Source organism: Theropithecus gelada, chromosome 7a (assembly GCF_003255815.1).
Source record: "Theropithecus gelada isolate Dixy chromosome 7a, Tgel_1.0, whole genome shotgun sequence".
Taxonomy (NCBI): domain Eukaryota; kingdom Metazoa; phylum Chordata; class Mammalia; order Primates; family Cercopithecidae; genus Theropithecus; species Theropithecus gelada.
In genome coordinates this window covers 27416175-27487367 of record NC_037674.1, presented here as the reverse complement: position 1 = coordinate 27487367, position 71193 = coordinate 27416175, and the positions used below count along the sequence as shown (strand labels likewise).

Genomic DNA, 71193 nt, shown 5'->3' with positions numbered 1-71193 from the left:
GCTCTGTCACCCAGGCTGGAGTGCAGTGGCCGGCTCTCAGCTCACTGCAAGCTCCGCCTCCCGGGTTCACGCCATTCTCCTGCCTCAGCCTCCCGAGTAACTGGGACTACAGGCGCCTGCCACCTCGCCCACCTAAGTTTTTTTGTATTTTTAGTAGAGACGGGGTTTCACTGTGTTAGCCAGGATGGTCTCGATCTCCTGACCTCGTGATCCGCCCGTCTCGGCCTCCCAAAGTGCTGGGATTACAGGCTTGAGCCACCGCGCCCGGCCAGTCTCGATCTCTTGACCTTGTGATCCGCCCCCCTCAGCCTCCCAAAGTGCTGGGATTACAGGCATGAGCCACCTCACCCAGCTGACCCTTTTAATTTTTAAGAGAGTGTTCAATCTGAGATGAATCATGTGAAGTATTTTTATGTGTATATCTATTTTAAACTAATACATTATTAAAGCGTAATTGCCGTGCCATTTATCTTTTCTGAAAGAACTTCACATCTTACCTACCAACATATTCACCATAATTTTTTTTATTTTTTAATACCTTTCATACAATAACTTTAAAAAAAATCAGTTTAAAAAGGCAACCTAAATTATTTTCTCTCTCTAATCAGCATTTCAATGTATTTATTTTTAAATTTTCTCTAAAAGTAACTAAAAATTATGTCGGACCCTCCTTTTGAGAAATCTATGTTTCCCAAGTTTTATGGGAACTGGCTATTTCTTGTCCCGGCACACCTTCTCATTCCTTCCTTTCAGAGCCTAAAACCTCATTTGATAAGCACTCCTAGTCTCTGGCCTGTGGATCCAGTGCTGTTGTGTTACCAACCCAAGAATCCCAACTGCACCTTCTGCGTCTAACAGTCACAGGTGATAGCTGTGATTCTATAATACAGACTAGTGTCTTAGAGGTAGCAATAATACAGGATTATGAAGCGATATCACACTGCTAATATGTAATAATATCTTTTCATATTATAAGTGATTGAGTTTAGTTCATTTCAATATATTGTACGTGAAAAAATGAAAAGTAGAACTTTGTAATACTTTAATCAATAAAATTAGTTACCAAATGAATTGGGTCAGATTCTTTCATTGCAAGGAGATGACATGTCTCTTAAGTGCACAAGTTTTATGCCTTTCTTTAGGGTCACACTGAAAGACGCTAGAATCTTTACAGATCCATAATATCTCATTTAAAGTATATTAAAATGTGTAGAAAGGAAGTAAACATGTCACAGTGCTGGCTCAGGCTGTGTCTCCAGGGTGCTTCCACGCTGTGTCAGAATGAGGGGCTACTTGGCAGAGAATTGGCTGGATTTCTGATCCTGAGCTGTGACCTCTATGCCCTTTCTAGACCTTCCCCACACCATGAGGAGCCATCACGGTTGATTTTCAGCTTCCATAACTCAGGATTTATGCCTGTTTTACAGCACTTACCCTGGGCTGGAAGCCAGAAATGCTGCCCACTTCCTCTGTAGGCCTGTGAGCCCCAGAGGGCAGGTACCACATCCTCTGCATCCCTGCCTTCATCCTACTGCTGATGAGGTGGGAGAGAACTGACAGAGCCAAGTCCTGTTGGAGGACTGTGTGTGTGTGGCGGGGAGTCAACCATGGGACAAAGTAGGTCATGTTTGGGGACAGGGAGACCTGTGGAGGCTGAGGAGTTTATGTGTGGAAACATGGGGAGAGGGAGGCACTCACCCCACAGTCTTGATCAGTTCTACAAAGCTGACAGTGGCAAGGAGACCAAAATAGAGAAATGTTAAGAACATGCGGCCCAGGTGAATGTGAGGCCTGCTCAGTGAGTGGGCGCAGAGGTCAAACCTGCCAAGGTCTCCCTCCACAGTGAGGCTGGGCAGAAGGTTCCAGGGGTGAGTGAGGGATGCAGATGGCAGCGCGTGCCCAGCAGGGAGCATGGAAGTGCAGTGGAGGAAGAAAGCAAGCTGAGAAGCACTCTGAGAAGATAAGGAGATTAACCGGTGGGAGAGGTGCTTCACACCTCAAGCTGCGCTAGTCCTCACCTCTCACCGTCTGCTCTGTGGCTCCCAGTGCTGACTCTGGAAGGTACGTGCATGCTGACATTTAGTTAAAATACTCCAGCTTTTGAAGTGCTCGGAAAAGCATCCAGATGAGTACAGGCCACAGTGTTAGCAGGTCTTTGTGGTGGGAGCATGGGTGAGGGGTTTTGTTGCTGTTAATCTGTAAAATCTAATTTTTCTACAATACACATGAATTTATTTTGAAACAGTAAAGTGTTTTTTACATTAATAGTGGCATCAGGAAAAAGATTAAGCATACTTAAAATCACTAAGTTAGTTTTAAAATTTGATCCAGGTGACACATGACAACATAAGCCTCTGAGTACAGTTTATGGGGTTAGAAAAAGGTTTTTGACACAGAACATTTTGTAGTTGTAAGTCTGAGATACATCCACATTGTTGTGTGTATCAATTTGTTCTTTTTTACTCTATGCTCATTTCACAATTTAGTCTACAACTGGTGAACATTTGGGTCTTTCAAGTTTAGGCCTTCTATGAATAAAGCTGCTATGACATTTATATGTGTGTGTGTGTGTGTGTGTGTGTTTTTAAAGGAAATAAGCATTATTTTCCGTGGCATATGTATGCAGGAGTAGAATTGCTTGGTCATAGAATATATCCGTTTCACTTTATTAGCTCCTACCAACCAGTTTTCTACAGTGGTTATACCAACTTACATTCCCATCAGCAGAGAAAGGCAGTTCCAGTCTCTGCATCCTTGCCCACACTTTTGTGTTGTCAGGCTTTTTAAGTTTCCTGATGGGTAAGTAGTTGTATCACACCGTAGTTTTACTTTGTATTTCTTTGATGACTAATGATAATGAGCACTTTTTTATATATTTATTGACCATATAAGTATCCTCATTTGTGAAGTGACTACACAAGCCTTTTGTCCATTTTAAAAATAATCTTTATTGAGATATGATGTCCACATGTTTTGTTTCATGTTTTAAAACCCATCATTTTAAAACATATATTTCAGTGTTTTCTTAGTTTATTTACAAGGATTTGCAACCATTGTCACTAACTCCAGAGTATTTTCATCACCCCAAGAAAGAAATCCCATACCCCTTAAGCAGCCACTCCCAACTCCCTCCTTCCCCCTTACTCTCTCTTCCCTCCACCTCCCAACTACTCATCTGCTTCCTGTCTCTACGAATTTGCTGATCCTGTACACTTCACATAAATGAAATCATACAACATGTGGCTTTTTGTGTCTGGCTTCTTTCATAGGATAGCGTTTTTAAGGTTGGACCATGTTGTAGCATGTGTCAGAATGTCATTCTTTTTTGTTGCTGAATAGCAGTCTACTGGAGGGACAGACATTTTGTTTATTCGTTTGTCAGTTAGTGGACACTTGAGTTGCTTTCACTTTGGGCTAATAATGCTGCCATGAACATTTGTAGCTGCATTTTTTTTCTTTTTTCCTTTTTTCTTTTTTTTTTTTTTTTTGAGACAGAGTCTCCTCACGTTGCCCAGGCTGGAGTGCAGTGGTGTGATCTCGGCTCACTGCAACCTCCATCCCGTGAGTTCAAGCGATTCTCATGTCTCAGCCTCCCAAGTAGCTGGGATTACAGGTGCCTGCCACCACGCCTGGCTAATTTTTGTATAGTAGAGATGGGGTTTCACCATGTTGCCCTGGCTGGTCTTGAACTCCTGACCTCAGGTGATCTACCCGCCTGGGCCTTCCAAAGTACTGGGATTACAGGCGTGAGCCACCACACCTGGCCAGTGAACATACATTTTCAATTATCCTGGGTATATATCTAGAAGTAGGATTGTGGGGTCATGTGATAACAGCTGTATATTTAATGTTTTGAATAACTACCAAACTGTTTTCCACAGCTGCACCGTTGGAAAATGGATACCCCACTTTACCTTTCCACCAGCAATGTATGAAAGTCCTTTTGTCCATTTTTAATTGAGTTAATGAAGCAGTATTTTAAAAGTAAAAAGTGGATATACCTTATGTATCCAAACACAGGAAGTTGGTTTAATAAATTATGACACTCCATAGGACAGAATAATGCTGAACCTATTACCAAAAAAGGTAGATCTATAAGTGTTAACAGAATATGTTAGACAAAGAAAGCAAGTAGCCCTATTTGCATGACTACCAAAGCTGTATCTATGTGTTTGTGCCAGAAAAGTCTGGAAGAATAAACAACAAACCAAATAAGGGCAGTGAAAATGCAGGGCATGTGATGGGGGATTCAAGTTTTACTTTCTCATCTTTGGTATTGGTTCTTTTTAAAATAAACATGTATTTCTGTGGTAATTTTTAAGCCATATATTTAGATAAAACAGATATCAAAGACAGTTTGTGCTTGGCATAAGGTTATTAGGGGAAGGTTTGAGAAGTTCTATGAACTCCTACTGCAAAGCAACTTCATGTCAAAATTTGTTAAATGGGGCATTTTTGTCTTGTCAAAATGTTCATCGAAACATTGGCTCTAGCTGTGAAAAATTCTCTCATCATAAAAAGGATTATTGACAATAAGTACAACAGAAAGTACTAAAATTAAATTTAGCTCATGATATAAATACTAAGTGAAAAACATCAAGATATAGAAATGTCATCAGTATACATGAACAGTATGACCTCTGTGGTCTCAAATCTATTCTTGCATACACCAAAATGTAAAAAGAAGTTTCTCTGAGTCATGGGATTATAGGTGATTATCTTCTTCCTTATACCTTTTTTCCCCCAAACTTTCTACAATCATATGTATAACATTTACAGTTTTAAAATGCTTTAAATTTAGTTTGTAGCTTGACCATGTTTAACCAGTGAGGTCTAAAATGCTAGCTATGTGATATGACTTAAGGCCCATATGACTCAAAAATTGGAGTGTCCATTAAAAAATAGTGTTTTCCAGGAATATGCAGTGACGCGAAGATGAAAATGCTATTATATAAGTTAAAGTAGTATATGGCATACAATTCCAATTTTTTAAAAAGCACACACATATATGCTTATAAAGATACTAGAAGAAAACAAAATGCCAACAAGTCAGTTATTTTTATTGGCATAGGGCATGTAGGCGATTACCTTCCCCTTTTTGTGTCCTTCTGTTTCCAGTTATTTATTTACTTATTTGACATGGAGTCTCACTCTGTTGCCCAGGGTGGAGTGCAGTGGCGTGATCTCAGTTCACTGCAACATCTGCCCCCTGGCTTCAAGTGGTTCTCCTGCCTCAGCCTCCCGAGTAGCGGGATTACAGGTGCACGCCACAGTGCCAGGCTAATTTTTGTATTTTTTGTAGAGATGGGGTTTCCTTATGTTGGCCAGGCTGGTTTCAAATTCCTGGCCTCAAGTGATCCACCCGCCTCAGCCTCCCAGAGTGTTGGGATTACAGGTGTGAGCCACCGCGCCCAGCCCTCTGTTTCAAGTTACTTATAATGAACATTATAAGTATCTTTTATAATTTGAAAAAATTCGCAATTTAGTTTGAGAAGAAAAATATTGCCGCTATCTAGATATGGAATATCGGCCATCTTTTCTACTTGTCTTTCTCTTCCGTGCCTCCCAGCCATCCTTCTATTCCTCCTCTACTTGGTGCCATGGGTTCCTCTCGCCTTCCATTTCCATAGCTGCTCCTCTGTCTGGAGCTCATTTCTTCTTCTGCAGAACATAGCAATCTCTTAACCTAGTTTGTTTTCCTGCCGTCCCTTCTCTCTCTCTCTCTCTCTCTCTCTCTCTCTAACCTATTTCTGGAAGCACAAATTCTGGAGTAATCCACATGGATGACGCTGCTCCCTTGCTTAACAGCCCGTGGCTCACCGTCCTAATGCTATTACTGGGAGTGCTCAGCCTGACCTTGTCACTGGCTGCCTTTTACAGGGCTGGGGAGTGAGGTGCAACAGTTACCAAGCCCCACCATGGGCCAGGCTCTGGAGGGCAGGCCCTTTTTTGTTAACTGACCTTTTGTGACAAAACCATGCGGCTTGACCATGCTAGCTTGGAAGGGTTCCAAAGTGTGTATTCACGTTACTTACAGACTCAGCTCTGCCGCTGACCTTGGACTTAATCCCCCTGCTTCTTCTCAGCTGTAACACAGATGTCCTGCCCCCCTCCCAGGATAGTTTTGAGAGGCAAGGGCTGGGCACTCTGTGGCAGTTGGTAGCTGGTTTCCTTTCGAGCTGTTGTCCCTAAGGGATGCCCTGTATGCCTTTGTTGCCTAGAGGTCTCTGGAACTGTGCTGGCTGGCCCTTTGCTGTAGGAGCTCAGCCCAACTCATGAGCTCCCCATTCTCTCTCCAGCCCCAGGGTGGGCTCCACATGGCAGAGGTTTCTCATCAGAAATGTCCCCACTGTCACCTCCCCCATAAATGCATCCCTCTCAGATTTGACTCTGTTGAAATGTTCAGACCACCACTCCTAATTATCTTTATGTTCAGGGAGTCATTTCTTTGAATCTTGAAGGGACTCACTCTGGAACACCTACCAAATTGACAGGGCCACACTGGCCTCCCTTCCCCCTTAACCGCTTTGTCCTCATCTCCAGCAATGGCAACATAACCCCTCGGTCTCCCAAAGAAATCTAGGCCACAGCACCCACATCTCCCTCTCCTCAACCCCACATGCCAAATCCAGCTCCTTCTCTTTCTCTTTCCTAAGCATGGTCCAAGTCCATCCCACTACATTGCTCTGTGGGCCTAAAAGGAAGAGGCTGTAGCACAAAACAAGATTTAAGGAGTTTACCTGAGCCAAAGTGAGGACAGATGCCTGGAAGGCCCAGACCCAAGTAACCTTGAACATTATCTCTGTTTGGCCTTTGTTACAAGCAGTTTTTCTTTTAAAGGTAAAAAAGAGGGACAGGGGGTTGGCTGATACAAAGTTGTCAGGAATTCTCATTGGTTTACAGAAATAACATTGATTAGTGATTGGCTATACATTGTTACACTACAGGGTGTGGGTTATAGTGTCCAGTGTGGCATTATTAGGTTGTTTTTTAGCTACTTGTGTGAATAGCAAGCAGTTTCAAGAGATAAGGCCAGGGATGGTGGCTCACATCTGTAATCCCAGCACCTTGGGAGGCCAAGGTGGGCAGATAACTTGAGGTCATGAGTTCGAGACCAGCCTGGCCAACATGGTGAAACCCTGTCTCTACTAAAAATACAAAAATTAGCCTGGCATGGTGGTTTATGCCTATAATCCCAACTACTTGGGAGGCTGAGGCAGGAAAATCCCTCAAACCCGGGAGAATGAGGTTGCAGTGAGCCAAGATTGTGCCACTGCACTCCAGCCTGGGAGACAGATAGATACTCTGTCTCAAAATAACAATAACAATAATAATAATAAAAAGATGAATACACAGCTGAAAGTGGGGACTAGGACGTTATTGCTGTCTCATTTTCATGACTCTCTGGGCCTGATAATTTAAAAGGGCTTGCATTCCTCAGATAAAAGTTACTTTCTCACCTTTAGTCCATGACTTCCTCGCGTCTTGTCTGAACCGTTGCCATAGGCTCCTCTCATTTTTTCCTTCGCATCTCCAGCCTCACCCTGCCCCTTCCCCTATCCCTCCTTCCCAAGGCAGCCACTGTTCCCGCTACTGCTGCCACTCAGGGCACTGGCGCACTCTCTGTATTACCAACCTCGAGCTAAGTGCTTTATGCACTGACTCTTATCATTCTCCTGATAACCCCAGAGGGTAGATTTTAAGATCTCCACTTGACAGATTAGCAAAACCAAGCTTCAGAGAGGTCAGGTGACTAGCCTCAGTGGTGGTCCGGGACCAGGCAGCCACAGCCTGTCCCTGAAACCACTAGATGCTTGTGCTGCCTCAAGGCTGCCTCCCTGCAGTGGCCTGGGCCTGTCTGTTGACTTCCTTGTGAACAGACAGGGACCCTGGGTCTTTGGCTGTCAAATGTTTAATAAGTGGGTGCTTGCCTTGCAGGGAACCCACACCACCCTTACTCAGCCCCCTGGCTTTGGTTAGGGTCAGGCTCCATCATTTGCTGACCCTTATCTTTACTGTAAAAGTTCACCCTGACGGGAGGAATGTTTTTAAAAGTTTTAAATTATAGCATCCATTACAACAACATTTTCCGTTGTGAAACCCCACAGAATTGATACTGTGCTGCCAGGATCAATCCTGACTGTGTCTGCCAGCTGCCAAAAAACCGGTTAGACGCGTTAAGTTCAGAAAACCTATTGTCTGATGCTTTCTCACTGATTAAATAAATGAGTTGTATTGACCCAGCATGTTGTAATAGTTGAAAGGTTATAAATTAATTGCATATACTCTATCCCACATGTAGACGTCTGAATAGCTACCATGGTACAAGCAAGAAGAGATTTTAGAAAGCTAAAACCATTGGCTTTTCTCACACCCTCTCCCTTCTTTTCACTTTTTCTCAGTTCATCTTGGGTAGAAGATGTGTGATCAGACCTTTCTTGCTAATGTATTTGGCTCATGTGACAAATGTTTCAAACAAAGAGCTCTGAGACCAGTTTTCAAGAAATCTCAACAACTCAGCTACTGTTCAACATGTGCAGAAATCGTAAGTGCCACTTTAAAAAAAAATTTAGTTATCTGTCTTAAAACAGTCAAGCGAGAGTCCTGTGACAGATGAGTTGCCATAGAATCAGTTTCTGTAACACACACTTTTCAGTATGCCTAGGCTTGGCCAGGCAGTATAGCATAGAGGTTCAGGATGTGGACGCTAGTGTCTGACTGCCTGGGTCCAAATCCTATTTATGTTCCTAGTTAGTGGTTTGCAAGGAGGTTCTCACCTTTCTCCTGAAGCCTGTTTTCCCGTCTGCAAATAGAAATACTAATAACACCTATATCATAAGAGTTTTATGAGGATCACATGATTTCATCTGATAACTTATTTTAAATAGTACCCAGCAAGCAAAGTGCTCAATGAATGTTTTAGCTTCTATTCTTTCTTAGGGCTAATACTTTTTTCTTCTGACTTCTACAAGTCTGCTTGGCAGGCAATCAAGCTAAAAGAGAAGCTGGCAAATAAACAGTCTGGGAGCATCTTTCCAAGGACAGGTCCCAGTGGTGTGTGGGTCCAGCTCTAATGGAGATGGAATCTTACAGGGCCTCAGTAGTGAGCAAAATTCAGCTCAGAAGTACTCTTTCGGCCTAAGCCTTCAACAAAGACTAGGAATGGAATACAAATCCTGGAATTTTCAAAGTACACAAAATCAAGTCCGCACCAGAGGTGGCTGTGCACAGGCTTCAGATCTTGCAGCAAAAATGCCCACAGCATCACTGAAGCCCTAAGAATTAGTCCTATCTCAGAGAATTTGCAAAGCTGCGCTCAATAGTGCAGCTGAGCAGAGCCCCCACTTGGTGAAAAGTGGTAAAGCACTCCTCCTGAAAAGCCCAGTAGGATATCCTCACATATTTAAAACAACAAAATCTGTAATACAATCAAAGAGAGGAATACATTTTATCCAACTGAAAAAGAAAGGGCGCTTTTTATCCTTCTGATTCCATTGTAACCCCTGACAGTGATTACATTCAAAATTACTCCCTTAAAGCAAATAGCAAGTAAACAGCCTAGGGTGGCATAAAAACACTTTGATACAGCATAGCAATTTGGATGTGTCTTCAGTCTAGGTGTAACGGGCTTCTACCTGTAGTATATTTCTACAGTCTATGTTCTAACTTGGCTCTGCAAATTGTAGAACTGAGGACACTTAGTTCTTAAAAACAAACCTGCTTTCTGGGGGCCTTGCCCCCCACCCCCATTATTTATTAATCTAACTCTTCTGCTTTTTAAATAACTTCCTCTGCAAAATCCCAGATTTTGAGTCCTCTGTGGCACATAGGTTCTCCCAGGCACAGGGGCCATGCCTGGAGATACTCTTCTAGGGAAAAGTTGACGGCTAGCGCTACTATTAGGTTGGTGCAAAAGTAATTGTAGTTTTTGCCATTGCTTTCAATTGAAGCAATGGTGCGAGCTCGGCTCATTGTAACCTCTGGCTCCAGGGTTCAAGCGATTCTCATGCCTCAGCCTCCTGAGTAGCTGAGGTTACAGGCACGCACCACCACGCCTAGCTAATTTTTGTAGTTCTAGTAGAGAGAGGGTTTCACCATATTGGCCAGGCTGGTTTTGAACTCCTGACCTCAGGTGATACACCCATCTTGGCCTCCCAAAGCATTGGGACTACAGGTGTGAACCACTGTGCCCAGCCCACACCATCTTACTTAATTCTCATAACAATTCTCATTGCTTTCAATAGAAAGCAATGGCAAAAACCACAATTACTTTAATACAATCTCTACTCTCTACTTGGGGGTTCCCAAATATTCAGACAGCATCATTCAGCTGAGGAGACATGCAGTGACTGACAGCTGGCCTTTCATCCAAGTGTTTGGGATGATGTAGACGCAGTCCCCATTGGGCCCTTTTCATGAATAGGAGTGACCCTTTATCTCAACCACTGTGGAATGTAGCTGACCTCACTTTTCTGCTATCTGGCTTCCTCAGCGGGAGTGAACACCAAAATACAAGAAAGCACTTGGCAAACTGCCCAACCATTAAAAGTTTGATGGCCTTATATCTAGATAGTTGATTCTCCAGGTTGGAGGCTGTTTGAGGTTTATTTTACAGAAAGAACCCCCAGAAGACGGCACACACCAGTGAGAAGTACCACGTGCCTCAGATCTTCACAGCCAGGAGGACCCTGAACCACACACACACATCCTGTAATGGTCCAGAGCCAGCCTAAGGAGGTGATGAGACGAGGCTGCCTTGCCTGAGCCCCCCGAGATGGCCCTTGTGAAAAGTATCCCCCATGACCCAGTGTCTCATTTAAATTACCTCATGTGAACTGCTCAAGTGTCACAGGCAGCCTCAGTAATAATAACAGATGCATATTGTGTGCCACGCACTGCTCTCTCCGAATGCCATCCAGAGTCTGGAGGAGGCGTTGTCTCCCGATTACAGATGAGCCCGAGACACAGACAGGTAAATCCCTCAAGCCACACAGCAGAGCCAGGATTTGCCCCCAGGCAGTCAGATCTAGACAGAGCCTGTGCTCTTAACCTTTTGCTCTACAAACTCTCAAACAGGTGTAATATTTTTGCTTTTAAATTTTTACATTCTTATCTTATACTTAAATAATTGTATTTATATGTTTATCCATTTATAAACATGTTTATGTTATACGTTTATATTTTTAACATAGTTTATACAGATTTATATATTTTATATATTGTTTTATACATCAATTTAATAAACTAGCATTAACTGAGCACCTACCATATGCAAGTACTATGCTAAATACTTAAATACTGAGGAACAACGACAACTAAATCTATTAATATATGGATGGGAACAGAAAAGAGAACTAACAGCGAATAAGCATCTGCTATGTATGGAGAAGTGTGCTAAAGTCTTCACCCACACTATCTTTTTGTTTTTTTGAGTCTCACTCTGTTGCCCAGGCTGGAGTGCAGTGGCATAATCTCGGCTCACTGCAACCTCTGACTCCAGGGTTCAAGTGATTCTCGTGCCTCAGCCTCCTGAGTAGCTGAGGTTACAGGCATGCACCACCACACCCGGCTACTTTTTGTATTTTTAGTAGAGAGAGGGTTTCACCATGTTGGCCAGGCTGGTTTCGAACTCCTGACCTCAGGTGATCCACCCACCTTGGCCTCCCAAAGTGTTGGGATTACAGGTGTGAACCACCGTGCCCGGCCCACACCATCTTACTTAATTCTCATAACAATCCTATGAAGCAGATCCTATGAAGAAGCTTTTCCAGATAAGGAAACTGAGGATCTCAGACTCTAACCTGCAAAACCACTATGTACAGATTAATATCAAGTACCTTCAACTTTTCTCAGATAGAGAGGGCCCGGGGCAGTAAGTGCAGGCTGGCTCCTCTGGGAGGGAGCAGGTACAGCGAGGTGGGGACAGCACCCAAGATTCTGCTTAGTGATGTTCCCACAGAATTTGTAACTTTGATCTGCCTTCTCATTCTCTGCACAAACGCATGCAAGATCACAGAAGAGGCAAAAAGGAGAAGGCTTGAGTTGGATCAGCCACAGCAAAGTCCAGAGGACTATGGAGCCAGCCTGTCTGGGTCCAAATCCTGTCTCTCCCTCTTTCTTGGAGCGTGCCCCCTGAGTAATCACTCAGTCTTTCTGTACCTCAGTTTCCTCTTCTGTAAAGTGGGGATAAGAGTGCCCATTCAAGGTGACTCCTGCAAGGATTAAACAAATGCGAATTAAAGCACTTAGAACACTGCCCTCACACTTCAGGCCCTTGGGGCGAGGGGATGCTTTGGTCTGACAGAAGTCACTAAATGTGCATCCTGGTAGAACTGTGCCAGCCTTTCATTCTAAAGGGCTGGAGGTGGCCTCAGAAGTGAGGGGTCCCAGATGCCTGGGCGTGGGCTCAGAAGCCCCAGGTCTGAGCCCGCGCGCCCACCGACCCACGGCCCATCTCCTTTTGCCGCCCCCAGGCCAGGGACTTGATTCCTGCGTGAAGAAAAGAAAAACTAAGGGTGGGCCTCCTAATGCCTCAGAGACTCCGTCTCAGAACCCAGCAACTAGTTTTATTTTTGTATATTTAGATTAACAAACGAAGAGGGTTTCCTGTTCCTTGTCGGGGGAGCACCATAGCTACCTGCGGCCAAGCCTCGTAGCCGTCTCCTCTCCTGTCCTCTCTCTGCCTGCAGGAGCCACGGGCCCGCAGCCCGCAATCAAGTCCCACAGAGCGGAGATCTGCACGAGAGGCGTGGGGATGGGAGGGCCGTGTCGCGGGAGCCTCACCGGTCTCCCCAGAAGCGGGGAGTCCCGAGGTGGAATCCGGCTTGGCCCTTCCTTCTGTGTGCATCCTCGGGCAAATCACCCAGCATTCCTGAGCCTCAGTTTGCCCGCCGGTAAAATGGGCCTGACACTCCCTGCTTCTCCGGGGCAGTGTGCGCGGCAGCGCTGACGCGGACATCGCACTGGGCACTGCGCCAGAGCGCGCGCCCAGGTGCCGGGGTCTGGGGGCTCAGGCGCAGCAGCCGGGCCCGCAGCTGCTGGCGTCATCACGGAGGGCGGGACCGTGGGGCGGCGCTCCGGGCCGGGGACGGCAGCTGGAGCGGCGCCCACCGCGGCTCAGCGCATCCCCGCTCTCCGCTTCCCTCCCCGCCGCGTCCCCGCGCGAAGATGGCAACCGAGGCGCTGCACGAGAACGAGACGCTGGCGTCGCTGAAGAGCGAGGCCGAAAGCCTCAAGGGCAAGCTGGAGGAGGAGCGGGCCAAGCTGCACGACGTGGAGCGTGAGTGCGGGATGGGAGGCGGGCGGGGCAAGCCGGACTCGCTGGCGACTTCCCTGGCGGGGGCGGCTGGGGCTGCGACGGGAGCCAGGCCCGCGCCACCTCCCGGGAGCAGGGCCCCAGGGCCCGAGCGCGCAGGTGAGCCGCGGGTAGCGGTCCCGAGCCCCGGGGCGTGCGGGCGTGGGGCCCTCGGAGGGTCCGGGCACCTGGCAGACCCCCGCCGCCGGCTAGCGGAGGACTGCGGGATTTGCTAACCTCATCACCTGCCTGGAAGCTGCGAACTGATTGCGTTCTTGCCCCTCCCATGCGGAGGGCAAGAGGTGGGGTGTCGGTGGTGACGAGCGAGCGCGGCGAGCCCGTGTGGGCGCGGCCTGGGAGAGACTCCTGTTTTGTTTTTTAATGATCGTCTGGCTTTCTCCATCACCGTTTTGTCTTTTCTCAGTTTTGCTTTTTTGAGACTGCAATTTCAAAGCTCATTTTTCCAACCTCTCCCCTATCCTTGGGGGCGGGAAGCTGGATGACTGAGAGAGAAGGGAAGCGGAGGAGCTCACCAAATTCAACCTTTCAGTTCGTTTAAGGCTGTTTAAGAAGCTTTTGGATCGATATGGTGGATTGGCATAAAAGAGCCATAGCAATCTTAAACTTGCATTCTACTGGCTCTGTGATTTTTATGAGTGAGTGATTAGATTAAATAGCCAGGTTCAGTGACTCTTGGCCAGAACAACATTGCTTTACTTTATCAGAGGGCTCCTTCTTAGCAGAGCTTGGGCTGGGGACCAGGCTTGGGGAAGTGGTAGTATGTGCTCACTTTTCAGCTCCGAGGGTGGCAGCTCCCCTTTGTTGAGCAAGGCCTCACACCGTGCCCTCGCGCACACCTTGACGTTGTTCTGCCGTTCCTAATCGGTGCCACCCTTTACATTCTATTTGGAATGGAAAAATGGGGTTCCTGCTAGGGCCTTTAGCCTTTGATCTCTGAAGATGACTTAAGAGAAGTGGATGACCTGGATCTAGCGTGTGCTGTGCTTTCCTAGGAGTCTCCTTTAAATAGGAGGCACTCTAAGCTTAGAAATCGTGTCCAGCAATCACTAACCACAAACCCCAAATAATGTGCTTATGCAAATTGAGAGTTACTTTTCTTACATAACAAGAGCAAAGGTGGAAGATCACCTGCTTTTGTTCAGCTGCACCCCCCACTCCCACCACCCCCCATCAGGGACCCAGGCTCCTTCTGCCTTTCTTCTCCACACCTTAGAGCTGTGACATTTGCCCCATGATTATAATATGATTGCCACAGCTCCAGACATCACTTCTGTATCCAAGGCAGGAAGAAGGGGGAATATGGACACCAATCTCTCTTTGTTCCCTATCAAGAAAGCAAAGCAAAAGTTTTCCCAGAAATCCTCTTCCCAGTTTGAGACCAGCCTGGCCAACATGGTGAAAAGTATTCATAGGTCGTCTAACTTCTCCATTTGACAGATGAGGAAACTGAGGCACAAAGAAGCTAAAGGACTTACCGAAGGTCCCCTGCTGATAAGTGATGGGACCCGGATACCCCCGCCAGGCAATCAGAGTGCCAGCTCAGGCTCACTTCAGATTTCTTTTGCCAAACCCCTTTGAGCTTCACGCAGAGGGCGTTCTCCAGAAACTCACTTATTCAATAGTGCAGGCTGCACGCCTGGATAGTTTCAGCTTTTCTGTGAATTTGTAAGTTGCCTTAAGACAGAGAGAGAGCAGAGATGCAGCTTTTCAATAGGGAACCTCAGGGGGCAAATGTAGTCAATCCAAAAGAGGAAATTTTTTTGTCTTGCCAAGAATGTGGTGCCCTCAAAAGCTAGGGCCAGATTTTAGACCCACAGTGGAAGGGTCTGTCCCTACCTGCATATGTCAGAATTTTGAGCTGGAAAGACCAGAAGTCATGTGGTTGTGTCCCTCTTGATGCCCCTGCAGCTTCCAGACCACATCTCTTCCACCCCCCATAAAACCTTTGCTCTCTGAAGGTTCTTATCACTCTATTGACCACTTCCCCTTTGACATGTCTCCTGATCTCCCAGCGAGGTTCTCTCATTTCTTTTCTTTTCTTTTTTTTTGGGGGGGTGGGGGAGGGGACAGAGTCTCGCTCTGTCGTGCCCAGGCTGGAGCGCAATGGTGTGGTCTTGACTCACTGCACCTCCACCTCCCGGGTTCAAGCGATTCTCCTGCCTCAGCCTCCCAAGTAGCTGGGACTATAGGCATGTGCCACCACACCCAGGTAATTTTTGTATTTTTAGTAAGCTTCACCATGTTGGCCAGGCTGGTCTCGAACTCCTGACCTCAAGTGATATGCCCGCCTGAGCCTCCAAAAGTACTGGGATTACAGGTGTGAGCCACCGTGCTCAGCCATTCTTTTCTTTATTCATCTTTTTTCTTTTTTTTTTAAGAGACAGGGTCTCAGCCAGGCAGGGTGGCTCACACCTGTAATCCCAGCACTTTGGGAGGCCAAGGCAGGTGGCTCATGAGGTCAGGAGATCGAGACCATCCTGGCCAACGTGGTGAAACCCCGTCTCTAACAAAAATTAATTGGGCACAGTGGCAGGTGCCTGTAATCAGCTACTCAGGAGGCTGAGGCAGGAGAATAGTTTGAACCAGGTTCAAGCTTGGAAGTTGCAGTGAGCTGAGATCTTGCCACTGCACTCCAGCCTGGTGAAGTGAGACTCGTCTCAAAAAAAAGAAACAGAGAGAGACAGGGTCTCACTCTGTCACCCAGGCCGGAGTGGAGTAGAGTTATAGCTCAGTGCAGCTTCAACCTCCTGGGCTCAAGTAGTCTTCCTGCCTCAGCCTCCCAGGTAACTGGGACTACAGGTACGTACTACTACACCTGGCTACTTTCGTTTCAGATTTCTTCGTAGAGACAGGATCTCACTATGTTGCCCAGGCGGGTCTTGAACTCCTGGCCTCAAATGATCCTCCCGCCTTGGCCTCCTAAAGTGCTGGGATTATAGGCATGAGCCACCGTGTGCCTAGCCAGGTTCTCTCACTTCTTAAGGACTTTGGCATTTCTTTGGACTGTGGCTTGAGTCTTCCTCTTGCCCCTAAGCCCTGCCCCATCCTGTGAGATGACACGCAGGCCCCTCATCTTCACAACCCCTGCTGCACGCATGCCTGGGTTCTTGTCAGCACTCAGGACTGCTCCTCTTTCCACATCTCCAATCACTGCCTCCACCTCCAAGCATACTCTCTCCCTGGGGAGATCTCCTTCCTCCAGGATCCTAGCTCTCCACTCTTCCATTCTCTCAGCCCTTCTTTTTTTGTTTGTTTTTTTTTTTTTTTTTTTTTTTTGAGACGGAGTCTCGCTCTGTCGCCCAGGCTGGAGTGCAGTGGCCAGATCTCAGCTCACTGCAAGCTCCGCCTCCCGGGTTCCCGCCATTCTCCTGCCTCAGCCTCCCGAGTAGCTGGGACCACAGGTGCCGCCACCTCGCCCGGCTAATTTTTTGTGTTTTTAGTAGAGACGGGGTTTCGCCGTGTTAGCCAGGATGGTCTCGATCTCCTGACCTTGTGATCCGCCCGTCTCGGCCTCCCAAAGTGCTGGGATTACAGGCTTGAGCCACCGCGCCCGGCCCAGCCCCTTCCTTTCTTCTCTTCCTTCAGTATCCAGTGTTGAGACGTTGGCCACCATTTCAGCAACCGTCTTGCCAAGCAATCCAAATTTCCTTGTCCTTCTGTCTCTTCACGGGAGCTGCCTGGCAGAACCTCAGCCTGGATGAATCTGCTGTCCCCTCTCTCTCGTGCCTGCAGCTGAACAGATGCTGCTGTAGAAGCGGCACACAGGAGGCTCGCTGAGACCACTGTCAGTCCCACAGTCACTAGTTCACCAAGGCTCTCAGAGCTGGCTGGAGTTTCTCTGGTCAGCTCTTCACAGTGAAAATTTTAGACTCTCTCTATGTGGCATGGGTCTCTGACTCCTCCCCTTCCACCTGGACTCCTTCTCCACAGAAATGGAAGCTCTAAACTGATCCCTCCATGTCACACTTCCAAACCCACCTCCACATGCAGTGACCTCAAACCTGTCCCTGTCATGGCTTTGTCAGTTCCCTCCCACCACCAGGCGTGAGATCCCATCATCTCCAGCCTTCAGTCAGCTTGACCTAGGGGTTATTCCTGTCTCCACCCCTCTGTTGACATGTACACACACCCAAGCCTGCCACTCATTCAACACATTCTGCCAGCCCATTGTATGTCAGGCACTGTTCTCAGCCCTGGGGGATACGGAGGTGAACAAGTCAGCCCAGCATCCCTCCCTGGCAGAGCTTCCATTCCATTGCGGGAGTGGCACGCTAGGTGGCACGCTAGATGACATGCGTTATAGGGAGAAAAGAACTAAAGCAGACAGCGGGAAATGAGGTGTGGGGGAGCAGAAGCTTTCGAGAAGGTAGCCCAGGGAAGCCTCATTGAGAAGGGCCTTTGAATCCAGACCCGAAGGAAGAGAAGCAGCACCATGACTACCATCTGGAGAGCAAGCTTCAAGCAAAAGGAGGAGCTAGGCAGAGGCCCCGGGAGGGGCTGTGTTTGGCCTATCTAATGTATCTGAGGAAGAGCGAGGAGGCAGGTGTGTCTGGAGGGGAGTGTGCAGGGCAGAATCCAGCTGCAGGTTATGCTGGGGGCTCATGCAGGACCCTGTGGGCACAGTGAAGATTTGGGTTCTTATTCCCAATGAGTCGGGAAGCCCTTGGAGGGTTTCTCGAGAGAGGATGGATCTGATTGCTTTACTGGGCTCACTCTGCCTGTCATGTTCTGTGGCAGAACAAGACAGCTTGAGGGAGGGAAATAAAGTGTGAGAGCTACGAGACCTGGGGTAAGAATTCTTGACAAATATCTCTTTCCCTCTTATCAGAGAGCCTGCCTTGGGTGGCACTTTCCAGCTCCTAATGGACGTTACAGCTGAAGGTGGAAGAGCGAGAGATGATTTCTGAGCTTCTCTTGGTCCCATCGTTGACCCCACAGCTGCTTTTACCTTACCCCAGCCCAGACTCACCCAGCTCCTTCCTAAGTGTGTTCATCCCTTGGCAGACAGGTGGGAAAGGGAGGAAAGGATGCTGATGAGTTTTACTTGTGGAAGTATAAGCTGGAGCCCTGCCAGGTGTCAAACAACTGTGCTGTCATTTTTCCCTGTATGAAGGAAAGTGGTATCATCACCATCTGTGGGATGAACAAGCAGGCTTAGCAAAGTCAAATGATTTGTTCAGGGTCATGCAGCTGGTTGGTGGTTGGGCTGGGATTCAGCTTGGGAATTTCTTTTCAGGGCTCCGCGCTGAGCAAGTGGCTGAGAGCCTGGGGGAAGGTGGGAAGGGTCTGGTGAAGCTGGGGAGGATCATACACTGAAGCTGTTCACTTGCCAGAGCAGGGGCTGGCAGCATGCACTTTCCTGTATCTCTTACAGTGACTGGCAGCCCCTTAGTGGACAGATCTGGTTGTTTTGTTTTGTTTTGTTTTGTTTTGTTTTGAGATGGAGTCTCGCCCTGTTGCCTAGGCTGGGGTGCAGTGGCATGATCTTGGCTCACTGCAACCTCTGCCTCCTGGGTTCAAGCAATTCTCCTACCTCAGCCTCCTGAGTAGCTGCAATTACAGGCGCTCGCCACCACGCCCAGCTAATTTTTGTATTTTTAGTAGAGACGGGGTTTCATCATGTTAGGCTGGTCCAACTCCCAACCTTGTGATCTGCCCACCTTGGCCTCCCAAAGTGCTGGGATTATAGGCGTGAGCCACCACGCCTGGCCTTTTTAATTTTTTTAATTAATTTATTTATTTATTTATTTATTGAAATGGAGTCTCACTCTGTCGCCCAGGCTGGAGTGTGGTGGCACAATCTCAGCTCACTGTAACTTCTGCCTCCCAGGTTCAAGCCATTCTCCTGGCTCAGCCTCCCGAGTAGCTGGGACTACAGGCGCGTGCCACCACACCTGGCTAATTTTTGTATCTTTAGTGGAGACCGGGTTTCACCATGTTGGCCAGGCTGTTCTCAAACTCCTGACCTCAGGTGATCTGCCTGCCTCAGCCTCCCAAAATGCTGGGATTACAGGCGAGAGCTACTGCGCCTGGCCTGACAGATTTGTTTCTGGCACACACGGGCCTTGTTTCTTGCCCAGCTGAGATTCCCAGCCCGTGTTTCATGATGACCTCAGCAGGTATTTCCCATTTTGGAATCCAAGGATGCTTTCCTGTGAATTGGGAATGTGTGGCCAGACACGTGAGTTTTATAGTACCAAATTTGGGTATGTGGCTGACACCAGAGGGGCATGGTTTATTCCCCAGAGCAACATGTGTTAGATACCTGAACATTTTTGCATTTTAGTGTTATTGTATAGGTGACCCAGTAGCCTCTGTCCTGGTCAGGGAGACCCCTTTAGACTATCAGCTGGAGTAACCAATTCATCCCAGTTTGCCTGGGACCCTAGGTGTGTGTGTGTGTTTGTTCGTTTGTTTGTTTTTGAGACGGAATCTTGCTCTGTTACCCAAGCTGGAGTGCAGTTGCACGATCTCGGCTCACTGCAACCTCCGCCTTCCAGTTTCAAGCAGTTCTCCTGCCTCAGCCCCCCGGTAGCTGCGATTACAGGCACACACAATCACACCCAGCTAATTTTTGTATTTTTAGAAGAGATGAAGTTTTACCGTGTTGGCCAAGCTGGTCTCAAGCTCCTGACTTCAGATGATCCACCCACCTCGGCCTCCCAAAGTTCTGGAATTACAGGCGTGAGCCACCGTACCCAGCCAGACCCTAGGTTTTAAAACGGAAAGTCCTGCAGCCCAGGAGACCCTGCAGTCCTAGGCAAACCAGGATAGTTGTTACCTCCTATTGGCTTGGACTTGTCCAAATTCTTGCCTTAAGGTCCACACAATAAAATTGTATAGCATAAACTTTGAGGGAAAAAGGAAGGTTTCCTCTTTCAGACCCTGAGTTCTTCACCTCCATCCCTTTGGCCCTCATCCCCAAGCCAGACCCATGGCCAACATTAAATGTAGGAAGTATTAATAGCTTATATGGGTCCTCTGATGGGAAGCCAGCTCACATCAAACTCCACAGCCCCAAGCCCTGTTTTCCCCTTCCTCCCGCAGAGCTTCCTGCTTCTCCCCAGAGCTTTCTCTTTGTCACTTTCTGCTTATCCTCTACCACAGGCGAGTACTCCCTCGCTTGATTCCAAGGTATTTTAGAATCATGTGGTTACAGCACATGCTGCTGTACAAATTTCCACAAACTTAGTGGCTTGCAATAACATACATTTATTTTCTTACAGCGCTGGAGGCCTGTAATCGGTGACTAAAATGGGTGGGCAGGTCCTTCGGGAGGCTTTAGGGGAGAATCCATTTCTTGCTTTTTCCAGCTTCTAGGGGCTGCCCATGTTCTCGGCCCAAGGCTCACGTGATTCTCAGCACTGCTTCTGTGGTCACCTCTCTCTCTGACTCTAACCCACCTGCTCCGTCTTACTAGGATCTGTGTGATTATGTTGGGCCCACCTGGATAATCCAGGATCATCTCCCCATCTCAAGATCCTTAATCACATCTATGAAGTCCCTTTTGCCATAAGATAGCATCGTCACTGGTTCTGGGGATTAGGATGTGGACACCTTTGGGAGCCATTATTTAGCCTATCACACAGCTCTTAGATCAGGAGGGTTTCCCGGCTTCAGCTTCAGTCTTCCAGCACAAAACATTTCCTTCGCTTCCCAACAGCCCTGTCGCTTATAGATGAAAAAGCAGCTGAGATCCAGGGAGGGGTGAAGCGATTTCCCTAAGATTTTGCAGCTACTCTAATGTTGAAAAGGGAGTAGAGAAGGTTCAGGCTCCCAGGAGAGCTGTCCTCCTCACCATGCTAGACCTTCTTTTAGAAAGTTGAGATTTGCCAACAGTCTCCCTAACTGACCTAGTTCCATCTACCTCTTCTATTTCACCTTGGATCAGTGTATGCCTCGCTCACTATTGCCAGTCACACTGGCCATCTTGGTGAGCTTCAGACCATCAGGCTTGTTCTTGCCTTCAGCCTTCAGACATGTTGTGTACTCGCTTCTGGAATGTCCTCCCACTTCTTTGCATAGCTTATTTCATATATTCTGTCTCGGTTCATATTCCACCTCCTCAGAGGCACCTTCTCTTATTATAAAAAGCAGTAAATGTTCTGGGCACGGTGGCTCATGCCTATAATCCCAGCACTTTGGGAGGCTGAGGCAGGTGGATCGCTTGAGCCCAGGAGATCAAGACCAGCCTGGGCAACATGGAGACTCCTTAATCTAAAATGGCCATGTCTGTCCCAACTTCCTACAATTTCAGCTCCCTTTCATTGTTCACTTTATCACTCTCTAAAATTACTTCCGTTCATTTATTCTTTGTTGACTGATTGATGATTGGTTGATTTTATGTCTCCCTTACTAGAATGTAAGCACCTTGGCAGCAGGTACTTTATTTGTATTAATTACTGTGGATCACTCTCCTACAACAGTGAGCTAGGCTAAGTAAACATTTATCAAATGAAAAAAAAAAAAAGAAGAGGTTGGCATTGAAAAGAAAGAAAAGTAAATCCATGTATGAAAAGGTGTCAATTTTTTTATTAAGTAAAAGAAAATAAAAAGGAGTGTGCCAAACGGTATATATAACATGATCTTAATAAACAAGGGGTGCTTGTAGATGCAGTAAATGTCTGGAAGGATACACAGGGAACTTGTTACCTCTAGAGAGGGGTTTGGAAAGTGAAGGTGCTTTTCATTTTATACCCATCTTTGCATTTACTGGGTTTTTTGTTTTGTTTTGTTTTTTTTTTTTTTTTTTTTTTTTGAGACGGAGTCTTGCTCTGTCGCCCAAGCTGGAGTGCAGTGGCGCGATCCTGGCTCACTGCAAGCTCTGCCTCCTGGGTTCATGCCATTCTCCTTCCCCAGCCTCCCGAGTAGCTGGGACTACAGGCGCCCGCCACCGCGCCCGGCTCATTTTTTGTATTTTTAGTAGAGACGGGGTTTCACCGTGGTCTCGATCTCCTGACCTTGTGATCCGCCCGCCTCGGCCTCCCAAAGTGCTGGGATTACAGGCGTGAGCCACCGCGCCCGGCCTTGTTTTGTTTTTGTTTTGTTTTGTTTTGTTTTTTTGAGCCAGGTTCTCACTCTGTCACCCAGGCTGGAGTACAGTGACCCGATCATGGCTCACTGCCACCTCAAACTCCTGGCCACCTCAGCCTCTCAAGTGGCTAGGACTACAGGTGTGTGCCACCACATCTGACTAATTTTTGCATTTTTTTGTAGAGACGAGGTTTCTTCATGTTGCCCAGGCTGGTCTTGATCTCCTGGGCTCAAGCGATCCACCTGCCTCTGCCTTCCAAAGTGCAGGGATTACAGGCATGAGCCACCACACCCAGCACATTTACTGCTTTTTATAATAACGGAAAAATGAGTACTAGAATGGGAGTCAAGATCAAGAATAAAAGGAGGCCAGGCGTGGTGGCTCACTTTGGAAGGCTAAAACGGAAGGATAACTTGAGCCCAGGAGTTCAGGACTAGCCTGGGCAACATAGCGAGACCTCAACTCTCAAAAAAAATTAAAAGTTAGCCAGGCATGATGGTGTGCACCTGTGGTCCCAGCTACTCGGGAGGCTGAGGTGGGAGGATCACTTGAGCCCAGGAGGTTGAGACTGCAATGAGCTATGATTGCACCACTGCACTCAAGCCCATGTGTCAGAGTAAGATCCTGTCTCGAAAAATAAAAAGAGAAAGGGGAAAACATTTCAGCTCTAAAGAGTCTTTAACTTGAAATTAAACTGAGGAATAATCTGAAAGGCTCAAAGCAGACAAAACAGGAAGGACGTGGTGCTCGTTTCAGCCAACAGGCACAGCAGCCTCCTGGGGCTGTGTGGGAGCTTCACCCCAATTCCCAGCTCCTTGAGGCAGATTCTAATATTGTGAAGGAACAAAGCAAGTTTATATCGTTTCTCTGAGTACAAATCTAGACTACATTTGATACACAGGATGTATTGTCTGATACCATTAACTTTTCTGTCTATTCTAAATGTAATTTTTTGAAAAGTTTTATCCTTGAATGCTTTATGGCTTAGAGCCTTGGACTATTCTGATTTATGGCTTAGGGAAAAATCTAGGAAAATTAACTTTCTAGATTAGCCTGGAACAAACATATTCCTTGACTTTTTTCATATTCTAAGAACATGTGATCTGTGTACTGAGGCTCACAGAAGTCGGTTTCTCTACAGTCATCCTCTTCCCTGTTGCTCGGCCACATGCCTTCTGCAGCTGTCAGAGGGAGCAGAAAGCTAACCTGCCTTCATTTCCTTTCCCCTTCCTTTCTCTGCATTCACCATTATACTCGAGCTGGCTAATGCAAGGGTGTTTAGAGTACTTTGCCAATAAACAAATGCTCACTGTGGAAAAATCTAGAAATATAAAGAAAACAAGTCATTCATAATCTCAATACCTAGAGGAAGCCATTTTTAATATTTTGATGTATTTCATAGCTTATGTTTCCATGTTTGTGTATATAGTTCTAAGCTTAGTAGGGACTGTACTAGATAGAGGATTTGAGCCCAGTTTTAACATTCAGCAAAATGGACTGAGTAGCTCCCCATGTCATTTACATTTCTTTTAATGTCATCATTAAAAATTCTTATATGGAACCATATAGTATTCCATCTTAAAGATAGTCCCATAACTTAATTCTCCAAACCTTTTATTTAACTTTAAACAATTTTTTTATTACACAAAGGTTGTCACATAATTGGATATTTCTCTACTTTGTACACAATTATTCTCACTCTCCACAGAAAGGCTGCTCCTCATCTGGTGGTGGCAAGCACTAAAAGTCTGATTTTAACAGAATAGTAGTAAAAATGCCTCAGTGATTTAAGTTGAAAGCAGTACATTGGCACATGACTCTCGTACCCAGTATCAGGAATGTACAAATGTTTTTTATTCAAAAATGCAAAATAAATTATCTGTAGGCATAGACAATGACAGCAGTAAACCATTATATATTTTGTCAACAGAAACCAGTAACTGGTGGTTATAGTGATTTTCAGCCAGCCTTTTTCTTCAGTTTCTCCAAGTGACTTCTCTGAAGTTGTTGGTGAGGAACACCGCCTTGGGCTTCCTGTCACAGTTCATTAATAAAGGTAAAGTACTAGTCTAGGAGTTAGAACACGCCACCTCCCATACCACCTCCCATTCCACCCATTGCACCCACTCCAGGGTCCTTCTCTTCTTTAGGAATTTCTGTGACTACAACTTCTGCTGTAGCTAACAGAGAGGCCATACCAGCAGCATCCGATAAAGCAGTTTTCACAACCTTTGTTGGGTCAATAATTCCTTTTTCCACCATATTCACAAAATCTCCAACCATAACATCATAACCAACTTCTGAGGAACTTTACATAATTTTCTCAACTATCAAAGATCCTTCAACACCTGCATTCTTAGCAATGGTCATTGCGGGAATTTTGAGTGTTCTTTTAACAATTTCTATACCAATTTTTTGATCTTCATTAGCTGGAGTCAATGAGTCCAAGGCTGGAATGCATCGAAGCAGGGCACAACCCCCTCCCAAAACAACGCCTTCTTCAACAGCAGCTCTTGTAGCATTAAGGGCATCTGTAACTCTGTCTTTCTTTTCATTTACTTCAACATCACTTGTCCCACCAACCTTCAGCACAGCTACTCCATCTGAAAGTTTTGCCAGCCGTTCATTCAGTTTTTCCTTTTCATATTCACTAGTTGTGACATCTAACTGCTCAATGATTTCTTGAATACATTTTTCAATTTGAGCCTTGTCACCTTTTCCTTTTAAGAGCATGGCACCGTCTTTGGTCACAATGACCTCTCCACCTTTTCCTAAGTCATGAGGCTGAACATCTTCAAGAGTTAGGGTCAACCCCTCTTCTCCAAACACTGCACCACCAGTAGCAATAGCCATATCTTTAAGCTGGTTCTTTCTATAGTCACCAAAGCCTGGAGCCTTGACTGCCACAACCTGAAGACCAACTTTTAGCCTATTCAAGACGAGTGTACTTAGAGCTTCTCTATCAACGTCTTCAGCGATTATGACCAAAGGCTTACAATGATCTTCGGCAATTTCAAGAGCAGGTACAATGGACTGAACACTAGAAATTTTCTTTTCACTCAACAGAACACAGGCATCCTGGAATTCACATTTCTGACCTTTTGATATATTAATAATAAAGTATGGAGAAATATAGCCTCAATCAAACTTCATGCCTGCAATAATTTCTAATTCATCATTCAGTGTTTCTCCATCCTTTACTGTGATGACAGCCTTTCTTCCAACCTTTTTCATTGCATCAGAGATGATATTGCCAATTTCTTTGTCTCCGTTTGCAGAAATCGTATCAACCTGTGCAGTTTCTTCAGGGGTGGTCACAGGTTTAGACTGCTTTTAAGTTCAGCAAGTACAGCGTCAACAACTAACATCACACCTCTCGTGATTTCCACTGGAGTAGCACCTTTGCTAATCTTCTCGAAGCCTTCCTTGGCCATAGAGCATGCCAGCACAGTAGCAGTGGTAGTGCCATCCCCAGCCTCTTCATTTGTGTTATTGGCAACATCTTGAACAAGTTTACCTCCAATGTTTTTATATTTATCCTTTAAGTCAATTGGCTTTGCAACAGTCACACCATCTTTTGTTACTTTGGAACTTCCCCAGCTCTGCTCAGTAATCACTGTTCTTCCCTTTGGCCCCATTGTAACGGCCACAGCATCGGCTAAAAGGTCTACACCTTGAAGCATTAAGGCTTGGGCATCTGCACCAAATTTTACATCTTTGGCATAAGCCCAAGTGAGATGAGGAGCCAGTACCATGGGCGCCAGTCTCATCTGGCGAAAGACTGTGGGTAACCGAGGCGTTTCTGCGGGGCGGTGGCAGGGCATGCGCGTGGCAAGACGGGTCATCGGTGGCGAGTGAGGGACAGAGTGCAGGGCACACACGGCAATGAGCCCATGTCCCCTCCCTCTGCCTCTCCCCCTGCCCCGCGGCACCGCGTGTCTCCAAACTTTTCATTAGGGAATTCAGGGTAGAATTTTTTGTGGCTCATTAATTTTTTTTTGGAGATAGAGTCTCACTTTATTGCCTAGGCTGGAGTCCAGTAGTGTGGTCTCGGCTCACTGCAACCTCCACCTCCCAGATTGAAGTGCTTCTTTTGCCTCAGCCTCCCGAGTAGCTGGGGTTATAGGCGCATACCACCAAGCCTGGCTAATTTTTTTTTTTATATTTTAACCATGTTGGCCAGGCTGGTCTCAAACCACTGCGCCCAGCCTCATGAATTTTTTTAAGGCAATTCACAAATCTCTGACAAATACAAGTGAGATAAATGTGACTGTAAATGTTTTCCTTCCATACAGGTGTTTGAGAGGGTTTTGTTTGTTTGTTTGTTTGTTCTTTCTTCAGCTTTTAAGTTCCAGCGTACATGTGCAGGATATGAAGTTTTGTTACATAGGTAAATATGTGTCATGTGGTTTGCTGCACAGATCAACCTATCACCCAAGTATTAAGCCCAGCATCCATTAGCTATTCTTCCTGATGCTGTCCCTCCTGCTGTGCCCCTGACAGGCCCCAGTGTGTGTTGTTCCTCCGACGTGTCCATGTGTTCTCATTGTTCAGCTCCCACTTATAAGTGAGAACATGTGGCCATCGCCCCACCCTGTTTTTCCTCGTTCTCCATGAGTCGCCCCGACTGGTTAGTCAGTCCCAGTGCAAGAACCTGAATACCTCAGTTGAAGGTGTAGAATTCACTCGCCATTCCACTCTCCAGGAGCGCTGCGGTTCGCAGCTGCTTTTAATCAGCCATCTTGGCCCACCTTGTGGTTTTTTTTTTTGGTTTTGTTTTTTAAGGCTAGTCAAGTGAAGCAGTGGGAGTGGAGAAGGAACAAAGAAATCTGTAACTGGTTGTAATTAATTAGTAGTAAATACCATTGCACTCGGATCAGCCTATTTGAGGGTTTTGTATCCATCCTATCCCATTCTACTTTGGCACAGAATCAGACTACAGTTTTTTAAAATTAGCATTAATTTTTCTTTTTGCTTGATTCCTTTAATCTACCAAAAGGTGCCATGAAAAGACTGTATATATTAGTGCAAATTTGAAAGTGATTCCAGATCATTTTTTGAATCGTTTTGTCTTCCTATTTAAGACATCTCACTTGTTTTCTTTACAATCAGTTGCAGAGTATTCATTTTCAGGGACATTTTAGAGCTTGTTCATGCTTTGGTTCCTTTTTTTTATTTCCCCCATTGCCTTATGATGTAATGAGAAGGACCCTGTTGTGAATTTTCACTTTATAAATTTACATGGTTTGAATTCTTGTGTATTGAGCTGCACACCATATCTTTTGCTTTCAGTTCATGTATGCACAGATTATAAAATAAATAACAAAACTATTCCCTGAAAGTTGAGAGTAAGCCACATCTTGATGAAAAGTTAAGATTTGGCCAGAATTATATCATATTTCCAAGGCCCTGTGAGATACACTCTTAATACCCTCATTTTACAGAGCAGGGTGCAGGCCCAGAGGAGACATGTGTTCACCTTTTATTTGTTAACTGTGCTCTTCCCTCAGGCCCCGTTTTCCTTTTCTGAGAAGCGAGGGGGCTTGGTGTAGCTCACTGGCCTTCACGCTTGCTGTTTGGACTCCAGGGGTAGACGTGATATTTGGAACTCAGGGGTAGGCGTGCCTTTGTGTCTGGCCGTCACCCTCCCTCCACTGTTCACCAGCTCAGTTCTACCTTCATCTGTTTTCCATATTGAACTTCTGGTAAGATTTTGTCTATGAGCCAAAGCAGAGGCGGTTGGGGGAGACTCGTACAAGTAAAATGGGAGCTTGAAGACTACTGCTCCACATAGTTACCCAACTCCAAGTTCCATCCAGCTGGGAGCCGTCCATCATGTTCTGCCTGGCGCACAGCACAGGACCAGCCTGTGAAGGGTGCGCTGTCCTTGCTTGTTGAGTCATTCAGGTCTCTTCTCTCTCACTTTCCATGCTTCTTCCAGCCAAGTGGCGGCCAAGCCAAGACCCAGGCAGGTTTCTTCACTCCTGATCTAGGCTCTCTAGCTCTGCAGCCCATTGATCGGGCTGCATCAAAGAGGTATGGCCAGGCACGGTGGCTCACACCTGTAATCCCAGCCCTTTGGGAGGCCGAGGCGGGTGGATCACTTGAGGCCAGGAGTTCGAGACCAACCTGGGCAACATGGTGAAACCCCCATCTCTACTAAAAAAAAAAATACAAAAATTAGCCAGGTGTGGTGACACATGCCTGTAATCCCAGCTGCTTGAGAGGCTGAGACATGAGAATTTCTTGAACCTGGGAGGTGGAGGTTGCAGTGAGCCAAGATCACACCACTGCACTCCAGCCCTGGGCAACAGAGCAAGACTCTGTCTCAAAAAAACAAAACAAAACAAAACAAAAGCAAACAAACAAAAAAACAGAGGCATGGAGGATTCAAAGTTAGGATGTCTCCTGGACTAAGAAACCATTGTCAATGCCTCACCTACTCCTCGATTTTCTAGATAATGATAACCACCTGCCCACAGGTTCTCCCATTATTGAAGATATGTAAATGTTCTTAGGGATCCAGGTATGTGTGCATGAGGTCCTTAGCCTCTCTGAGCTCCAGGCTTCTCATCTGTAGAGATGGAGATGAAGCCTTTGTCCTCCGGCTGTTGTGTAAAGCACTCAGCCCAGCGCCCGTCACCCAGGAGACACACAATCAGTGGTATCAGTGGTGGATATTGGTAACATACATCAAAAGCCTTAAAAAATATGCTTTCCCTTTGACTCAGCAATTCAATGATTTGGAATTTATCTAAGGAGATAATGCAGTACAAGGGTATCATGGTAGCCCGGGGACAAAGTAAGTGTCCACCAGTAGGAGAGTCAGAGATTATAGTATGTGTATACAGTGGAGTGTTATGCAGTCATTAAAAATGATAGACAGGCTGGGTGTGGTGGCTCATGCCTGTAGTCCCCCAAATTTTATGTGTCATGTTTTCTGCTTACACGCATATATATGTGTGTGCACATATGTGGAGGAAAGGCTGGACGGGTACACACCAAATGATAAGAATGGTCAGCCTAAGCAGAATTCTAAGTGACCATATATTTTCATTTTCTGGTTATTTTCAATGAATATACATTTACTTCTATAATTCTGTAACAGGCAATCAAGACAAAACCATCTCTCCATTCACAGCCCCTCTTTTCACTCACCCATTCTCTGCTATTCTAAACATGATCTCTAGTTTTCATGGGTCCGCCGTTTTTCCGGGTCATGTTGTTTCCAGTCTTCTAGTTCTCAGTTCCTAGTACACCAACTCTAGATTTGCCACTCCTGGCCTGCCAGCCGCCTGTTAGGCACTTTAATTTGCCTTCTCAGTTGAACCTCAGAACACTCCCATGAATTGGGTCATTGTCTGCCGTTTTCCTAAAAAAACAGCAACAAATGTAGACATTAAGAAGCTAATTTCCTAGCCAGGTGAGATGGCTCATGCCTGTAATCCCAACACTGTGGGAGGCAGAGGCAGGTGGATCTCCTGAGGTCAGGAGTTCGAGACCAGCCTGGCCAACATGGTGAAACTCCATCTCTACTAAAAATACAAAAATTAGCCAGGTGTGGTGGCATGGGCCTGGAATCCCAGCTACTCGGGAGGCTGAGACAGGAGAATCACTTGAACCCGGGAGGCAGAGGTTGCAGTGAGCCAAGATCACTCCATTGCACTCCAGCCTGGGCAACAGAGCGAGACTCCATCCCCCACCCCCAAAAAAGAAGCTAATTTCCCACCTACCCTTTTCCACCCCAACTCCTATGCATCCTTCAAACCAGGCTTCAGTGACATCCCCTCTAATGACCACGCCTGCCAGCAGAGTCAGCCCTGTTCCCCTCTGGCGCCCTGACCCTGGGTGACAGCCTCTGCCAGCCACCATCACACTGCACTGTAGTTGTTACCTGAGTGCTGACCTAGGTCTGCCCCCTCCAGACTGTGAGCTCAGTAAGAGCAGAGACTGGTTACTCTTTTCTGTACCCAAGCACTTGGCACAGTTCTTAGCACATAGTAGAGATTCTGGAACCATCATTCAAGCAGCAAACATTCACTGGCCTACACTTCCTCTTGAGTTGCTCCCATGACTTGGATTCTGATTCCTTGGTCTGGACTGGCATCCAGAATATTCAGCCTCTCAAGCTTCATGGGACCCAACCAAGCCTGGAGGCCACAGAGGCAGGTGTCCTCTCCCTGGACATGGGAAGGAGAACATCCAGGGAGCAGTTTCTGGGCTGTTCCAGTCTGACCTTGGAGGGACCACAGAGAAGGGTGGTGCAGCAGAAGGTGTGTCTGCTGCAGAGGGGCCTGCCAAAGAAGAGGAGTCTCTTCCCCGGTTTCCCTCCTCCAGTGTTGTCTCCGCCAACGCTGTCCTCCAGCGCTGCAGCCGCAGATAGTCATGAGAAGGCAGATCCGACCACGCCACTCCTCTGATGACAGCAGGCTGCTGTCACCGTGGGATAAATGAGCTCTGTCATGGGTGTACAGTGCCATTACTTGCCCGCACCTACCCCTATCTCTGCAATCAAGTTGTTTATTCCACCCCTAAAAAATACTGATGTAAAAAATTTTACATCAGTGTTATTGTGGGGCCTTTGCTTTTGCCATTTCCTCAGCTTAGTGTACCCACCTAGGACCTCCTCTCATCTGACTCACCTTTTTATCCTTTCACCTGCGCTCAGATGCCACCCCAAAAGGCCCAGTGCAGTGCCCCATCCTCTGGGACAGAAGCTTCCTGTGTCCACACATCTTGCTTAGCAAGTCCCACGTTATGTGGAAATCATCGTTATGGCTCCATCTCTTCCCTTGACTCTGAACTCCAGTGAGGGCAGGGACTGACTCTCATATACCTGGGTGGTTCCAGAGGCTGGCACAGACTGAACTGGAATGAACTAGAAAAGAGTTTGAGCTGTATCTAAATGGCATAAGGGTTTGTGCGTGGTAACGACCCAATCCAAGTTGCTCAGGGAACAGGATAGGGCCAGGAGGGGGAAAAGGAAAAAAGGAACTTTTTTTAAAAACAAAAGGCTGGTGAGCTCCTTGGATCAGAAAATAGGTCTGAAACCATGTGTGTGCCTCCCACGCCCAGTGCTAGGGAGCGTGCCCTGTTAAAGTGGTGAGTTGCTTGACAGCTGAAGTAGGGATGATGGATTAGGGATAGGGAGAGGTACAGAAAAAGAAGGGAAAGAGGCTTGATTGTTTTGTTGGCCCACCAAAAACTGCTGCTTAGGATTGCTGCCATTGATTGAAATTAAATAAATACTAAGCATTTCATTTATTCCTTCAGTAAATATTACTGGGTACTCACTGTAGGCCAAGCTGGAGAATGTCATAGCCAACCCTTATCAAGTGTTCCCTTTGTGCCAGGCTTGAATAGTTGTCCCCACAACCCCACAGGGGAAGAGAGATGGCAAGAAAGTATTTGCTCAAGGTTGTGCTGCTGGTGTGCGGCAGAGCCAGGCTTTGACCCAGGCCCGCACATCCAGAGCCTGGATTTTTAACTGCTTTGCTCCAGTTTTGCCTCTGAAGAAGATCAAACAAGACAGCACTCCTGTCTTCCTAAAGCTAGTGGAATTTCTTAACAGGTTGTCATTTTATTCCAGCAAATTCTTATTATAGAAACCAGCTGGTTATATTCAACATTAAAAAAAAAAAATTAAATCCTGGAGGAATGGTCCTCCAGGAGGCAAAGGAGAAACCACATCTGCCCTGAACCAAGCTCACACAAATAATACCCAGCACATATGCAGCTCATTTCTAGGTCTTTTTTTTTAAACTTCCTAATATTTAATTAAAAAAAATTTTTTTTAATTCCGTGGATGCAAAATTTGGCAGATAGAAACAGGATGGAGTGGGTTGGCAGTAATCTACATGTGGGAAGAAAAAAAATGTAGTGAGAAAAAATAATTAATAGTTGGGATCTATTCAAATTCACATTATATAAGGAGGGCTCTATTTTGGTTGGGTGAATCATCTTTTTTATTAAAAGGGAAATTATCAAAAAGTTATGGCTGTCCTAATGCTGAATTGGGGGAAGCAGCAATAATATTGATGTAAAATTTCAAAGTAAAATACTAAATAAAATATGCTCACAACTCTGGGCCGATAGAGCCTTATATAAAAGGCCTATATGGCCGGGTGCAGTGGATCACTCCTGTAATCCCAGCACTTTGGGAGGCCAAGGTGGGTGGATCATGAGGTCAGATGATCGAGACCATCCTGGCCAACATGGTGAAACCCATCTCTACTAAAAATACAAAAATTAGCTAGGCATGGCGGTACGTGCCTATAATCCCAACTACTCGGGAGGCCGAGGCAGGAGAATCCCTTGAACCCGGGAGGTAGAGGTTGCAGTGAGCCGAGATGATGCAGCTGCACTCCAGCCTGGGTGACAGAGCAAGACTCCGTCTCAAAAAAAAAAAAGTCCTATAACTATAAGAATTTGGAAAATTCAATCTGTTTTTAAACTTCATTTGATGTATTTTGTAAAGAACATATCTGTAAAAGATGAATATGCTGTTTTATGGCAGTAAATAATGCAATGTTTTAGCAGAAGCAATGGCATAATAATTGAACATTCATGTAGCACTTTAGAGTTTAGCAAGATTTTTGGGTTTTTTGTTTGTTTGTTTGTTTGTTTAGACAAGGTCTGGCTCTGTCACCCAGGCTGGAGTGCATGGCACAATCTTGGCTCACTACGACCTCTGCCCACTGTGACCTCTACCCCCCTTGGCCTCCCACCTCGGCCTCCCAAGTAGCTGGGATGACAGACATGTGCCACCACACCCAGCCAAGTTTCTGTATTTTTGGTAGAGACAGGGTTTCACCATGTTGTGCAGGCTGATCTCAGACTCCTGAGCTCAAGCAATCCACCTACCTTGGCCTCCCAAAGTGCTGGGATTAGAGGTGTGAGCCACTGCGCCTGGCCTAGTTTAGCAAGTATTTTTACAGTTTGGATTTTCACAAAGACTTTTAGCCCATGTGCAACTTTGCTCTTTTATCACAAAGAAACGAGGCAACTAAAAGGAACTAAAACTTCTTGGAGAAGCAGCTGATTTTAGGGCAAGGACAGGGAAGGAACAGTGGAAGCTTGGAATGAGAAGTGCTCAGCCTATGAGGGGGACATGTCAGAAGGTCACGGGAACCTGCTTGACGGGGCTCCCCGTCACCTGGGACAAATTGAGGATCAAGGTCAATAGTATTAGTAATGGATTACAACCTCTTGAATAAAGAAAGAACCCATGAGTCTCTACTAATATAAATGAGTGAATAAATAAACAACTGGGAGAGGAGGCAAAGCTCCTCCTTAGAAAGCCAACTAATGAATGCAGAGGGAAGGGTGGACTGAGAAAGATCACCACTTGCCAGCCATCATCACAATCACTCGTTCAGACCAGAATCATTAGCAGTATTAAATTAAGGCCATTGAGGTTTGAGGGGTAACACGACGTTTATATAGTCTCAGAGTACCTCCCTAACAAGACACTTTTCATTACAAAAGGTGAAATGGTAACTCTCCAGTGGAGAGACCTGGCAGGTGCCCCCTTAACCAGATGATCCCCGGTGACCCCACCGGCAATGGGACTCCTGTGCCCAGGCGGGAGGCAGTGACATTAGCTCAGCACCCCATCTCTGTGTCCCTGCCAAACATGTTTTACCCAAACTAATCTCAAGGAAGCATCAGACCACATTACAAGAAGGAACCAAATAACTGGGGGCGCAATAAACATGACAACTGAATTCAATCTCTGACCATGGATTTCCTTTTGCTGTGAAGGTTATTATTTGGATAATAGGCAGTATCTCAATAAGTCTGTAGATTAGTATTGTTTCAGCATTAATTTTCTAATTTTGATCATTACGCTTTGGTTATTTAAGAGAGTTCTTTGTTTTTAGGACATACACACTGAAGCATTTTGGGGAGGGAAGGATGGAGGAAGGATTTCCCAGGAAGGGATGCTGCTGTCATAGAACTCAGACCACAGAGTTGGCCCCTCTCGGCGCAGGCTGCCAGTTGAAGGGAAATGGGCCACAGCCCCGTCAAACCTCAGCAGCTCCCTGGGAAGACATGAGGGGCAGCTGCCTTGCCTCTTCCCGCCCTGTTCCTCTGTCTGTTTGCCTAGGCTGTTCCCCCCTGAAAATGCCCTCTACCCTCCTCACCTGCCTGGAGAAAGGCCAGCTTAGAGGTTTCACTAAAGGAGATGTAGAGGGAGAGTTCAGAGCCCTGGCTTCTCCTTCTCACATAGCCACCAACAAGAGAGGGAAGTGGGGAGTGGCCGCAGGATCCCTGCAGACCTCGGCGTCCTCCCCTGCATGATGAAGGGTCTGGACCAGCTGGTCTTTGTGACTTTCCAGCCATTTCCTACGAACTTGTCCCTCTCAGACTCATGAGTCTCAGCTTATCTACAAGCCCCTAGAAAGCTCGCCCTTTCTAGAAAGCCTTAGAAAGCTGGCCTCAGGAAAGAAGCTGTTGTCCCAGCCCTGAGAGATTGACTTTTGGATCTCCTTTCTGGTATAAGTGGTGCTATGAGTGGATCGTGTGTTCAGACTTTTAGGACATTGCACTGATTTCTGTGGACGGTAAGTTTTTCAGTAAACTCACAGGTGTGCAGTTTGCAAACAGCTTGCTTGGCAGTTCGCTGGTTCATTCTTTCCTGCGCCATGTGTATGAGGTACCTGCCACGGTCCAGGCCGGTGCTAGGCACACAGAGGGTCAGCTAGACACAGCCAGGTCTAGAGCCGCAGGATGTACCTTATAGTCCTCTTGGAACAGTTTTGTAAAGTCAGTTTTCCTTGTGGTGAGAGAGTGGTAGGCAGGAGAACTAGAAGCCCCACCCTGGTTCGCTGGTGGTTGTATGAACTTGTCTTAGCCAGATAACCTCTGTGAGTCTCAGTTTCCCCACCTGCTAAATGGGCATAGCAGTCTCACTCTGCTGCCTGTCCTGCCCTCCTCTTCGGAGCTGTGGCCGTTAAAGGGAAGAATTTTATGTAGTGCTTTATGAATATGAGGTGGTCTTGTTGTTAATCCCTCAACATGCATAGATAAAAGTGCTTTGAAAAATATAGGGTCTTAAACACAAAGAGAGAATGGCAGTGTCGTCTCTACCCTCTACTGATCTTAAAAGAAGGAGTACTGCTAGGATGTAATGGTAAGGAATCAGGGAATCAAGCTGTGGCTTCTTGTGGAGGAAACCCATGGGGCTGCCTCCCTGTGCGGAGCCTGTGTCTGTGCTGTGCCAGCCCAAAGCCCAGAACCTGGTCCTTAGCAAGGGGACTGACTATGGCCTTGTCCTTCCAGTGCACCAGGTGGCGGAGCGGGTAGAGGCCCTGGGGCAGTTTGTCATGAAGACCAGAAGGACCCTCAAAGGCCATGGGAACAAAGTCCTGTGCATGGACTGGTGCAAAGATAAGAGGAGAATCGTGAGCTCGTCACAGGTAGGTCACACCTGCTGCGTAATGGGTGAGCGGGTTTTGGATTTTATAGCTAAGGGGGAGGAGGGCTGTCCCTTTCCAAAAGCCCTTTTCTGATCTTTGTAAGACTTTGCTCATTCTCCAAAGGATGTGATTTAGCATAAAGAACTCTCTTGCATACTATAGAACTTCACTAATTTGGGTAGATTTGAAGTTGATAATAGTTGAAACAGTGTAGATGTAGTTTAACCAGTGTGATGAGCCACTGAAAATAATTTCAAAGTCTTATTTGTAAATGAAACCATTTTTTAAATAGTTTCTTTTTTTTTCCCCCCAAATTGAGGGCATAAGATTTTATCAATGACTTTCTTTCAATTTAAGGCGTTTAGCAATTCTTATGTTGTAAAGAACAATGTTAAGATACATATCTTGTAAAGTACAATTTTAAAAATCATATCATTTACATAGTTTATTTTATATATTATTTATTAGTTATCTATTACTCCAAAAAATTACCCCAAATTTAGCATCTTAATAATCTCACATGGTTTCTGAGAATCAGGCATCCGGGAGTGGCTCCGCTGGGTGGTTCGGGCTCAGGTGGTTTGTGAGGTTGTGTGAAGATGCTGGTCGGGGCTGTGGTTGCCAACAGCTGAACTAAGGTGGAGACTCACTTCCAGGGTGCCTTGTTCACATGACTCTTGGCTGGAGGCCTCAGTTCCTCACCATTGGACCTGCTCACAACATGGTAGCTGGCCTCTCCCAGAGCGAGTGATCCACAAGAAGGGGCAGAGGCAGGGCCATGCTGTATTTCATGACCTGGCCTCAGAGGTGACAGTCCATTGCTTCTGTTGTATTCTGTTGGTCACACAGAATAACCCTGATATAAAGAGGAAAGAGACTATAGAAAAGTGACTACCAGGAAGCTGGAATGATTTGGACTCCAAGTCTCACTTGGAGTCTGGCTCCCACAGCTTAGTACTTTTGATGTCTATTGTTATGTAACATGTATTGAACATAAAGCTATAAACTGAAGTCACATGAGATATTCTATAGGCTGGTTATGGGGCTCATGCCTATAATCCCAGCACCTTGGGAGGCCAAGGCGGGAGGATCACTTGAATCCAGGAGTTCAAGACCAACCTGAGCAACATGGTGAGACCTCGTCTTTACAAAAATAGAAATAAAAAATTAGCTGGGCATGGTGGTGCATGTCTGTAGTGCCAGCTACTTGGGAGGCTGAGGTGGGAGTATTGTTTGGGTGTAGGAGGTCAAGGCTGCAGTGAGCTGAGATCATGCCACTGCACTCCAGCCTGCGCAACACAGTGAGACCCTGTCTCAATAAAAAAAGAGATCTTCGGCCGGGCGTGGTGGCTCACACCTGTAATCCCAGCACTTTGGGAGGCTGAGGTGGATGGGTCACCTGAGGTCAGGAGATTAAGACTAACCTGGCCAACATGGTGAACCATCTCTACTAAAAAATACAAAAATCAGCAGGGGATGGTGGCGGGAGCGTGTAATCCCAGCTACTCGGGAGGCTGAGGCAGGAGAATCTCTTGAACCTGGGAGGCGGAGGTTGCAGTGAGCTGAGATCATGCCACTGCACTCCAGCCTGAGCAACGGAGTGAGAGTGTTTATTTTTTTCTCAAAATCTTATTTTTTCTATAAATCATATTTTTATGATCAGCATAGTTTTCCCCCAACCCCTGCCTTGTGCTCAGTTTTTCCAAAAGCAGGTTGGTTTGCTTTTTTATATAACCCTTATAAAACTGGATATACTCTAGAGAATCCACAGACTGTAAAGTCTGTGTCAGTTTTGCGTTTGATAGGACAAATGTTATTACTCTCCTGGATTACCTACAAATCTAGTATGTCACATTGCACTTGCTTTTTTTTAAGATCAAAATTAATTTATCACTTATGTATTTTACTACATTAAAGAAACACTGGAAAATAAAAACCTTTTACTCCCACCATCCTGTCACAACCATTATTATTACTTTTTCTTTTTCTTTTTTCTTTTCTTGAGATGGGGTCTCACTCTGTTACCCAGGCTGGAGTGCAGCTCACTTCAGCCTTGACCTCCTAGGCTCGAGTGATCCTCCTGCCTCAGCCTCCCAAAGCACTGGGATTATAGACGTGAGCCACCTTGCCCTGCCTGTTATTATTATTTTAGAGCACTTCTTTCTAGTCTTTTTCAAGAGCTTATTCTTACAAGGTGCTTCTCAGGATATCCACGTTGCTCTCTAGCCTTTTGACTTAAATCCAGACAAGGTAGGCTTTGTGTTGGGTTTTCTGTCTCTCACATACTGCTGTTGGAAGGGAGGACCTTCAGCAGGGCTGGGCACACCCTGTCCATCCTGCTCTGTTCCAGAGCTGGAAGAGGTGGATGTGGGTGTGGGGAGGAGGCTGGAAAGCAGGAAGCCTCTGGAACAGACTTGGACTCATCAGCAGCCTTCCTGCTTCAATGCAGGAGAGTCATCACCCCAGCCACGTGGGATTAAGGCTTGAGGGTAGAAGCATATTTTCTGTCTTGGTACATAGACCCCTACACATAAATCTGTGCTCACCGAGGAGACCACACTTAGTTTAATGAGACCCCAGAGCACACAGTGGGTGGCACACACAGGGACTCCAGAGCACACATTGGGGGACAGGCAGGCAGTGAGGTGGAAGAAGCCCCTAACGTGGTCGCTGATGTGGGCAGTGCATGGAACCAGTTCCCAGCCATTAGGGGCTCCAGGTGCGGAGGACCCCATGATACAGGCGTGTAGCCCCACTCCAGTTTCTGCGCTACAGGCTTATGGAATCCACCCCACACATTGTGTGGGCCATTTAGGCAGAAATTAAGACCAGAAGAACTAATGTGCTTTGGAATCTCAGAAGGCCCCAAACCACCAACTTTGACCTTGCTTCAGGGTCCATCTGCCATGCATGGTGTTAACACAGAAATCTTCCATCAGATCATGCAAAGCAAGCAGCTGTGTCACTGCAGATCCAATCTTGCTTCTGCCCTTAAGTGATGTTTTCCATCCATATCTCTGCCACCTCATTCACCAAAATTTGGCCCCAAATGGCTTGAGTTATTACAAAATCAAGCCTGCCATAGTGGCTGTAGATTTCCCATCCCTGAGGATCCGATCTTCTTCCACTGTCTGCCCAGCAACCTGCATGCCACGGTCTGGGCAGGGGACTGCTTTGCAGGGACCAGGGCTCACATGGATTTACCTCTGATGGGTTTTCATTACAAATAGATGATGCTATAGTCACAACCCACACCCACGGGAGGCCACAGCTGGGTTGCCGTGAAAGTGGCAGCATTCTCTGTGGCAGGGCCAGCTCTGCGTTCACCCTGGCAGGGAGTGCTGTTTGCTTACTGAACAGCTGCCCACAGGGGTTCCCACCACGATGGCGCATATTGCACGTTGTTCTCAGCGTAGGTGCGAAATGTCAGAGCTGGAGCTGTGACATCTGTGAGCCCTTGGAGGAATTAGACTGATCTCAGGCCCATTCCGCCCCCTCCGCAGCTGTCCCTGGCAGAGAAATGGACAGCAAATGGGGAGAGGGGTTCCTGGATGGTGCCGTGGGGACCATGGGCTCCAAAGCAAATGGGAGAAAGGACAAAGTAGCGGAGATGTTGTAGGAGAAAAAGATTTATTATTTACCTGTCAGGTCCCTAAAGGTAATGTCAGGTTTATCTTTCCTCTGTATAATTTGTTGACATTTAGGGTATGGCGGGTGATGATAGTGTACCAACAGTTTGTGCATGGTTTGTAAATGGTATGAAAGAAGTGTCTGCGTGTTGTTTCCTGTTGTTGTATCTTTCCAAGGAATGTAAGGTTGAGATCCTTCGGCTCCACTGGGACATCCAGCCCCTCCCGCACTCACTCCGCTTCTTTTTATGGAAGGTTAGGGGGTCTTGATTATCCAGATCCTCATTCCGGCTTTCCACTTGACACTGCCCCGCTGGACACAGCTTTTAGGAGGAATTCTCAGCAGTAATATGTAAGAACTTGACAACCTCTGAACTGTTTGCTCTTCTCCCTCCAGGATGGGAAGGTGATCGTGTGGGATTCCTTCACCACGAATAAGGTGAGGCATTGTTCCCAGCCACATTAGGCACTTCAGAACCCCAGCCTAGTTAAAGGTGCTCTGGTCCAGCTGCCCAGCCCTGTCCTGATTTTTCTCCATGTGTCCCTGCAAGCAGTTTTCTCTAGGGATGGCCCATCCGTGTTTGAACAGCTCAGCCGGCCCATTGCAGCCTTTATTCCCCTCTCACCCCGAGAGGACTATTAGAGCCACTATAGGGGCTGCCAGTACCAACATAGAAATGGGCAGAGCATGGAAAACTTGCGTCCACGTGTGCAACTGCATGTACTATTTGTCTTCTGAGTGATAAGAGGCACCGAAATCCTCCATTCCCTCCCCTCTGTTTGACCGGACTCCATAGCCCTATGGGAATGAACGCATGGAGGGTGGGGAAGATGAGGCTGCAGTGGAATTGGGCAGAGCTACCCTGTGATGCAGTCTGATCCCCTTGCAAGTCTGGCCTGGGCATGCACAGCTCAACTTTTAAATTTTAGCTCTGAATGAAAGTTGAAGACCAAAACCTACGTGCAGGTATGCTGGCACACCTGCATTGCATTGGCATTTACAATAAAGAGTATTGTGTATTAAATAAGAATTCCTATATTTCTTTAGAAAGCCTTCCTTTATGCTGTGAACAACATGAGACCTGTCTCTGTCTCATAGTGAACAGCAGCCATATTCCGCATTGTCTAATGTGTTTAGTCACTGTCGTGGGAAGCAGCTGGTGACATGACCTGGTCAAGTGAGGGGCCAGAATCATTTTGTAGAGTCAAGTCCCTAATGGTCAGTCCCCTGGGGAATACAAATGACAGCCTAACAATTTGCACAGGGCTTTGCTATATAGCGCCTAGCTCCCTGGAAGCCTCCGTCTCTCCCAGCACTCCTCAGCATCTTCTGGACTGTGCGGGAGTGTAGTTGCTTCTGTTTACACCTTATCATGGCTTAGAGCACAGACTGATTTCTGGGGAGCCAAGGGTGCCACTTGTGGCCCGTGGCAGGGAATACAGCCATTACTTGTGAGGAAGGGGGCCCGGGATACCCTGTGCTGACAGTGGCTACCTCAGCTCGTTCTCTGGAGAGCAGTAGATTATTCTTGGCCTCTGAAAGCCTACGAGACTGCTATTGACAATAGTATTTGGGCAGGCAGTATTGGGGCCTGTGTTTCCCCACAAAAACACATATAATTATAACAGAGAAGAAGACCAGCACTTGAGTGTACATTGGAAGCATGAAGAACTACGCGCACCCGTCCCTGGCTGCTGGCTGGCTGAGTCACCCCTGTCCTCCTGCATGCAGATATGCAAACAACAGAGCCATATTTCCAATACATCTGAGCTTGAGGTCTTATTCCCATGGGAGACGTGGACCCTGGTCCTGGTTCCACCACCACCAAGATGTGCGACCGCATGCAGGCCAGCCGCTTGTGCCCACGGTGGTTCTTATTCTCCCTGTGAAGCCAGAAGCCAGGGACTGTCATGCTTAGTTCTTAATATTTCCATGTTACCAGTTCTCATTGTCTGTGAGCACAACCGAAGATCGCCTTCCCCTCCCCGCACCCATTCATACCTTCTCTGGGATGGTTTAGGTCCCACAGTGGACACGGGCTCTTGCAGACTCACAAGTAAACAAACTGAAAATACATCTATAAAAAGTCATTCCAGAGTGTATTTTGAAAATGGAAATCAGAGTAAACAAGGAAACGTATGTATCTGAAAGGAGATTTGGGCATACCTTTCAAAGCAAAGGGGCCCTGATACTCAGGCAGAAGAACAAAGGGAGTATGACATTAAGAAGGAAGTAAAACATGAAGGGTTTTTGTTTTGTTTTGCTTTGCTTTTGCTAGTTGAACTTTTTAACTTTTCGAATATGTGACATAAAGTTGATTATGAGAGTCCCCTCATAAGTCTTGAGCCCATCTTTACCCTATACCACTTCCTTTTGAAACTAGAATGTAATTCAGTAGGCATCTGGTGATTTTATTTTCTAAAATTTAAACGTTAAGATTTTTGTGGCCAGGCACGGGGGCTCACACCTGTAATCCCAGCACTTTGGGAGGCCGAGGTGAGCAGATCACTTAAGGTCAGGAGTTCGAGACCAGCCTGGCCAACATAGTGAAACCCCATCTCTACTAAAACTACAAAATTAGCCAGGCGTGGTGACACATGCCTGTAATCCCAGCTACTCAGGAGGCTGAAACAAGAGAATCGCTTGAACCCGGGAGGCGGATGTTGGAGTGAGCTGAGATTGTGCCACTGCACTCCAGACTGGCAACAGAGTGAGACTCCATCTCAAAAAAAAAAAAAAAAAAAAAAAGAGTTTTGTGTGGAAGTGCTAGTTGTCCACTCTGTGCTGTGTTTCAGGAGCACGCGGTCACTATGCCCTGCACGTGGGTGATGGCATGTGCTTATGCCCCGTCGGGATGTGCCATTGCTTGTGGGTAAGTTGGAGCTACAGCAGCTTTTCAGATTTTGTGTTAACCATAAAATACTGTTCTCTTAGCAAAAACAAACAAACAAACAAGAACTCGTAGTTTTTGTAGTTTACTTGTGAAGCAGCATGCTAAATCCTTCCCTGAACTTGGTCAAAGGAGAAGCCGTAAGCTGGCACAGTGGTGCCTGCTTGTAATCCCAGCCACCTGGGAGGCTGAGGTGGGAGGATCACTTGACTCCAGGAGTTCAAGTCCACCTTGACAACAAAGCAAGACCCCCATCTCTTTAAAAAAAAAAAAAAAAAGAACCATAAAACTCTCTTTCATAATTATTTTCATTACAAACTGACAGTATCTCAAACCTATCTCATCTCTCAAACCTATCTCCTCTCTCAAATGCTTTTGGCAGAACTATAAACGTTGCAAACATTTTGGAAAGCAACTTGGTAATATCTGTCAGAAGCCTTGAAAAACTGATAGCCTTTGATCTGGTGACTCCACATCCAGGAACTCATTTGAAAGGAATGATCCAAAACATAGAAAAGCCATATGGACAATGACATTAATTGTAGTATTTTTAAAAATAAAGCAAAAAACACCAGGCGTGATGGCTCTCGCCTGTAATCCCAGCAGCACTTTGGGAGGCAGAGGCAGGAGGATCACCTGAGCCCAGGAGTTCGAGACCAGCCTGGGCAATGTGGTAATAATACCTTGTCTCTACAAAAAAAAAAAAAAATCTAATTAGCTGGGTGTGGTGGTATACCTGTAGACCCAGCTATTCTGGAAGCTGAGGTGGGAGGACTGCTTGAGCCTGGGAGGTTAAGGATGCAGTAAGCTGTGATGATGCCACTGTACTCCAGCCTGGGTGACAGAGTGAGACCCTGTCTCAAAAATAAAATGAAGCAAAAAAAAAAAAAAAAAAAAAAAGGAAAGAAAAAAGGAACCAACATACCCATCCAGGAAAACTTAAGTGAATTGTGGTACATGAATTGAATGGAATATCATACAGCCATTAAAAAGGAAAATTCTTAATTACACTATGTGAAAAGGGCATCAAGATTACTAGGAAGAGTGTGACTTATTCTCTATTCTATTCTCCTGGAGCTCAGTTTAACAGGTTTGGCAATGAGAACTGAAACCGACATAATTCCTGGTCCCTGTGTTGAACAATTTTGAGACCATTCAAAATATTTCTGCCACAGTATCTCAGCCATGTTTTTAAAAAGAGGCATATTAGGCCAGGCGCGGTGGCTCACGCCTGTAATCCCAGCACTTTGGGATGCTGAGACGGGCGGACCACGAGGTCAGGAGATTGAGACCATTCTGGCTAACATGGTGAAACCCCATCTCTACTAAAAATTGGAAAAATTAGCTGGGCGTGGTGGCGGGTGCCTGCAGTCCCGGCTACTCGGGAGGCTGAGGCAAGAGAATGGCGTGTACTGGGGAGGCGGGGCTTGCAGTGAGCCGAGATCGCGCCACTGCCCTCCAGCCTGGAGACAGAGCGAGACTCTGTCTAAAAAAAGGAAAAAAAAAAAAAAAAAAGGCATATTATAAAGGCTGGAGGAACTATACCAAATAAAATAGTAGTTCTTTCTGGATGATGGGACTATGGGAATTTTTCTCTTTATAATCAGGAAGAAAGAATTTTATTTTAGAGAGGACAAGCCTGAGTCCCCAGCCAAACGTTTTGGCGCCCTCTTCAGCCAGTCACACCAACCATCTTCTCCAGTGTCCCCACCCTTTGGGTGGGTGCTTTGGGGACATATTCTCATTCTCCTTCCAGTGGCCAAGACCACATGTCCCTTTGGAGCCCATGTTCACATACATGTATTTCACTTTTTTTTTTTTTTTTTTTGAGATGGAATCTCACTCTGTCACCCAGGCTGGAGTGTAGTGGTACGATCTTGGCTCACTGCAGCCTCTGTCCCCCAGGTTCAAGCCATTCTTCTGCCTCAGCCTCCCAAGTAGCTGGGACTACCGGCATGCACCACCATGCCCAGCTAATTTTTTTGGTTTTTTTTTTTTTAGTAGAGATGGGGTTTTACCATGTTGGCCAAGGTGGTCTCGAACTCCTGACCTCAAGTGATCTGCCTGCCTCGGCCTCCCAAAGTGTTGGGATTACAGGTGTTAGCCACTGCACCTGGCCCATATTTTTTAATTTTTAAAATAGCTCAAAAGTGGATTATGTCTCCACTTTATAGATGGATGCCCATATTTATATAAAATTTATTACCATCTACTTCCTAAAAGGATAAGAGGTGCTATAATAAAAGATATATATGTAAACATATATATACATACACATATATATATATATATATTTGTACTACATGTGTAACACATCTATTAGAGAAAGCAAGCAAGGGAGAAATAGGCCACAATTATAAGGTTGGTGCAAAGGGGTTTAGCCAACTACAGTTAGCAGGCACAGTTCCAAGAGTGCCCCTTACTTCAGATCCTGGCTGCAAATTTGAGGGTCCCCACAACCCCAGGAATTCTCTAAAACAACTCTCCAAACTCATGAAAGTGCTGTACTTACTCCCACAGTTTTATTACAGTGGAAAGATACAAATTAGAACCAGCCAAAGGAAGAGACCCCTGGGGCAGAAGCCAGAAGGCGTCTAGACATGGAGCTGCCAGCCATCGTCTCCCTGGGGTGGTCACTGACAGCGCTGTTTCCTCTTGGCCACGGTGTATGATAATACATGCAGAGTATTGCCAGCTGGGGAAGGTCCTCTGAGCCTTAGGTGTGCAGAGGTTTTACTGGGGCTTGACCACACCCTGCCTGTGTGGTTTACTTTTAGTCTCCAGTCTCTCTAGAAGTTCGGGCAGATACCTTTAGTCTCAAGTTCCTCTGGAGATCAGACCTGATATGACGCATCCGAAAGCCCCCATCATAAATCACATCATTAAAGTGGTGCCCAAAGCCCCAAGCAAACCAAGCCACTCTTACCATGGAGGACATTCCAGGGGCCCAGAGATCACTTCCAAGTAGCTGAGGGCAAAAGCCAGACCTCTCCTGCAGTGTCAGTTCTTCACTACTCAGTAGGAATCATAAGTTCTCCATGTTTTTTTAAATCCTAGGGTAATACATTTCTAATTGGACATGAATTTTAGCAGATGCATAGAGCTGGATGTGTTACATAATCCCTCAATGTCCAATATTGAACTATTAGATACACAGTTCTAAATTGTAGAAAGAATATATTGGGTAGGCCCTTCTGCAATGTATAGTAAATATGGTAACAGTGAACAATGTCTTCAACAGTAGTTGAGGAAGTGATGCTGTGGCTGTTTCTTAATTTTACCCTCACTAAATGGAATGCAGCGCAAGAATTCCCATGAGGGTAGTGGGATGGAAGGAAGAGAGCAGCATTACCAGGCCCAGATAGATAGCTTTCTGGTAACTTAGCTTGGTGCAGACACAGAGTTCAGAGTGGAGGGATGGCTGGCGCCCTGATCTTTGTCATCTCTGTTTCCCCACCCTGCCATGTGGGAGGTGCTAGCACCTTTCCTCGCTGCCTCACTGGCTGTTACAGGGGCCAACGCAGAGGAAGTTCAAGGTATGAACACTTATGAAGGCATTTTTTAAAATGTGGGGGTCTAGTGGATGAGAGAACGTCAAAGATGAAACTAATACTCCTTATCGCAGGTAGAAGTACCATCTCCCCTTCCCAGACCTTTCCCAAAACTGCTAAGAGCAGCTGTGATTCATTTGAGTTTCTAGTGGCAAGTCTGACATAACATTTCCCAAACATGACTGTATGACATCCCTGCAACTGTATTATCACATAGACCTGCACTGATGCCACGTTCTCTAAATGTCATCGTAGGTAATAATGGGGTTATTTTTTATCTTAATTTACCTGGCTCCTGGGTCTCTCGCTCAGTTGTTTCCAAACTTGAAAGCTAAAACCCAAATGGTATTGGCACAATCCCCTTTCCCCAAAAAATGTGTCAATTGATTATATATACAAGTATTTCTCATTTAAGAGCCGTATCCCCAAGAAGCTTTCATTTAGGTATTGTATACTTACTACAAGCTCCTGTGTGCAAGGCACTGGGCCAGGTGTCATCATGGATTTCGAAGATGAATACGTAACCAAGATCACAACATTAGTTGGGTACTAAAGCAGAGATTCAACACTGGATGCATCACCCTGCAAAACCTTCCTGCTTCTCATACCAATGCAAATAACCCTAAGTAATAAGTATCTCAACAGAAATTACTCAGGATGGGGAGGACATATCCCAGCTCAGGGGTCAGGGAGGACCATAGTCCACAGCATGCTTGTCCCTTACCATAGCCTAAGTGCAAATCATTCTCTGCACATTTTTTTTTTTTTTTTTAAGACAAAGAGTCTCACTCTGTTGCCCAGGCTGGAGTGCGGTGGTGTGGTCTTAATTCACTGCAACCTCTGCCTCCCAGGTTCAAGCAATTCTCCTGCCTCAGCCTTCCAAGTAGCTGGGATTACAGGTGTGTGCCACCTCGCCCAGCTAATTTTTGTATTTTTAGTAGAGTCAGGGTTTCTCCATGTTGGCCAGGGTGGTCTTGAACTCCTCACCTCAGGTGATCCGTCTACCTTGGCCTCCCAAAGTGCTAGGATTACTGGCGTGAGCCACCACCCCCAGCCTCCCCTGCACATTCTATAAGCAAGTTTGCCAAAGCTAATTACTGATAAGAAACTACCCAAGGATACACCTGTGCATCTCCCAGGAAGCTGGGAAAGCAGAAGGGACCCTTGGCTTTCCCAGTGCGTCAGAAAACAGTGACCCCATCTTAAATATTGTTCCCTAGAAAAAGAAAGCAGAGCACCTTGGGTAAGGCTGGGGTTAGGCCTTTGGGGGGAAAAGAATAAAGTGAGGCTAGGATATTTTCTTGTTCTAGAAAGTAAAGGAACATTCAAGGACCAATAGGCGTCATATATAAAACAAAACAAAACAAAACAGGAGCTGGCTTGAAGCGGCCCCAAATTTGGGGTAATTTGAGCATCAAATGTAGTAATGATAATAATGGATCATGATACAATTAAGAAGAAAAATTTGTGGCTGTACAGTGATAGTGGGAAGGGGGATTCTTCATTACAAAAAAACACCAGCTAATAAATATGGAAGACATTATCAAAATAAATCAGCCTTTTGCACCCCTAAAGTAATATTTGATTCAAGCAAGGTTTGATTCATAAAGTTTCTGTATGAAAGTGGTTGAGGAAAGGATATTTTTATGGTCTCAAAATATCACACCACAGATTATCACTGATTATGAACAAATTACCTTTACCCTGGAGATATCTAGTGGTCCACCTTAACCAAGTAATCAAAGTTGGCTTTACCAATCTTGGAAGAGACATTACAAGCCTTCTGACATGAAGCAATAAGAAAGAAGTACACAGTAGCACCTTGATACTCTTATTGCCAGAATGTTCTACAGTACTTGAATCTAACCATTAAGAAACCATCTGACAAATCCACCATATGTGACATTCTATACACAGCCAATCTTAAGATTTCCTGTCATGAACAACAAACAGTAGGTAGAGTCTGTTCTAGATTAAAAGATCTTAAAAAGTCGTAACAACTGAATGCAATATGTGAGCCTTGGTTGGGCCCTGGATCCTGGCGACAACAGGGGAAGATTGAATATGGCTGGCTTATTAAATGATGTTACGGAGGTTTTGTTGATTTTCTCAAATGTGATAAGGATGTGGTAGATAGGAGACTGTTCTTATTTTTAGGAGATGTAAATTTGCAAATGGAAGTGTTCAGAAGGAAAATGTCGTATCTGCAGTTTGCAGTCAAATGGTTCAGAATTTGCCCCTGCAGATATGACAAAATGTTACATCTGAATCTAAGGGAAGGGATCTGGGTATTCAGTATACTATTCTTTTTTTTTTTTTTTTTTTTTTTTTTTTTTCAGTTTTACAGTAGGTTTGAAAATCTTCAAACTGGCCGGGCGCAGTGGCTCGCACTTGTAATCCTAGCACTTTGGGAGGCCAAGGGAGGATTGCTTGAGGCCAAGAGTTCAAGACCAACCTGGGCAACATAGCGAGACCCTGTATCTATTTTAAAAAAAAAAAAAAAACTTTAAAAGTTGGAGGAAAGGTTACAATATATGATACTGCTAAAGAGAATATGTTGAAAAGTTTATGTGATTGGGAAAGTAGACACATATTCTGTTACTCTGCATTAACCTTTGGTACTTCTTTCTTTCCATCCTAGTGGTTTGGATAATAAGTGTTCTGTGTATCCCTTGACGTTTGACAAAAATGAAAACATGGCTGCCAAAAAGAAGTCTGTTGCTATGCACACCAACTACCTGTCGGCCTGCAGCTTCACCAACTCTGACATGCAGGTAAATAAGCGGCCCCCGGTGTCAGGTTGACCTGCCAAGGAGCACTAAAGAGGAGCAGAGAGGAGAGGAAGCTTTTGGCATCTCTGTGAACAAGATGGGTGTGCTCCAGTAGTTTGCTCTAAGGGGAAGCTCCCATTGTTTCTCATCAGTTATTATTATGACTTTTAATAATGTGAGAAAGTTGGGGCTAGTGATGGTTGATAGAGTTGAGATAAACTACATGGCATATTGAAAATCCTCCTCTGATTGACTTGGCGAGGGTGGGAGTGGAGCAGGGAACCCCCTGGGGTGGAGGCAGTTACTGTGCCCTGGTCTGCGTGCTAACGTGTGTAAAGCTTCACTGAGCTGTCAGGCTTCAGAGCTGGGCACTACATGCATCTCACTTTACAGTCCTGTTTTAACCAACGCAAAAAGAAAATGCTTCACCATATTAAATCTTTGCTCTACTTTGAATACACTACAGTGAAAACAACACAACCTTTAACAGTTTGACTAAGTTTTATTTAGCAAGTGGTGAAAGCACCGCATCATTTATTTATTCACACTTATTCAGCAAACCTTCTCAGTACCTACTACCCACATTGCCAGATACCACATGGCTCTGGGGCCAAAAGCTCAGTCTTGGCCCTCAGGGACCTTCATGAAAACCAGTAATGGTTGGACAGTGGCGGAACTGGGGAGCTCCGAGCAGGGGGGGTTGGTCACAGACTTGCTGCTGTCAGTGAAGAGGGACCGCTGCCACTCCAGGCAGCCACAGCGTGTGAGGGAGCACAGTGGGAGGCAGGCAGCCGAGAGGTGGGTGGGGCCAGATCCCAGGGCTCCCTGAGTGCCTGGGCTGGACCCTGTAGGTGGCGGGAGCCCTTAAGGGGTGAGTCAGATTTGGGTTTGTTTGGAAGAGGAGGGTGTCTGAGTTAGATTACAGCCTTCCGTAGTTTACTCTGGCTTCAGTGATTGATGTCAGGGGGATGAGGAGGTTAGAAGCAGGGAGGTCAGGTGGCTGGGTAGTTGTTCAGTTGCTGACAGGAGGGATGTTGGGACTTGCAATATCGCCATTGTGCACCTGTTGTTTACACCTAATATTTGAGCCTAACCAGGAATCTTGCAGACTTGTTCAGCAGGGGGCACTGTGGCCACTGGCTGGCTGCAGTGGCCAAAACCAGATGTCTTTGGGCCTGAGGCAAACCAAAGCAACAGAGGACATTTAAGCCGGATGAAGGCAGGCTCAGGGAGCTACCGCGACCATCAGGCATCTGAAGCCCCCCTGTGGAGACCCATCAGCCTCACTCTGTGTTGCCACAGGGCAGGGTTGGGGATGAAAGGGGGCACCTCTAGGTTAAAAGGTGCTTTCTTTTCCAACAAGTAGCTTAGCCAGAGATAGAGGGAAGTAAGTCCCAGCTGGCTACCTCGGCGGGGATGTGACCTGGGAGGCAGAGCAGGTAAAGGGTGGCTCCGGAGACAGACAGTAAGATTATTATCCCAGCACTTTGGGAGGCTGAGACGGGCGGATCACGAGGTCGGGAGATCGAGACCATCCTGGCTAACACGGTGAAACCCCGTCTCTACTAAAAAAATACAAAAAACTAGCTGGGCGTGGTGGTGGGCGCCTGTAGTCCCAGCTACTCGGGAGGCTGAGGCAGGAGAATGGCGTGAACCCGGGAGGCGGAGCTTGCAGTGAGCTGAGATCCGGCCACTGCACTCCAGCCTGGGCGACAGAGCGAGACTCCGTCTCAAAAAAAAAAAAAAAAAAAAAAAAGATTAGATCCTGGCTCCACCATGTTCTAGCTGGTGATCCTAGACAGCATTTGAATTTCTGCATGCTTCATTTTTCTTACCTGCACGTGAGGATAGTAAAGTATTAAATCTGTCCTGCATAAAGTTTTCTGAGACTTAAACGAGATGATTCATATAAATAGTATAGTCCCTGGTAAATATTAGTAAGTGTTAACTGTTATTTATTTGTTTGTTTGTTTGTTTTTTGAGTCAAGGTCTCTCTCTAGTACCCAGGCTGGAGTGCAGTGGCACAGTCTGGGCTCACTGAAGCCTCCACTACCCAGGCTCAAGTGATTCTCCTGCCTCAGCATCCCAAGTAGCTGGTGGGTCTGTAGTGGGTCTGCAAGCATGCGCCACCATGCCTGGCTAATTTTTGTACTTTTTGTAGAGATGGGGTCTCGCTGTGTTGCCCAGGCTGGTCTTGAACTCCAGAGCTCAAGCGATCCATTCGCCTTGGTCTCCCAAAGTGCTGGGATTATAGGCGTAAGCCATCACACCCAGCCAATTTTATTATTATTAACACAAAGCTTCATGGGTGATTCTGATACACAGCCTAGTTTGGGTACTACTGAACTCATGAACCTCCAGCTTTCTTCAATCCCTGGAATCTAGGATGATATAAGAGAAACTCAAGTGGCTGATATGAGACTATGGTATTAAACCTACAAATTCTCTACACTCCAGAACAAATGAGTGACAATGAGTTAGGGGTTCTGTTTAATGCATTTATGTGAATAAATGGTCTTTAAAATTTATTTTTACTTATAATGAAGATCACACACACAAAATTGAAAAGTATTAGAAATCTACTTTTAACTTTTAAAAACTATTCATTTTTTTAACCAAACAGTATGGTATGAAAATTTCCTAAATTAAAGAGCAAGACTGGGTCGTTGCTTAAAGAAAATTGTTTGGACCTAGTATCTCAAAATAAACTGTAAGTTATTGCAAGTGTTAGGAAAACGGTGAGTCGGAACAACCACTAGTGGGTGTGGGCCAGGAGAGACTAAGGGAATTCAAGCGTCTAACAAAATATTAATACCCAAATTCAGCCTCGGTTCAGGTTTTGTGTGTCCATAAGCTACTTTGCCAGCTTAAGTCATCTTATTGGATGTATGCAGGCCTCCTGAGGGAAGTCGAGGCTGGAGGGGGTCCTGTGGACAGCCAGTGGGTTCAATGCTAGGGTGGGAGCAGATTCCCCTCCTTGTAATTTGTTCCTTCCCTGCAGAAAAAGAAAAAAAAAATGAGTTTTGTTTTTTTTTTTTTTTGAGACCGAGTCTTACTCTGTTGCCCAGGCTGGAGTGCAGTGGCGTAATCTCAGCTCACTGCAACCTCTGCCCCCCAGGTTCAAGCAATTCTCATGCCTCAGCCTTCCGAATAGCTGGGACAACAGGCATGAGCCACCACAACTGGCTAATTTTTGTATTTTTAGTAGAGATGGAGTTTTACCGTGTTGGCCAGGCTGGTCTTGAACTCCTGACCTTGGGTGATCCGTCCACCTTGGCCTCCCAAAGTGCTGGGGGAAAAATGAGATTCTTTATGTGCAAGGCCTAACATATAAGAGAGAGGGGAAGAAAAAGGCAAAGGGGGCAAAGGGTGAGGAGGAGAGACCCTATCAGCAGCTGGAAATTGAAGGTGTGGTGTGGTCGGTGGGTGCATTGTGTGCTAGCGGCACATAAGGCCTGATTCCTCTTTTCTTTCCTCAGCCATCAGTCATCACCCACAAAGGGCTATCTTGCGGACACTTACGCTGCAAGAGCCACTTCCTCCAGTCTTATCACCCCACCCAGGCCCCGTGGAGCAGCCAGAAGGCAGGGAGTAGGGAGGCTCTGCTATCCAGAGCTTCTCCCTTGCAGGTCCCCTCCGTTGCTGTCAGTACCCAGCTGGCTCAGGGCTCTGTGATGCCACCAGCTGGGCCTATGAGGGCCCTGAACTGAGTCCTCACTGCGTTTCTCCCAACCCCAGGAAGGTATGCTCAGCCAGAGCCCAGGCCTCACACACACTGGCAGTGACAAAAAGTAAAACTTCAGCCCCGCCCCCGTGTCTTTCCCCTGGCACCCCCGTGTGCCTTTACTCTATGGCTGACCTTTGTACTCGTAAGCTATCTAGAGGCTCTTTGGGCCTCCGCCAGAGTTTCCTAAAATATACGTTTGCTCTTCTCATTCTCCTGCCCAGAAGCTTCCAGAGTGCCCTCTTGACTTCAGGCTGAGTCCCCACCTGTGAACGGACTCACCTTTCATTTAGTGCAGACATAGGCCCCCCTGGAGTTTCTCTCTCCCCTTCCCTTCCTTCACCTGGCCAGCTCTCACTCTTCCTTGAAGACCAACTCAGATATCACCACACTGGATTTGGGACCCTCCTGTGTGCACACCTGGATCCAGTCACTGGATCCCGGTGACTGCAGGGCCACAGAGACTCAGAGAAGCACTAGACTAGGAGTCAGGGCGCCTGGGTCGGGGCTTTGCTGCCTGACTAGAAGTTGCGTCCTCTATCAGTTGGGCATAGTGCACAGTGGTGTTTGCACTTCCCTCCCCAGGATGGGACAAGCAGTAGATGAAAGAGTTTGCAGTGTGTATGCAAATGGGAGGGGCAAGTCTTTCTGTGGACAGCCTGAGAATAAGGACAGAGAGCTGGGCCAGCTGGCCTTCCCATGGGTCCTGTCTCACCTCCGTCAGGAGGCAGTGGTGAGACACCCATGCTGTTGTCTTCGATCCTTGTCCACTGGTGATGTCAACTCCCCAAGCGAACATCAGAAATACTTGCAACCAAGCAAAGCTAAGGTTATCTGACCTCCTGCAGTAAGGGAGAACCTGCACTGGCAGAATCTTAGTAGGGTCTGAAAATGGAGGAATTAGGGAAGGGTACTTAGAGGATTTCAGGGTCCAGGCTTGGTGATTTGAAGGTGGGTCTTGCAAAGCCATTTTAGCTTTGGATTGGTGAGCCCAGCAAGGGAACAGTCTTGAAGTGAGTCTGGATGAGCAAGCTGTTAATCTTGTTAAGTTGTCTAATGGATTCACAGTCTTTTCTCCCAGGAGCAGGTATTTTCTGCAGCAAGCAGTGAAGTTATTTTTACTTGGTCTCAGTCTGGTTTAACATAGTAACAGGAAAGTTGGCCTGGTCCCAGAATTGTTTAACACAGGGATGGGGAATTATGTTAGTTTCATTCTTACTGGCAATCCTATTAAACTGAATTCTGGGAGAACAGAAACTGAGACACAATCTTTCTGCAAACTCTCATGCATTAGCAAAGTGCCTGGCAGACACTGTCAGCACACAGCAAATGTTTCTTGAACCTGTGTATGCATGAATATCCTCTTGCACCCGTCAGTGGTCCTGGGAAGCCTCTGAACAGCACTGTGCTTGGGAAAAGCAACAACAGAGAACGTGTCCAACAAGATGCTGCCTAGACCCCTGCTGCTCCCAGTGTGTCCTGTGACCAGCCTCAGTGTTCCCTGGGAGCCTGTGAGAAGTGTAGACTCTCAGGCCCCACCCCAGACTCTGTATTAGCAAGCAGCCCAGTGATGTGCATCAGTATCCAAGAAGAACTTTAAGTGTCTGGCCTGCACAGCAGTGGGAGGCATCAAAGGTTTCAAACGTGCAGCAGAGACTAACGGAACACTTCCTACGAGCCAGGCGTGTGTAGAGCCCTGTAGGTACCACCATGAGGTCGCCAGGATTTCAGCTCTGCAGGGAGGCAGGCACATAAACACACAACTCAAGGACCGTGAGAGTGTAGGAAATGTACTTTTTCATTCTTTGTATAGGAGAGAGATTTCTGTGCATGAACCCAGATACAGCAGGTGTGTCTGCGTGTGTGTGTGTCCGCGTCTGTGTGTGTCTGCGTGTGTGTGTTTGCATGTGTGTGTGTGTGCGCGCGTGTGTGTGTCTGCGCGTGTGTGTGTGTGTGTGTGTGTGTGTGTGTAGAGTCTGCTTTTTCCTGCAGAACGTTAAGCCTCTGATTGACTGCACCTGGCAGAAGCAATAACCACAGCCACCCACTTCCTGTCCTTTTCTGTGGGCAGATCCTGACAGCGAGCGGCGATGGCACGTGTGCCCTGTGGGACGTGGAGAGCGGGCAGCTACTGCAGAGCTTCCACGGACATGGGGCTGACGTCCTCTGCTTGGACCTGGCCCCCTCAGAAACTGGAAACACCTTCGTGTCTGGGGTAAAGACCCAACGGAAACTCCCTAGGGCTCCTGTGTCCACTAAGGAGGCTTATGGTGGCAGTTCTTGTCCATTCATGGGATTAGCCTAGGCACTTCCCTAGAAGGGACTGCAGGAATTGTCCTCAACTCCCCACTAAACCCCCAGCTCCTGCAGTGACTGCACTGGCTCCAGGCCCCTCTTGGGGGCTTGGTGGGCAGCTACAGGGCTGAGCTGTGAGGGCCTCCTTCTGTTCTGCCACTGATGTTAGCAGTCTACAGAGTAATCTGGAATGTTCTCCTGTATGAGTGCTGCAACTCAAGGTGTATATCTGCCACATTTTAAAATGTCATTCCTCAAATACATAGCAGAGACTTAGCATCTGAGAGCATCAGAGACGCACACAAGGGCATGGCAGGTCAGATGGCTACTGAGCTGAGGCAACGCTGTGATGCCGCCAGGGCCTTGGGGCCTGTGGGGCACTCTCCCACCCCACCCCTGCCAGCCACCATCCTCCCTCCCATCACAGGGTGCAAGAAACAGAGGCTTTGAAAGCTCAGAGTTGGCACACAGGGCCACAGAGACTCAGAGAAGTGCTAGAGTAGCAGTCAGGGCGCCTGGGTCGGGGCTTTGCTGCCTGACTGGAAGTTGCGTCCTCTATCAGTTGGGCATAGTGCACAGTGGTGTTTGCACTTCCCTCCCCAGGATGGGGCAAGCAGTAGATGAAAGAGTTTGCAGTGTGTATGCAAATGGGAGGGGCGAGTCTTTCTGTGGACAGCCTGAGAATAGGGACAGAGAGCTGGGCCAGCTGACCTTCCCACGGGTCCTGTCTCACCTCCGTCAGGAGGCAGTGGTGAGACAGGACAGTGACGCACATACTGTCAGGTGACTTCTGCAGCTGGGACACCTAAGGGACCTTTGCTCCAGGCTGCCCACACATCGATCCTAGGAGCCAGGCAAGGGCTGTATGAGCTGTAGTCAGCAGCGACCCTGATTTTCTTCCTGGGTATCCGGCCATGTGTAGGTGTTTCACCCCTGTGCCTTGGTATCCCTGTGTTTCTCTCTCCTCGACTCTACTGTGTTTTTTAAAAATTACTGCTATTACTGGAGATCATATTGTCTCATCCAGAGCACTAAACTGCATCCGATTTCTTGTCCTCTAAAGACGTGAAGGCCTTTCTGGTTTCTTTGCCCACATTTTCAGTAAAGACACTTGGGCCACGGGCCTTCCTCAGATGTGTGATGGTGCTTCATTACACACCTCCCTCTGCTCCAAGTTGAAACCAATAACTTGGACACCAATTTTAAGCTGTTACTTTTTGACTGTTTAAGCTGTTTGACCATTTAAGCTATTTGACTATTGAGAGTCCACATTCTACTTCTTGAGCTTGATAACATGACCACTCTGCAGGAACTTATCAAACTGCTCCCAGAGCCTTGACAGGATAATGGGAAAACCCTCACGTCTGTGACCCTCTGGGTCATGTTAGCAACCTGAAGACAGCATTGACTTTACAGGTGTTGAGGCAGACGTCCGGGGAGGTGACTTGCCTAAGCCACCTGGCGCGTCAATGGCAGCACCCTGATGGGCCTCTGGTTTGCGGATTCCCAGCCCGGCATGCTGCTGAGGGTGCAGATGGCCCGGGGCGCCTGGCTCTCCAGCTTTGCTGAGGGCTGCTCCATACACCAAAACAAAGCTGGGACTCTCAGCTGCTCCATTTGGGCACTGCCAACCCATTAATGTCACAGCTAGAGAGGGCCCACCACGCACCACTGCCTGCCTGCCTTGCCCTCTGGGCTTAGGGAGGCAAGTATAAAGAGAAGAGAGAAAAGAGGGAAAACGAAGGGAAGGGAGATGCCCGGGGGAGGGTAAGAAGGGTTTGCCTCCATTCAGAAATGCTCAAAAGAAGAAAACAAGCTAAAAGAGGAAACTGAGTGCCTTCCCTCCTGCCTCCCATCCCAAGACCTAGTTCTAGGCTGCTAAGGGCTTTCTGACTGAGGAGACTGCCCTCAGGTAAAGCTAGTCTCAGAAAAGTGTGTTGTCAACCATTTGCTAATGGGAAATAAATGGTCTCTGTTATATAACTGGGACTCGTGCCTTGTCTATAGACATTCCTTGAAGTGGCCATAACTCTGGGTAATTTTGCATTTGTAGGGATGTGACAAGAAAGCCATGGTGTGGGACATGCGCTCCGGTCAGTGCGTGCAGGCCTTTGAAACACATGAATCTGACATCAACAGTGTCCGGTCAGTGAGTAGAATGTTCATGCCACCTCTCTGTTCTGCCGGCATTGCCTGGCTTGGGTAATCCTTAGCCAAGGAACCGCCTCCAGATCAGTTTACTTGGCTGAGAGAGGCCTCCCCAGGAAGAAAGGCTGATTGTGGTGGAACTGAACAGTGCTTCAGAACTCATGGAGAATTTTAATTTAATTGCATTAGGAGCAATTAATATCCTCCCTAGGTTGAATCAGCATTTTTCACCCATTCATTCAGTAAATATTTACTGAGTATTTATATGCTAGATATTATTCTAGAACCTGGGAATAGACTAGTGAACAAGATAGACAAGGTCTCTACTCTCTTACAGGAGACAAACTAGACCAAACACAAATATACAATTTCAGATACTGATAACTACTATGGTAAAAGTAAAATAGGGAGATGGGATGGGTCATTTCTTAGAAGTCAAAGACAGCCTTACTGAGAAGGTGACATTTACATTGAGGCCAGGATGATGAAAGAGCCAGGCACGCAAAGAGCTGGGGGAAAAGCACAGAGACGAGAGGTTAAGGGACCTAAAAAAAGGCCAGGTGGTCACTGGAGAGTTTTGAGTTGGGAGGGGTAGGGGTGGCTAACCTGATCATAAAAGATCTCTCTGTTGGGAAGCCGAGGCGGGCAGATTGCTTGAGCCCAGGAGTTTGAGACCAGCCTAGGCAACATGGTGCAACCCTGTGTCTACCAAAAATAAAAATAAAAAAATTTAGCTGGGCATGGTGATGTGCGGAGGAGGCTAAGGTGGGAGGATCGATTGAACCCAGGAGATTGAGGCTACAGTGAGTCGAGATGGTGCCACTACACTCCAGCCCAGTCAACAGAGTGAGACCGTGTCTCAAAAAGAAAAAACCCAAACAAACCAAACAGATCACTGGCTATATGGAGAAGACATTGTAGGGAACAAGAATGGAAAAATGACGACCAGTTAGAGGTGGTTGTGTGAGTTCAACAAAGAAACGATGGTGACTGGAACTAAGGAAGACATGGTGGAGACAGAAATGTCAAGAATTACGAAATGTCTGAGATTTTGTCTACCTACATGTTAACAAGTTGGGCTGCCATAGCTCATGGATGCTGGTAGAAGACACGAGACTCCTGGGTCAGAGATGAAAGACAGTTTATTACTGAGAGTAATGGCAATAGCCAGGATATCAGCTTGTTTGTGCTGGTATTTGAGCCCCAGTTCCACAGGGAGACATGAAAAGGGCCAAATGACACTGGCAGATGCAAGGGATGCACTCTAGAAGAACCCTGAGCTTAGGGAACCCACGTCTTTTATCGAGGGCAGTAAGCAGCAGTCCATGTGCTAAGACAGGGAAGACTGGAAGGATAGGGGGAAGAGGTGGGTTTTGCACATGGATTGGGGAGCTCTCTTTGGGGCTGGTTAGGTTTGAGATGCCTATTAAACATTCAAGATGTCAAGTAAGTAGCAGGATCCATGAATTAGATCCTAAGAGAGAGGTCAGGACTTGCCATGTATGGAAGATGGTACTGTTGAGACAGTTTATAAAGTATTTTCATTATACTCAGAACTCCCAAGAATCTTCATTATACTTAGTGGGAAAACACGAGAATTGTTTCTCTTAAAAACAAGAACAAAAAACAATACGTACTTACTTTAGTACTCCTTGCCCTCAAATGTGGGATAAGGAAAAAAGCAAAAGGACTCTCACTTATTGTAAATATGCAGTAATTACCTAGAAAATCAAAAGAAATCAATCTGAAAATCACTACAGATAGTAAATGAAGTTAGTAAAATGCAAGATAGAAGATAAAGCCACAAAAATAAGCCCCTATGTATTAATAAAGTATAGTCATTCCTTGGTATCTGTGGGAGATTGGTTCCAGGACCTCCCTCAGATACCAAAATCCTACATAAAACTATGTAGTATTTTCTCAGGGTATGCTGAAGTTATAAAAATAAATAAATAATAAAATTAAAGTGGTATAGTATTTGCATATAGCCTATGCACATCCTCCCATGTACTTTAAATCATCTCTCAATTACTTATAATATCTAATAAATGTATATGCAATGTAAATAGTTGGTAGACTGTATTGTTTGGAGAATGATGACAAGAAAAAAGGTTCAGTACAGATGCAACAATCCTTTTCTTTTTTATAATATTTTTAATCTGCAGTTGATTTTATCCATGAGTGTAGAACCCATGGCTATGGAGGGCCAATGTACAGCTTTAAAATGCACACACTCAGCTGGGCGCTGTGGCTTATGCCTGTAATCTCAGCATTTTGGGAGGCCAAGGTGGGCAGATCACTTGAGGTCAGGAGTTGGAGACTAGCCTGGCCAACATGGTAAAACCCCGTCTCTACTAAAAATACAAAAATTAGCCAAACATGGTGGCACATGGCTGTAATACCAGCTACTTGGGAGGCTAAGGCACGAGAATCGCTTGAACTCAGGAGGCAGAAGTTGCAGTGAGCCGAGATCACGCCACTGCACTCCAGCCTGGTCGATAGAGTGAGACTCTTTCTCCAAAATAATAATAATAAAAAAATAAAATGCACACTGTCTCACCTGAGCTGTTTCATCTCCCCTGAGCCCTCTGCCTCTAACCTCCTTTGACCATCAGTTTTCAACTTAAGCTTCCCTCTGTCCAGGAAGCCCCCCTGGTTTCCAGGGCTGACTTAGGTGCCCTCCTGTGTGAGGGGGACCACACTGCATGGCCAATTTACTCATCGATCTCCTCCTGCACTGAGGAAGTCAGAGAGAGAGAGAGAAAAAATCTTGCTTTTTAAAGTATTTGAAGTAACCAAACTTTTAAAACTATTTATGAATTCTTAATGGGAGAAATAAAAGAAGATGTTGATAAATGGAGACATAAACCCAATTATTGATAGAGAACACTATAACTTAAAAATTTAAATGGCCATTTTTCTATATAGAGTGAATGCAGTTTCAATTAAGTTAGTTTATGGAACGGTGTAAATCGATGCTGAGACTCATCTTACGGATGCTCCAGGGACTGATTCTGTGGGCCATGTTCAGGGTACCTTTTGATTTTCTTCCAGGGCGAACACTGGCTACCATGTCTACCCAAGGCTGAGGTTATACTGAGCATTGTCATTGTTCTCTTAGCATGCCCTTTGTAGTACACTGGATTAGTTAGGACATGGGCTTGTATGAGAGAAGCCCAAATAACAGTGACTTAAACCAGATGGAAGTTTTTTCTCACCTTAAAATCTGAGCTGCTATGACAGCTCATTCTGTCTTCGCAACCCACTCCCTAGGATGGTGCTCCCTCTCCTGCCCCCACTGGCCTACCACCCTGCCTTCTTTCCAGCTGGCTGGTAGAGGAGAGTTGCGCTTATCGCTTCTGTCTGCATCCCATGAGCCAGAACATGATCATATGGCCACATCTGGCTACAGGAAGACTAGAAACAGTTTTCATTCTGCCGTGTGCCCAGGAAAAACAAAACAAACCAGTGTTTTTCAGTGGGGTTCACTATTAGCATTTTGGGAAGGACATTTCATTGTAAGGGAATGTTCCATGTAAGACATTTACCATCCGTGTGGCCCAGCCACTGAATTCCAGTAGCACCCCCTGGGTTTGGTGCCATTCAAAAAAATCCTGCTTTTATTTAACCATAGCTATAGGAGAGAGAGAGGGGATACTGGGGGCACAAAAAGTCTCTTCCAGATAATCTACGTATTACCTGGAAGATAATACACTTGGTCCCTGAACTTCCCACCAGCAGAAGGAAATCATAGCCCATGTGGCCCCAAATGGTATTTAATCTAGAAATCATTTTGACATTGGAATATGGATGCGTCAGATACTCCATGAATTCATAATGCTTTCAAAAACATAATGTGCCCACACCGTGATGGACTGACTGGGGCAGAGCTGAAAATGGTTAACATTTCTCATCCAGCTTTTCTCTTCTCCATCCCCGTCTTTCAGGCCAGTGTAAGTTAGTCACACGAAGTCAAGCTTCCCTCTCGTTTGCCAAATGTTTTGACTCTCCCCTCCCGCGGGTAGGAGGAATAACTTTAGCTGTTTTAAAGGGCTGCTCCTCCTCTGGCTTTTGTGGAGCTATAGGGTAAGTCACTGGCACAAGAAAGAAGAAACAAGCCTGGTGTGGTAGCTCACACCTATAATCCCAACACTTTGGGAGGCCTAGGAGGGTGGATCACTTGAGGTCAGGAGTTCGAGACCAGCCTGACCAACATGGTGAAACCCCATCTCTACTAAAAATACAAAAATTAGCCAGGCATAGAGGCATGTGCCTGTAATCCCAGCTACTTGGGAGGCTGCGACATGAGAATCGCTTGAACCTGGGAGGTGGAGGTTTGTAGTGAGCCGAGTTCAGGCCATTGTACTCCAGCCTGGGTGAGAGAGTGAGACTCAGTCTCAAAAAAAACAAAAAAAGAAACAATGGAAGGTGTGGGGAACACAGCCGGGTGAGGCAGAGCGGAGGGGTTTAAAGACATTTGCTCTCATTCTGCCTCTGGATTATAATTTAGGACCCATATTTCTCACTAATCATTGAGAAGAGAATGACTATAGCAGTAATAATCATTCATGGAATGTGTTTTCATTGGCACCATGCCAGATTCTTTGCATGGACTGTCTTATGTAAACTTCACAGCAGAAAATATGCATTATTACTCTCACTTTTCAGATGAGGAAACTGAGGCTGGGCAAGAGGAAGTCATTTGCCAAAAGTATCGCAGGTAGTAAATGGTCAGTGCAGACATCCAATGTGGCTTTGTGCATCTGATTCCGTGTCTGTGCTCATAACCCCTTTCTTATCCCTGAGCTCTGGGCCAAGTCTTAGGAATTAGATATGTGATTGAGGGAAACTATATTTACAGGGGGTCTGCTCTGTGTTCTGTGCCTGATATCAACACACATTATCTCACTCTACAAGGCCAGCGTCATTGTCCCCCACTAACAGGGAAGAAAACTAGAAGTCAGTGGGCCTGACGTATGAGCTTCCTCTTCCGTCTTCTGCTGCAAATATTCCTTAAGTCCCTAGAAGTAGAGATTCTGATTCCAAGGGCCTAGCATGGTTCTGATGGGCATCCAGGGTCGGGAATCACCACCCTAGATAAAGTACTTTCTCTCTGCAGGTACTACCCCAGTGGAGATGCCTTTGCTTCAGGGTCAGATGATGCTACGGTATGTTTCTAAGTTATTGAGAGCTTTTCCTAGTCAATAGAGGGATCTGCTAACTTATTTTTAGAAAATAACTATTTTTCTGGTTACAGAAGTAATGAGTACTCAATGAAGAAAATTTGGGGGAATATTAAATTACCTTGATCTCCTTACCCAAGAAAAATCATAGTTGGATGAATTCCTTTCTGACTTTTTTTCTTTTTGACAAACAAAATGCTTTGTAATTTGGCATTTTCACTTAACAGAATGTGAACATTTTCCCAGGCCGATAAATAGTTCTCTCCATTATATTTTCTTAATGATTGAGTTGTATTCCATGTTATGAACGTGACATTCATCTTGAATTTTTGGCTCTTATCAAGGTTTTTTTTTTTTTCTGTTAAAAACACTGCAATTAGTGTTTTTGTACCTTGCTTATCATTTCCTTAGCATTCTCAGACATAACTTGCTGAGCCATAAATAGACCCAGTTTTAAGGCTTTTGATACTGATTGCCAAATTATTTTCAAGAGAAAAAATATTTTCTTATTGCCCTCAGAATATCAAATACCTTATGAAATAATGGTTTCAATTCTAATTTTCTGCTAAAGAAATTACAAAAGAATAGACTGAGAGTTTTGAAATAATGAAAATGTAAAACTTCTGTATGTCAAAGCTATATAACAATATAAGGGAATACATCATGGAAACTTCTTGCCACGTACAGTACAGGCCAAGTTGAAATCCTGTAGATATGAATAGGGTTACATAAGCAATAAAACAAACACTCCAATTAAAGAAGAGAGTAAAATGCAGGTCATTTACAAAGCAGTAAATCCAAAATGGCAAGTAAACACCTGAAAATGTTTTCAAAGTCACCCATAATCAAAGAAATGTATGTTTTAAGTTTTCAGTGGTCGGATGCCCATTTTGCCACTTGGATTAGCAAAGAAATGCTCAGAGGTTGGGTTGGTGGGGAGCCTGGAACAAGCCTGGGGTCAGGATAGTTGGCACCACCCTGCTAGAGGGCAGATAAGAATCAAGAGCTTGAAAACATCTCTACTTGGCCAGGCATGGTGGCTCATGCCTGTAATCCCAGCACTGTGGGAGGCCAAGGTAGGTGGATCACCTGAGGTCAGGAGTTCAAGACCAGCCTGGCCAATGTGGTGAAACCCCATCTCCACTAAATGAGACTAAAAATACAAAAATTAGCCAGGCGAGGTGGCGGGCACCTGTAATCCCTACTACGCTGGAGGCTGAGGCAGGAGAATCATTTGAACCCGGGGAGGCAGAGGTTGCAGTGAGCCAAGATTGCGCCATTGCACTCCAGCCTGGGTGACAAGCGAAATTCCATTTCAAAATAAAATAAAATATAAAATAAAACATCTCTACTTCTGATCTGGTCATGCTATTTCCTGATAACTCTTCTAAGGATTCTATTTCTTACCTCGTCTAAGGAAAATACCAGAAACACATGTAAAGATTTTTATGTAAGAATAGTCATCATAATATTATTTATAAAAGAGAAAAATTAAACACAACCGAAACAACAGGATTTGGCTAAATAGATTCTGATATATTCAGTAACCATATATATAACATTTTTTGAAGTTTTCTTTTAATGATATGAGAAAGTAGGTATAACCTGATGTTAATAGAAGCAATAATGAAACATCCAGCCCATTCAGATACACACATAAAATAGAAATAGGACTGAAGGAAACAGCTCAAAATTAGTAAATACCTCTAGGATTTAGGGTGACCCTCATTAACTTCTGTATACATTTCTGAATATTTCAAAATTTTCTACAATGAACATGTGTCCTTTATCAGAAAAAAAAAACAACTGGGGCCTCCTTTTGTTTTTATATCTGAAGAAATTTGCTATATTTGTCATTTCTTTACTGACTCATAGAGATTAATAGGAATCGGGACTCTTTACGGACTAATAGAAATTAATAGGAGTCAGGACTAAAGGATGAAATAACAGTAGGAAAAACTAAGAAGTTTTTCCTTCATCCTTTAAACTGCACAAGTCACTAGCACCTACCTGTAGTTCTGTGGTCATCACATCACCAAACTGAAGCCAGAAGTAAGTGCTGCTTTATTTATTTGCCCCCCAGTGTCGCCTCTATGACCTGCGGGCAGACAGGGAGGTCGCCATCTATTCCAAAGAGAGTATCATATTTGGAGCATCCAGCGTGGACTTCTCCCTCAGTGGTAAGGTTTTATTTCAGAAACTTTTCCCGGGACTGTAAGACAGGACCGGAATGAAACTAGCGCTCCACCATCACTCAGTTCCTTTTCATTATCCGAGCTTCCTGTGGACCAGTATGCGAAATCATCCACATTTGCACCAGTTTTCCTCCTCTGAGCTTCTGACCTCCCACTTTGCCCTGCTCCAGGCAACTTCCCCTAGCCCCATTCACTCCAGGGGGAAATGAAGGCTGTGTACTCACCTAATGCTGTCCTTCAAGGCAATGAAATGTCAGAAATTCACTTCTGTAACGCTCTCAGGCATTTTCTCCCCAGTCTTTGCTTCTCTTCATGCCCCAAAGGGAACTTTTGTCCAAGGTGGAGGTTAAGCAAGAGTCCCTTCTTGACCAGGCACTGTGACTCACGCCTGTAATCCCAGCACGTTGGGAGGCCAAGGCAGGCGATCACTTGAGGTCAGGAGTTCGAAACCAGCCTGGCCAACATGGTGCAACCTTGTCTCTACTAAAAATACAAAAATTGGTTGGGCATGGTGGTGCATGCCTGTAATCCCAGCTACTCGGGAGGCTGAGGCAGGAGAATCGCTTGAACCTGGGAAATGGAGCTTGCAGTGAGCTGAGATTGTGCCACTGCACTCCACCCTGGGCAACAGAGCGAGACTCCGACTCAAAGGGAAAAAATAAAATGAGTCCCTTCTCAGTGCCCTGAAGCTCATGGCTCCTTTGTGGGAAGTTGGTAGTGAAAAAGCATAGCTCCAGAAAGATCATGTCAAAGAAAGAAAGCAAAATAGAAAGTTAAAGCAAAGGTAACAGGCTGGCTACCTGGACCACTTGATTTCCCCAGACACATCCCTAGACTAACTGCACATGAAGTTCCTGCTACTGCCTGGAACATCTTTTCCCTGCCTTCTCTGCGTGACAGACTCCTATTCAACCCTCAAGAGCCAACTGAAATGTCACTTTAACTTTCTCTCTTTAAACAAGTTTTACAAGTTGTTAACTAGCAAATGACTAGAAATAATTTTTTTGTGTCTGCAGTGTCCCCCTGGATCCCCCTTCCTCTCTGGTCCCATAGCACTTTACATGTGTAAAGCACTTGCATTATGGCTGTTACCATGGGATGCTACAGTGATCTGTTCCTCTCAGCCCCACATCCTCCACCAGGGGCCATGACTGTGCTTTCTCCCCTTTAAATCCTCAAGGGAAAGCACAGTGCCTAGGACTCAGTGGGCCTGAATCACTGCTTACTGAATGAGTGAGTGAGTGACAGTCATGTAATGAGAAACAGGAAGCAAGGAACTGGCTTAACAGCTATCATCTCACCCTGCTTCAAGGTCGCCTGCTGTTTGCTGGATACAATGATTACACGATCAACGTCTGGGATGTTCTCAAAGGGTCCCGGGTCTCCATCCTGTTTGGCCATGAAAACCGCGTTAGCACTCTACGAGTTTCGCCCGATGGGACTGCTTTCTGCTCAGGATCATGGGATCATACCCTCAGAGTAAGAGAGAGGGTTTTCTCTTTTCCTGGGTGTGAGAGGAGAGAGGAGGGGTGACAGGCCTTCTGAAGCAGAGGGAAGGCTTTCAGAGTAAGCTCGGGTGGGCCTGGTCAGCCTCGCCGAGCTCTCATTTCCACTCTGCCCACAGCCACAGGAGGAACTAGTTGCCTGGAGAGGTAGCGAGTGCCCCATCAATGCAGGTATTCTCCACAGATTCGACAACTACGTATCAGCCTGTAGGTGAGGGAATAGTTAGGCTTCATCATCCAGAAAGTTCCTTTTGACCCTCAAAGTCTGATTCTTGTGATTCTAGCCTTTGGCAAACCACAGATAACCAGTCTCTTCTCCTGTAGTATAGGGTTCTTATTACATTTATTAACCGTGTGATGACGAGGGTCACAGATCCAAGAGGCTGTGAAGCCCCTGAAATTATTACTTTTATCTTTCTTTTTTTTTTTTTTTTTTTTTTTTAGTTTTCCTATAGCTTAATTTTGGAAGTGAAGCCCCTGAAATTATATATGCCAAATTTGGGGTGTATGCATTTTGTCCTCATGGCTTTCATTAAATTCTCAAAGATAGCTCCATAACCTTGTTGAGTGTTGGCTCCCCCAAAATACTACCAAAATAGCCTGTTTAAGCCGGGCGTGGTGGCTCACACCTGTAATTGTAGCACTTTGGGAGGCTGAGGTGGGCAGATCACTTGAGATCAGGAGTTCCAGACCAGCCTGGGCAACATGGTGAAACCCCGTCTCTACTAAAAATACAAAAATCAGCCAGGCATGGTGGCAGGCACCTGTAGTCCCAGCTACTCGGGAGGCTGAGGCAGGAGAATTGCTTGAACCCAGGAGGCAGAGGTTGCAGTGAGCCGAGATCATCCCACTGCACTCCAGCCTGGGCAACAGAGCAAGACTCTGTCTCAAAAAAAAAAAAAAAAAAAAAAAAAGATGCCCATTCATAGAGCAAAGCTAAATTGATTGCTTGCCTCAGTGTGGAACATCAAGAATTGGTAGAGGTGTAGTGGCATCTCAGAAGAGGAGGACAAAGGCATGCACGAGGTTTTTTGGGTCTGGTTTAAGGCAGGTTTTTGTTGGGGGCCACTTAATTAGGATTGGACAACTTTGTGGCATAATAGTTTTAGGATTGCTGGACATGGGTGGGGGAGGGTTTCGAACAAACCCTTTAAAAGTAAGTACTCATTCGATGCTCTATATTGTCCTGAGACGTGGGTGTATTTTCTAAAGAGGGTAAGTTGAGTAGTCTAGTGTTAGGATAGAAAAAAAGGATTTTTGCAAAATTCCTGAAGCGAATAAAAAAGTTATCTGTGAGTTCATCTTCCTGGGTAAGAGTGTCCTAAATGAGTAAAGTCCTGTTAATGTGTACGGTGAGCTGTATGGGTTCAAATGGTTTTGGTTGTCAGTCTGTTGAGTAAAGTCCTGTTAATGTATACGGTGAGCTGTATGGGTTCAAATGGTTTTGGTTGTCAATCTGTAAGAGTAACCAGACCCTAGTAAGGAGGCTGCAGATGCCCCACAAACAGTTAACTAAGGGAGGAGGGGATCGGGTCCAAAGAAGCACCTTTGCGTTGCTAGGAGTACAGTGTTATCCTTCTAAGGCACAGGAGCACCCTATTTTGGATGGGGTGTGTGTGTGTGTGTATGTGTGTGTGTGTGTACACACGCACATGTATGCCCATGCATGTGTGTGAATAGACTAATTTTATCTCTTTAAGCTCAAGTTTTATAAGTTGTTAACTACAAAGGTCTAAAATCTATCTGTTTGTGTCTTCACAGGTCTGGGCCTAATCATCTCACAATGCACTCATGTATACCTGAGAATTTGAAATCTTCACATGTAAATAGATATTACTTCTAGAGGAGCTTAGGGTTTACTGCGATTTAGCTTAGGGGAGTAACCATGGCTCACAGGTCACTAAACGTCTCCAATATGACTATTAAAACTGTCACCTGTGGAAATACACTAGTGTGAGCCTTCAGCACTGCGAGAATACCTTCAAGTACAATACCTTCAAGTTCTTTTGGAACACTTTAAAATGTATCTGTTTTTAAGGTTATTCTAAATTATAGTAGCCTCAACTCATTCTGTCACCAGTAGAATTCAGCAGTTAATATAGTCCGTATTATTTCTTTGAGTCAATTCATTTTCAGAGCACTTTAAAGTCTGATATTTCTTGTGCACTGTGATGCCTGGAACCTTCGTCTGGAAGTGCTGGTTTTATGGACTGAGGACTGGTAACTGGTCTGGATAGAAGCAAATTCCAATCCCAAATGTAATCAGACAAAAATCACTTTTTTTAGAATGTTTTTATTGTAAAAGTGTCTTCTTCAGCTTCCTGTTCTATTGTCTTTTTTCAGATAAAACATTTTTGTCTATGGTGAACTGCTGTAAATGACACAGAGAAATGCCTCAAAAGGACAGGTGGTTTGACTGATGAATGATGATGATGTCACTGTGTCACTTGGACAGGGCGTTTTCTCTGAATTGAAAGGAAAGCCAGTGCTGTTTGTAAACAAACGCTTCTGAGAGCAAGCAAAACTCTGTGTGGGAACACAGGATAGTAAACTTATTTAAAAACCTATTAGTAGAATTAGTGGAAACACTTAGGTTAAAGTGGATCTTGTCCATATAAATTATATTCATATGTATTGCATTGCAATTATAATTACATATGCAAATTGATGGATAGTCATGAATAATAATGTCTGCTTCTCTTATGCAGAAAGAAAAACAATATTAAAAGAAGATCTTCTCTTTATCTGAGACTCAGAATTCCTTCTGGAAGAAGGAAGTACTTTTTGTTATAGGATCCCTTCTTTTCCTTTTTTGGTTTTTTTGTAAGATGTAGATGCTTAGTCTTTGCTTTAGAAAACTTCTCATTTAAAAAGATGGCACGCATTATTATCTAGGGGAATAAAAGGTCACCTCAGACACCAGATGTCATTCCTGGTGAGGCCTGCCCTGCGGCCTCGTGGGTGGCCTGGGGTCTGCCGGCAGGCTCTGGCTGCGCCTGAAAGCTGCGGGCACCCTGTCCCTTGGACTGTCGGGTCTCCTCTCCTGGTCCGGCTCCAGCCCAGCCCTTCTTCTGGTGGTAGCTCTGGCTTTGCAAGCCCAGCTCCAGGCCCTGCTCCTCAGAGAGACCGTTCCAGAGCTCGAGCTGGGCACAGCCATAGGACAGGCCTGGAGCAGATGCTCCAGGGGTGGGCCAGGCCCACCCTCACAACTGCTTGTTCAGGTATCGTGATGGGCCACTCGATCCAAAATCAGCCCGGCCAGCTTTTCCATCATCTCACTTCAAATAAACATAATAATTTGATCATTTGCAGAGCAGTTACTGGTGGTTTTACTGCACACCGGGGTCTGGGGTAGAGAGAGAAAAACAAAAGGCCTCTGCCTGCCTCCAATGAGCCCAGAGAGAGTGCTTTTAAGTCCCAGTAGATTCCAGTCTGGGCAGGGGCTCAGGAAATGGGCCCAGTGTCTGGCCAGCTCCTGCCAGCTGCTGAAGGGGTCAGGGACACCATGGGATTCCTGAGCTCTGCTCCAGAATGTCCCATAGTGGCCTCTGGTGCAGCTGGCCGCCTTGTGGTGGCATGCCCAGCCGTCTGTCCCACAGCCTTTTTTTTTTTTTTTTTTTTTTTTGGCTCTGCAGTGTGCCTTCCGGCTCCCAGAAGTGAAGGCCGGCACGGGAAAGGAAGGAAAGGTGGCCCAGGGGAAGCACATTCCGGGTTCTATGTTTGGAGGGGTGGAGAGCATCTTCAGGATATGTGCAAAGTAGACTGTGATTTTCCAATCCAAAAAGCCACTTTACAGGCCCAGGGAAAGTATTCCAGAGAATGCTTCCACTCCCCACATGGGCAGGAAGCCCCCTCCGCTGTGAGCTTGCGCTCTCCCGGGGGGCGCTGCCGGGATTTGGACTATGTGACAGCATGTGGAGACTCAGGGGTAAGCTCTATGGACTAGGTTGTGTTTTGCAGATCGAAAATAATGCTGAGTGTATTTTATAATCAGCTTTTCCTTTTTCCAGAGGACTTGGGGATAAACCTACCAAACCAATGGAGGTGAAGGGGCCAAACAGATGGGCCCCTAGAGGTGTAGAGGCTTAGGCAACCCCCTCCCAGGCCAGAAAAAACGAAAGTTCAGGCAGAAAGGTGTGGGTGATGGGTATTTGTGGGAAGTACCTGTGACATGAAGCCAAGTGCAGTGCTTTAGAATGCGTGGTCAGCCTCTCACCGGCGGAGTCCTGGCAGCCGTCCCTGTTCTCCCAGGCGAGCCAGAGGCGGGCATCCCATTGCCACTGCCCTCTTCCTGCCCTTCTGCCTCCTTCGCACCCCTCTCTAGATTATAAGTGGTTTAAAACAGCACAAGGTTATAAGGGCCTTTGTGTCCCGGGTTCTTGTAGCTGCCAGGCCAGCTGGCTGAAAGGTGGTACCCCTGATACTGAGACTCCTCTGTGAGTTAGAGGGACGCCATGGTGACAAAGGAGGTCTGACCCTGGTTCACACCCAGCTCTGACACGTTCACAGAATATGTGATAATATCTGAGTTTCTCTCAGCCTCAGTTTCCCCATCTATAACATGGGATGGCACTAAAATATGTGACATGCATACCTCATTCTTTAGCACATCTTCAGGAAGGGTTAGTTCCCAGCTTCCTCCCTGTGTCCTCCTTATTCCCCTTCCTGTTTGCCCCCCTCCCTTCTCCCTCCACCTATCTTCCCTCTTCCTCTTCCCTTTCCCTCCTCCTTCCTCTCTCCTCCCTCTCATCTCCTCCCCCTCCCTCCTCTCTCCTCCTCCCTTCCCATCTCCTCCTCCTCCCTCCTTCCCATCTCCCCCTCCCTCCTTCCCATCTCCTCCTCCCTCCTTCCCATCTCCTCCTCCTTCCCTCCCATCTCCTCCTCCCTCCTTCCCATCTCCTCCTCCTCCCTCCCATCTCTCCTTCCTCTTTACCATCTCCTCCCTCCCATCTCCTCCTCCCCCCTCCCATCTATTCCTCCCTCCCATCTCCTCCTCCCTCCCGTCTCCTCCTCCCTCCCATCTCTTCCTCCCTCCCTCCCATCTCCTCCTCCCTCCCATCTCTCCTACTTCCCTCCCATCTCTTCCTCCCTCCCTCCCATCTCCTTGTCCCTCCCATCTCTCCTCCTTCCCTCCCATCTCCTCCTCTTCCCTCACATCTCCTCCTCCCACCCTCCCATCTCCTCCTCCCTCCTTCCCATGGCCTCCTCCCTCCTCCTTATCTCCTCCTCCCTCCCTCCCATCTCCTTCTCTCTCCTTCCCATCTCCTCCTCTTTCCTCTCCTCTGCCCCCTCCCCCTCTCCTCCTCATTCATCCAGCCTCCCTCCCTCCCATCTCCTCCCTCTCATCTCCTCCCTTCCTGCCATCTCCTCCCTCTCATCTCCTCCCTTCCTCCCATCACCTCCTCCTCCCTCCCTCTCATCGCCTCCTCCCTCCCTCTCATCGCCTCCTCCCTCCCTCCCATCTCCTTCTCCCTCCCATCTCTTCCCTCCCATCTCTCCTCCCTCCCATCTCCTCCTCTCTTCCATCTCCT

General features: G+C 46.2%; 1 protein-coding gene and 1 pseudogene across 2 annotated transcripts; one reads left to right on the top strand and one right to left on the bottom strand.

The window, feature by feature from the left end:
• The first annotated feature begins 13051 nt into the window (after positions 1 to 13051).
• Positions 13052 to 67984, top strand: GNB5 (G protein subunit beta 5). The gene is made up of 11 exons (XM_025389940.1): positions 13052 to 13279; positions 35634 to 35770; positions 39797 to 39838; positions 42196 to 42272; positions 48483 to 48615; positions 54408 to 54551; positions 56685 to 56776; positions 61899 to 61947; positions 64046 to 64142; positions 65470 to 65636; positions 67424 to 67984. The coding sequence occupies exons 1-11, from the start codon at positions 13168 to 13170 to the stop codon at positions 67433 to 67435; spliced, it is 1062 nt and encodes a 353-aa protein (XP_025245725.1). The 5' UTR covers positions 13052 to 13167; the 3' UTR covers positions 67436 to 67984.
• Positions 24367 to 26282, bottom strand: LOC112627567 (annotated as a pseudogene). The gene has a single exon (XR_003120194.1). The product of XR_003120194.1 is annotated as a 60 kDa heat shock protein, mitochondrial pseudogene (transcript).
• Positions 67985 to 71193: the final 3209 nt, after the last annotated feature.

Bases quoted from the DNA above. Each gene is read 5' to 3' on its own strand.
- GNB5 (XM_025389940.1), top strand. From the start codon at position 13,168: ATGGCAACCGAGGCGCTGCACGAGAACGAGACGCTGGCGTCGCTGAAG. The intron at 48,616-54,407 runs GTAAATAAGCGG...TTCTGTGGGCAG, and splicing joins TCACCAACTCTGACATGCAG to ATCCTGACAGCGAGCGGCGA. The intron at 54,552-56,684 runs GTAAAGACCCAA...TTGCATTTGTAG, and splicing joins GAAACACCTTCGTGTCTGGG to GGATGTGACAAGAAAGCCAT.